Below are 71,566 nucleotides of genomic sequence, written 5' to 3'. Positions count from 1 at the left end.
AAATGAAGATCAGCCCTACACCAGCGCCTTTCTTCATTAGTGATCCATCAAAATATATTGTCCAGTACTCATAGTCAACGACTGCTGGTGGCATTTGGACCTCAGTCCACTCTGTAACGAAATCAACCAGCACCTAGGACTTGATGGCCAGTATGGGAGGCATACGAAATGCCCTGCCCCATCAACTTGAGCTGCCCACTTCGTGATCCTTCCCATGGCATCCTGGTTTTGGACGACCTCGCCGAGGGGGAGAGACAGTCACGATCATCACCAGATGTGACTCAAAGTAGTGGCATAGCTTCCTCTTAGCGATGAGGACAGCATACATGAGCTTCTGGATTTGAGGGTAGCGGGTCTTGGAATCAGACAAGACCTCAGCTAATGAAGTACATAGGACACTATACTTTGAGGGCATGGCCCTCTTCCTCTCGCTCCACTACCAGGGCGGCGCTGACCACTTGTGTGGTGGCTGAAATGTAGAGCAGAAGTGGTTCTTCGTTCGATCAGAGGGACCAAGATCGGGGCCTTCATCAGGAGCTGCTTGACCAGTGTCAAGTGCCTCCTAGGCCTCGGGCGTCCATTCAAAGTGGTCAGCCTTCTTTAGAAGCCGATAAAGAGGGAGACCACTTTCACCGAGGTGCGAGATAAAGTGGCTGAGTGCGGCGAGGCACCCTGTAACTCATTGTACCCCCTTTATGTTCTAAATTAGGGCCCATCCTTATGATGGCAAAGATATTCTCTAGGTTGGGCTTGATGCCGCGCTCGGAGATGATAAAACCCTAGCAGCATACCCCTCGGGACCCCAAAAACGCACTTCTCGGGGTTGAGCTTAATGTCAGTTAGCTCAGAGTTTGGTGAAGGTTTGCTCAAGGTTGGCTACGACCTAGTCAGCCCATTTGGACTTGACCACGATGTTGTCTATGTAGGCCTCAATGGTTCGCCCGATGAGGTTACTAAAACACTTGAGCATACAATGCTAGTACGTAGCTCCATCGTTCTTCAGACCGAATGGCGTTGTGACATAGCAGAACAATCCAAATGGGGTGATGAAAGACTGTCATGAGCTGGTTGGACTCTTTCATCATGATCTGATGATACTTGAAGTACTGCATCAAGGAAGCAAAGGGTTTTGCACACTGAGGTGGAGTTGACTACTTGGTCTATGCGTGGCAAAGGGAATGGATCCTTTAGACACGCTTTGTTGAGACCCATATAGTCAACATACATCCTCCATTTCCCACTCTTTTTTGTACAAGAACAGGATTTACTAACCATTCAGGGTGGTACACTTTCTTGATGAACCCGGCTGCCCAAAGCTTTGTGATCTCCTCGCCGATGGCCCTATGCTTTCCCTCATCGAAGCAATGCAGGCGTTGTTTCACTGGCTTGGAGCCTGGCTTGATCTTTAAGTTATGCTTGGTGACTTCCCTTGAAATGTCTAGCATGTCCGAGGGCATCCATGCAAAGATGTCTTTGTTGGCGTGAAGGAAGTAGACGAGCGCGCTTTCCAATTCAGAGGAAAGCATAGTGCCAATGCACACTACCTTGCTCTTGGAGCCACTAGAGTCTATGAGGACCTCTTTAGCGCCCTCCACTGGCTCAAAAGACCCTGGTCGACCGCTTGGGGTTGGGTGCTTCTTTGGTGACCTCCTTCCTAATGACCGCAAGCTCCTTGGAGGTGACGATCGCCGCAGCGTGGTCGCAGCATTTGACCTCGCACTCATAGGCATGCTAGAAGGAGGTGCCGACAGTGATGACCCCGCTTGGGCCCGGCATCTTCAGCTTTAGGTAGGTGTAGTTGGGGATAGCCATGAACTTCACGTAGCATGGATGTCCTAGGATGGCATGGTAGGTTCCATGGAACCCCACCACCTCGAAGGTGAGGGTCTATGTCCTATAATTGGATGGATCCCTAAAGGTGATGGGCATATCAATCTACCCAAGGTGCACTGGCCTACTTTCTAGGTAGGATGTCATGGAAAGGTGCTCTGGTCAGCTAGATGTGCGATCGGTCGATGCCCATGGCATCGACCATCTCGACGTACATGATGTTGAGGCCGCTGCCTCCTTCCATCAGTACCTTAGGGAGCCGCTTCGTGCTAATGATTAGGGTCAACCACGAGCGGATATCTCCCCGGCTGTGGGACGCTCTCTGGGTGGTCAGTCAGAACAAAGGTTATGGTGGACTCCAACCACTGGAGGAAAGTAGGCGTGGCTGGCTCAGCCATATAGACCTCGTGGCATGCGAGCTTCTGATGGTGCTTGGAGTCATAGGTTGTCGACCCTCTGAAGATCATGAGGCAGCCATCCTGGAGTTGGAAAGCTACCGTCCTTCCCCTCGGCATCGTCCATGGTTGGGTCAGGATCCTTCCTATGCTCCCCCTTGTTGGAACCTCTAGACAAGAACCGCTTCATGAGACCATAGTCCTTGTATAGATGCTTGATAGGAAAGGCATGGTTTGGGCATGGCCCCTCGAGCATCTTCTCAAAGTGGTTCGGAGTACCCTCTATGGGCTTCCGACCCCTTCTATGGTTGGCGGCGGCCACGAGCGAGCCCTCATGTCGTTGCTTGTTCTTCTTTTTGATAGGACGGTTGGGCATGTCCTCTCCAACAGTGTCCTCATCCCGCTTCGCCTTGCCTTTGAGGTGGTTGAAGATTGCTCCGACCGCTTCCTCACCTGAGGCGTGGCTGGTGGCGATGTCAAAGAGTTTCTTGGTGGTTCATGGACCCTTACGTCCTAGCTTGTGAACAAGGGACTCGCAAGGTGGTCCCAAATAGGAAAGCTCCTATAACGTCAGTGTCAGGCGACGTTAGGCAGCTCATTGCACTACCGAGAGAAGTGCCGGATGTACCCATGGAGGGTCTCTTCGGCCTTCTACCGACAGTTCTTGAGATTCCATGGGTTGTCAGGATGCTTGTACGTGCCCTAGAAGTTCCCCACATTGGGCGGAAGGTGTTCCAACCATGTCCACGCTGAGTCAGCTAGGAATAATGGAAGGTTGTGGATGATGAAATCATCATTATTTGCCCCACCGGCTTGGTAGGCAAGCCAATAATCCTCGAGCCATAGTCCTGGGTTTGATTCCCTAGAGTCTTTTGGGATGTTGGTTGGTGGTTGGTACCTTGGCGGGAAGGCTAGCATTGATGATGTGTCGCCCAAAGGCCTGAGGTCCGGTAAGCCAGGGCTTGAGCTTTGGTCCTTGCCGCTATCAGTAGCGTCCGCCACGTCGTGGGTGGTAGCCATGGCTAGCCCCCTCCCCCAGCATCACCATGGGTACACCTATAGGCGTCGAGGGTGTCGCTCGCATCACTGGTTGTGGCTGAGGTGCTCATGCACCAGAACCATGATGTGTGGCTTGCCGCTTTGCGGCACCTGGTGAACCTGATGCATCCTTGTCAGGTTGCTTTGAGGGAGTGCGCTGGCTGGCATCGAGCTCGCATCACCAAGATAGTGAGCTCTTGGCTTGCTGTGCCACCGCGCGCTCAAGCAGCAGTGTGAATCTCATGATGGGTCCGACGCTCATTGGGTGTCGCGGCCCTCGGAAGCCCATAGAGCAAGGCCGCCGCAACAATGATGTTCTAGCTCACCCAGGCGAAGTGTGGGAGGGCTTCATCATCCTCGATGATCCTCCAGTTCACATCACGTCATAGGCCATGGCGCATGCGCGCCCACCGTCCTTGTGGCACTTGATCTTGCCATCAAGCTCCGCGCATTCTTGCTCGAGCTCCAGTCACACCTACTCGAGCTCTTAGTGTCGGGCCTTCAACTGCTCCACCCATCATCAAGGTCATTCAGTCGAGGTAGCCTCCTCCTCGCAGATGCTTTCGATGTGTCCTTTAGAGGTACCTGCCATGAAGCATTCACGAGAGGGGTGATGGCTTCCCCAATTAGAGTTCAGAGCCAGAGGGTGACTCTGACTCCTCTGCGAGGAGGTCATGAAAAGACTCTATGACGTACTTGGTCACCCCCGAAAGCATCTAGGCCCCTAGATGGGTTTCGGTGATTAATGACAACATGAGATTATTGTGACTAACGTGTGTTTTGTAGAGGCAATTAAGTTAGGTCATGGTAATGGCAATTGATTGGGCAATCATGGTGGTCATGCCCTTGATGATGGAAATCATTTTGGTTTTCAAAGAATGGACAACAAGGTTAAGGACAGGACTAGTTCTAAGTGTTGTTTGGTGTTGGAGAGACACTTAGAGTAGTTTAGGACTTTGTTTTTCCTTTGGCCATACTATTAAGGGGGTATGGACTAGTAGCTTGACCTAGGTGAGTCTAGTGGGTTAGGTGTGGTGCACACTTGTCAAATCTAGCACTAGGTAGCTCAGGAGTAGCCCTAAGATCAATTGGAGCAAACTTCATTCACATATGATTTTGAGTTGGAAGTGAATGGAGGGTCAAATGACTGGCCAGACACTGGTCTGGTTGTGATCGGGCACTAAAGGGTGAGTCAGGTCAATTCATTTGAACAACTGGAGCCATTTTAGAGGTCACCGATAGCTGCCTTATGCTTACTGGATCACCTTCTTGATTCGAAAGGTAGTTACATAGAAGTCCCCAGAGACGATGGCTGAGTATACAGGTGCTACTATAGAGTTTCCTCCATATAACATGACTCAGATGCTCTGCCACAGTAGTGCGAGGACACCCCACCAGCCGAGCCATCCCCTAGAGGTCCCAAAGACAGCAACCCAGCAGGATGAGATCATCAGGAGCATTGTAGTGATAGAGGAGGAGGAGCTTGATGCTTAGCAGGAGGGTGTGGTTGAGAGTGACCCTAGTGACACCTCAGATGATGATTATCAGCCTATTCCTCAGATGCCTTCTCGACCACACGACAGAGAGGCCAGTGGCTCTAGCTCAGCTCTACCACAGCCATCATAGGCAGATCTAGCCCTCATAGCAGTACTTGAGCGGATGAGGCAGGACCAGGCACGCTAGGCAGAGGAGACCATAGCTACACTTGCATAGGTTCAGGCTCGATAGGGCAAGTTCTAGAGGCAGCAGCAGGCCATGTAGCAGTAGCTTATGATACAGCAGTAGTTACTTGGCTTCATGCAGCATGTCTTTACTGCTATCAGGGCGGCTGAAAGGTCCTAATGGCTAGAGGGGGTGAATAGCCTAATAAAAATTTCTACAACAACACTTAACAAAATGGTTAGACAATTATGAGGCGAAGCAAGTGTTGCGCTAGCCTACTCAAAATGCAAGCCACCTACCACAATTCTAGTTTAGATAGTGTCGATTCACACAAGAGCTATGACACTACCCTATGTTAGTGTGCTCTCAAAGGCTAACTAAAGAGCCACACCAACCAAGCAAGCAAGCTCTCACAACTAGCTACACTAAAGAGCTTGTCAACTAGTCTGTGGTAAAGTAAAGAGAGTGATCAAGAAGATTATACCACCGCATAGATGAATGAACCAATCAATCACAAGGATGAATAACAATGAAGACCAATCACCTTGGAATCAAAGATGAACACAATGATTTTTACCGAGGTTCACTTGCTTGCCGGCAAGCTAGTCCTCATTGTGGCAATTCACTCACTTGGAGGTTCACGCACTAATTGGCTTCACACAGCCAAACCCTCAATAGGGTGCCACACAACCAACACAAGATGAGGATCACACAAGCCACTGAGCAATCCACTAGAGTACCTTTTGGCGCTCCTGCTGGGGAAAGGTCAAGAACCCCTCACAATCACCACGATCGGAGCTAGAGACAATCACCACCCTCCGCTCGATGATCCTCGCTGCTCTAAGCCGTCTAGGTGGTGGCAACCACCAAGAGTAACAAGCAAAACCCACAGCGAAACATGAACACCAAGTGCCTCTAGATGCAAACACTCAAGCAATGCACTTGGATTCACTCCCTAATCTCACTATGATGATGAATCAATGATGGAGATGAGTGGGAGGGCTTTGGCTAAGCTCACAAGGTTGCTATGTCAAGGAAAATGGCCAAAGATTATGAGCTACAGCCGGCCATGGGCCTTAAATAGAAGCCCCCATGAAATAGAGCCGTTATATCCCTTCACTGGGCATAACACGGGCTGACCGGATGCTCCGGTCCAACTGACTGGACGCTGCTCCTCAGCGTCTGATCGCCCGATGGACACCACACGTCACCAGCTTCAAATGATGTTTGTCAGATTTTAATGGCTACGAAGCTGACCGGACAATCCGGCAAAACTGACTGGACGCTGGAGCCACAGCGTCCGATCGAGTATAGTAAGCTCCCTAAGGCATATTTCTTCGACCAGACGCGTCCGGTCCACCTTGACCAGGACACAAACCAGTGTCTGGTGCAATACCCTAGGTACTATGCCTGACTTACCAGTTCGATCCGGACGCAAGCAGCCAGCGTCCGATGCTTTTAGACCCTAGCGTCCGGTCAGTTGACCGACGCTAGCGTCTTCGTGACCAACTCCTTTTCACTTCTAACTTCTCCACCCTTGCTCAAATGTGCCAACCACCAAGTGTATCACCTTGTGCACATGTGTTAGCATATTTTCACAAACATTATCAAGGGTGTTAGCACTCCACTAGATCCTAAATGCATATGCAATGAGTTAGAGCATCTAGTGGCACTTTGATAACCATATTCCGATATGAGTTTCAATCATCTTAATAGTATGGCTATCGAACCTAAATATGATCACACTCTCTAAGTGTCTTGATCACCAAAACAAAATAGCTCCTACAAGTTATACCTTTGCCTTGAGCTTTTTGTTTTTCTCTTTCTTCTTTTCAAGTTTAAGCCCTTGATCATCGCCATGCCATTACCATTGTCATGCTATGATCTTCATTAGCTTCTCCACTTGAAGTGTGCTACCTATCTCATGATCACTTGATAAACTAGGTTAGCACTTAGGGTTTCATCAATTCACCAAAACCAAACTAGAGCTTTCAATCTCCCCCTTTTTGGTAATTGATGACAACCCTTATACAAAGATATGAATTGAAATTCAATTGAATCCATGTTGCTTGCCCAAGCATATTTACCATGTGTAAAAGAATATGGACTAAGTTTCATGAACCCTAAATGGTAGCAATTGCTCCCCCTACATTTGTGCTAAGAGTTTGGATTGAAGCTTGCACATATGCTTAGATAGGAAATATAGGAGTCAATGTCTACCAAATGATGCTAAGGTATAAAAGATGGACCTTTGAAGCGTGATACCAATCGGAGTGCACCAATATACCATCCTTAGCACCATGGTTAGTTCTATATTACTTGGAAACATATTTTTGAAACATACCACTTGTAAAGACTTATTTGGAAATGAAAGTTATCTAGTGATTTCATTTCATCATTCAATCTTACAACTAACATTCATCACACAAGCATGGATGTTTAACTTTAATACTTATGCCATGCAAGCAAACATATGAAATGCACATTCAAATGCACCATACAAGTTTATGAGCTTGCTCCCCCTACTTGTGTGCTCAAAATTTAGTTGATCCCTTTCCTTTTTCATAGTTGATCCCTTTCCTTTTTCATATCTCTCCTTTTATGATGTTTCTTCCCCCTTTTCACTATTTTTATTACTATCTTTGTTTCTCTCCCCCTTTGTCATCAATGACCACAAAGGTTCTAAATATAGATAGAATTACTTGTAGGGTCGAGATTATCAATGTCAATCAATGAGGTGAGGATCATTTTCCAAATTTGGTCCAATCTAGATTATTTGCCACAGATATTTAACACGGTTTGATCCAAGGACAAGCTTCTTCACACCTCCAAATAAGGGTTATCTTGTACCATGTTGAGTTAAACACTTATAGTTCATTTTCTAGATTAAACATTAGGTTTACAAGCTCACAAACATGTCATATGCCATCACTAGATCAAGTCAAGCATAGAAGCAATAGTGATACCATATAGACATCAAAATCATTTGATTTTCATGAATGAGTCTAATAAAATAGAACCTCTTGAAAGGTCCTAAAAACTTGAAAATATGACTAGATGCACTAAACATGTCCTTAGCAAGGATGTATGCCATGCCAATCAACTTTTACCTTGGATTGCTCGAAGGAGAGGCATGTCATATGAGTGGGGGATGCATCAACACATATTTGAGAAATCCAATATGTTCAACTCATTCCTTAGCTTGCAAAACCTGTTCTCATCCAATGGCTTGGTGAATATATCGGCAAGTTGATCTTCGGTGCCTACACTCTTAATGCAAATGTCCCCTTTTTGTTAGTGATCTCTTATGAAATGGTGGCGGACATCAATGTGCTTTGTTCTTGCATGTTGAACCAGATTGTTTATCAACTTGATTGCACTCTCATTGTCACATAGCAATGGTACTTTCTTGAACTTGATTCCAAAGTCACTCAAAGTGGCCTTCATCCAAAATACTTGTGCACAACAACTACTGGTGGATATGTATTCGGCTTCGGCGGTTGATAATGCAACACTATTTTGCTTCTTTGATGACCATGAAACAAGTGATCTTCCCAACAATTGACAAGTGCTCGAGGTGCTTTTCCTTTCAACCTTGCATCCCACATAATCCGAGTCGGAGTAACCAACTAGCTCAAACTTTGCTCCTTTGGGATACCACAAACCAACATTTGGTGTATGCTTCAAGTACCTCAATATTCTCTTTGTAGCCTTCAAATGACTTTCTCTTGGTGAGGCTTGAAATCTTGCACACATGCATACACTAAACATGACATCTGGCCTTGATGCGGTCACATAGAGTAGGCTTCCAATCATAGACCGATACAACTTTTGATCTACCATATTTCCACTTGCATCACTATCCAAGTTGCCATTGGTTCCCATTGGTGTGCTAATGACTTTGCTATCAATCATGCCAAACTTCTAGATCATGTCCGTGATGTACTTGCCTTGACTCACAAATATACCATTCTATAATTGCTTGATTTGAAGACCAAGGAAGTAACTTAATTCTCCAATCATGGTCATTTCAAACTCATTAGCCATCATCTTACCAAACTCATCACAAAATTCTTAATTGGTTGATCCAAATATGATGTCATCAACATATATTTGCAATACAAATAGATCTTTTCCAATCTTCTTGATGAAAAGAGTGGTGTCAACCTTGCCCATGGTGAACCCTCTAGAGAGTAGGAAATCCCTCAATCTCTCATACCATGCTCTAGGTGCTTGCTTCAAGCCATACAATGCCTTCTTCAACTTGTACACATGGTTGGGCTTCTTATCATCTTTAAAACTGGGAGGTTGCTCAACATATACTTCTTCATTGATGTAGCCATTGAGAAATGCACTCTTGACATCCATTTGATAGAGCTTGATGTTGTGAGCACAAGCATAGGCTAGCAAGATTCTTATTGCTTCCAATCTAGCAACCGGGGCATATGTTTCTCCAAAGTCAAGACCTTTAACTTGTGTATATCCTTGTGCTACCAATCTTGCTTTGTTCCTTACTACTATCCCATCTTGATCTTGCTTGTTTCTAAAGACCCATTTGGTTCCAATCACATTGTGTCCCTTTGGTCTTTCTACCAACTCCCATACTTGATTTCTTGTGAAGTTATTCAATTCTTCATGCATAGCATTCACCCAATCAACATCCTTTAATGCTTCATCTATCTTCTTTGGTTCAATGGATGACACAAATGAGAAGTGTTCACAAAATGATGCCAATCTTGATCTTGTTTGTACACCTCTTGAAATATCTCCAATTATAGTGTCCAAAGGATGATCTCTTGCAACATTGGTTGGTTGGAGGATTGGAACTTGATTGCTTACACTTGCTTGATCATTGGGTTGAGATGATGTACTAGCCGTTTGATCTTATTCATTGTCATGAGAGTCACTTGCACTAACTTGATTTGTATCATCTTGCACATTTGAGTTAGAGAGCACTTGCACTTGATCATCTTCATCATCATTCACTTGCCTAGGCCTCAATTCACCAACATCCATGTTCTTCATGGCATTTGAAAGTTGAATGTCCTCTAACATCTTCTAAGTTCTCATCTTCTACTTGTGAACCCTTGGTTTCATCAAATTCAACATCATGAACTTCCTCAAGAGTACCACTATCCAAATTCCAAACTCTATATGCTTTGCTTGTAGTTGAATAACCAAGTAGGAATCCTTCATCACATTTCTTATCAAACTTGCCCAATTTTCTGCCTTTCTTCAAGATATAGCATTTGCAACCAAAGACCCAAAAATATGCAATGTTGGGCTTTCTACCATTCAAGAGCTCATATGGTGTCTTTTCTTTCAATCGGTGACAATAGAGGCGGTTGCTACAATAGCAAGCCGTGTTGATAGCTTTGGCCCAAAAGGATTGACTCACATTGTACTCACTAAACATAGACCTTGCCATATCAATGAGTGTTCTATTCTTCCTCTTAACAAGGCCATTTGATTGAGGAGTGTACTTGGCCAAGAATTGATGTCTAATTCCAAATTCATCACATAACTCATCAATTCTAGTGTTCTTGAACTCACTACCATTGTCACTTCTAACTCTCTTGATGGTTGTTTCAAATTCATTGTGAATGCCTTTGACAAATGATTTGAATGTTGCAAATACATCACTTTTGTCCACTAGAAAGAATACCCATGTGTATCTAGTGTAGTCATCCACTATCACAAAGCCATATTTATTTCCACCGATACTAGTGTATTGTGTTGGCCCAAACAAATCCATATGCAATAACTCAAATGCTTTACTAGTGCTCATCATGATTTTCTTAGGATGGGTGTTTCCAACTTGTTTGCCAGCTTGACAAGAGCTACAAAGCTTATCCTTTTCAAACACAACATCTTTCAAGCCTTTAACTAAGTCATGCTTAATCAATCTATTCAATTGTTTCATTCCAACATGACCAAGTCTTCTATGCCATAACCAACCCATGCTAGACTTAGTGAACAAGCATGTAGATAATCTAGCTTCACTAGCATTGAAATCAACCAAGTATAGATTCTCATATCTAAAGCCTTTGAAGATCAAGTTAGAGACATCTACACTTATGATCTCTACATCATCTACCCCAAATATGCATTTGAATCTAAGATCACACAATTGTGCCACAAATAGCAAATTGAAGTTCAAGCTCTCTACTAGCAACACATTGGATATGCTCATGTCATTGGATATTGCAATCTTACCAGGCCCTTTGACCTTGCCTTTGCCATTGTCACCAAATGTGATACTATCATAACCATCATTGCCATTGGTGTTGATTGAGTTGAGCATTCTTGCATCACCGGTCATGTGTTGAGTGCACCCACTATCAAGAACCCAATGCCTTCCTCCGGCTTTGTAATTGACCTACAAAAGAAGATCAATTCTTTTTAGGTACCCAAACTTGCTTGGGTCCTTGAAGGTTAGTCACTAGGCTCTTTGGTACCCAAATGGCTTTCTTCTTTGAGCCCATCCATGGTTTACCAATGAACTTAGCCTTTACACCATTTGTACCCCTCGTGAGCATATAGCATGAATCAAGCTTAATGCATTAGCATTTTTGCTCTTGTTTTTGCATTCTTGCTCTTTATGACCAACTTGCTTATAACTAGTGCAAAACCGACCATTGTTCTTCACAAAACTAGTCTTGTGAGGAGCAAAGGTTGTCTTGCCTTTCTTGGGGTATAGCCCAATCTCTCTTTGTAGAGAGAAGCTCTTTTGCTACCCAAGCACATAAGCAAGCGGTCCTCACCACCATAAGCCTTAGCTAAGGTGTGAGTGAGCTTAGTGACCTCCTTCTTGAGGTTCTCATTCTCAACCACTAGTGAGGCATCACAAGTGAGACCATCACTACTAGATGAGGTAGAAGTGGAAGTGCTACAAGAAGGGTTAGTGGGAGCAACAATGATAGGCATAGATAGTGATTCATCAATTATATCACAAGTTAAACCTACATTGCAAGTTTCAACATGCTTCTTTTTATTTTGCTCTTTAAGCGAAGAAGAATGAGCTTTTTAAGCTTTTTGTGAGCTTTGCCAAGCTTCTCATGGGCTTCCTCTAGCTTCTCATGAGTTGCTTTGAGCTCATCAAGGGCTTGCTTAAGGGCTTTTACCTCCTTATTCAAGCTCTTGCATTCTCTTCTCTTAATGTCAAAGTGTTCTTTAGCATCTTCTAGCATGTCAAATAATTCATCCTTAGTAGGTTCATCATCATCACTATCACTATCATTTTCATTTTCATGTTCATTATCATCAACATGTTCTTCATCACTTTTATCATCACAAGATTGTACCTTAGTGGCCTTAGCCATGAAGCATGATGAAGATTCAAAGAGAGAAGGCTTCTCATTGATAGCAATGCTTGCAAGAACCTTCTTCTTGGTGGTCTTGTGATCATTACTTGAGGAAGCATCACTATCCCAAGTGAGAACCACCCTTCTTCTTTTTGAAGGCCATCTTGTCCTTCTTCTCTTTCTTTTCCTTCTTGTCCTTCTTCTTGTTGTTCTTGTTGTCATCATCATTGTCACTATTGTATGGGCATTGAGCAACAAGATGATCTTTGCTTCCACACTTAAAGCACCTTCTTGACTCTTCTTTGTTCTTGAATGAAGACTTCTTTCTTCTAGCATGATAGCCCTTCTTCACCATGAACTTGCCAAATCTCTTGACAAATAGAGCCATCCTTTCATCATCATCATCATCCCAAGATTCATCTTCTTCACTTGATGTTTCTTGCTTTGCTTTGCCCTTGGATGATGTGGCTTTGAATGCCATGCTCTTCTTCTTGTCATCTTTCTTGTCATCTTTCTTCTCCTTCTTTTCTTCCTTCTCATCATCATCTATATAAGCATCATCGGTCATGATATCTCCCAAGATTTGGTTTGGTGTCATTGTGTTCAAACCGCTCCTCACTAGTAAGGTGACCAACATGACAAATCTTGTGGGCAAACATCTCAAGAACTTATTGGAGAAATCCTTGTCCTCTATCTTCTCACCGAGTGACTTGAGATCATTTACAATCACTTCCATCTGATGGAACATGTCCGGCACACTCTCATCTTCTTTCATCTTGAAGCTTACAAACTTCTCTTTGAGAATATATGCCTTTGCACCCTTCACGGCTTGAGTGCCCTCAAATGATTCTTCCAATTTCTTCCAAGCTTCATGAGCCATCTCAATATTCTTGATTTGCTCAAATGTTCTTTCATCAATTGCATCATGAATAGCACTTAGAGCAATGTCATTATTTTGGAGTAGTACTTCTTCGGCCACGGTGGGATTCTCCGGATCTTCAATCTCAATTTTTGTTTCTACCACCTTCCAAACCTTCCTATTGATTGACTTGATATAAGTTGTCATCTTGGCCTTCCAATAGGGATAGTTGGAGCCATCAAATTGGGGTGGCTTCTTGGTGTTGTTGATTTGAGCCATTTTAACACCGAAGGTTGTTAAGCCTCAAATAACGGTGACCTCAGCTCCAATACCACTTGAAAGGTCCTAATGGCTAGAGGGGGGGTGAATAGCCTAATAAAAATTTCTACAACAACACTTAACAAAATAGTTAGACAATTATGAGGCGAAGCAAGTGTTGCACTAACCTACTCAAAATGCAAGCCACCTTACCACAATTCTAGTTTAGATAGTGTCGATTCATACAAGAGCTATGACACTACCCTATGTTAGGGTGCTCTCAAAGGCTAACTAAAGAGCCACATCAACCAACCAAGCAAGCTCTCACAACTAGCTACACTAAAGAGCTTGTCAACTAGTTTGCGGTAAAGTAAAGAGAGTGATTGAGAAGATTATACCGCCTGCGTAGATGAATGAACCAATCAATCACAAGGATGAATAACAATGAAGACCAATCACCTCGGAATCAAAGATGAACACAATAATTTTTACCAAGGTTCACTTGCTTGCCGGCAAGCTAGTCCTCGTTGTGGCGATTCACTCACTTGGAGATTCACGCGCTAATTGGCTTCACACGCCAAACCCTCAATAGGGTGCCGCACAACCAACACAAGATGAGGATCACACAAGCCACGAGCAATCCACTAGAGTACCTTTTGGTGCTTCACCGAGGAAAGGTCAAGAACCCCTCACAATCACCATGATTGGAGCCGAAGACAATCACCACCCTCCGCTCAATGATCCTCGCTGCTCCAAGCCGTCTAGGTGGCGGCAACCACCAAGAGTAACAAGCGAAATCCGCAGCGAAACACGAACACCAAGTGCCTCTAGATGCAAACACTCAAGCAATGCACTTGGATTCACTACCAATCTCACTATGATGATGAATCAATGATGGAGACGAGTGGGAGGGCTTTGGCTAAGCTCACAAGGTTTCTATGTCAAGGAAAATGGCCAAAGATTATGAGCTACAGCCAGCCATGGGGCTTAAATAGAAGCCCCCCACGAAATAGAGCCGTTATAACCCTTCACTAGGCATAACACGGGCTGACCGGACGCTCCGGTCCAACTAACCAGACGCTGCTCCTCAGTGTCCGGTTGCCCGATGGATGCCACGCGTCACCAGCTTCAAATGTTGTTCGTCAGATTTTAACGGCTACGAAGCTAACCGAATGATCCGGCAAAACTGACCGGACGCTGGAGCCACAACGTCCGGTCGAGTACAGTAAGCTCCCCGAGGCGTATTTCTTCGACCAGACACGTCCGGTCCACCTTGACCGGACACAGACCAGTGTCCGGTGCAATACCCTAGGTACTGTGCCGACTTACCAGTTCGACCGGACGCAAGCAGCCAGTGTCCGATGCTTTCAGACCCAGCGTCCGATCAGTTGATCGACGCTAGTGTCTTCGCGACCAACTCCTTTTCACTTCTAACTTCTCCACCCTTGCTCAAATGTGCCAACCACCAAGTGTATCACCTTGTGCACATGTGTTAGCATATTTTCACAAACATTATCAAGGGTGTTAGCACTCCACTAGATCCTAAATGCATATGCAATGAGTTAGAGCATCTCGTGGCACTTTGATAACCGTATTCCGATATGAGTTTCACCCCTCTTAATAGTATGGCTATCAAACCTAAATGTGATCACACTCTCTAAGTGTCTTGGTCACCAAAACAAAATAGCTCCTACAAGTTATACCTTTGCCTTGAGCTTTTTGTTTTTCTCTTTCTTCTTTTCAAGTTTAAGCCCTTGATCATCGCCATGCCATTACCATTGTCATGCTATGATCTTCATTAGCTTCTCCACTTGAAGTGTGCTACCTATCTCATGATCACTTGATAAACTAGGTTAGCACTTAGGGTTTCATCAATTCGCCAAAACCAAACTAGAGCTTTCAGTGGCTCCTCCACAGACTACACCTCAGATAGGCCAGCCTGCTACCACTTTAGTGACTCCAGCTATATAGCCCAGTGGGCTTTAGAGTCAAGGATAGCTAGCAACTCAGTTTGCTTCACCTATAGAGTAGGTGTCCTAGTGGTTTGCTTTGCTAGTGATAGCCCAGGGTCCTCACTTCAGTCCTATTGTTACGGGCTTCACTCCGCCTCAGAGTTCCTTAGTGCTAGTGTCTGACACCCTAGTTTCCAGGAGCCTCGGTGCTACTTTTAGTGAGCTTACAAGGCAGCCTACACCGCCAGAGTTGCGAGTCCCTGTCCCTACCATAGTTGCTCCAGCTACTAGGACTACTGAGATGCTCCTGTCATCCATTGCATCATTAAAGCCACCGCCTACAGTGATACTTCCACAGTAATAGGCCGCGCCAGTTCCTGAGCAGACCCGGACCGCTTCACCTCCACTTCCAATGACAGAGGGTCAGACCGCTCAGAGTTTAGGGTCCGAGGATGATGCTGCTAAGTTCCAGATGTCTCACCGCACCTCAACGCCCAACTCGTCTGCTCCTATCCCGTTGTCCGACCCTTAGGTTTTGGTGCTTGACGCCAAAGGGGGGGAGGGATCGAGTATGTTAGATCTCTAGGGGGAGCATTACATCTAGGGGGAGCATATGATTTATTTCTTTTGGCTCTTTATGAGTGATATATTATGCATCCACATTTACCTTCATGCACTGCATTACATACTTATGATGGTGATACTTATGTGACATGTGTGCTCTCTACTTTAATTTATATATATGTCATGTCACTTGGTTATGCTCATTTGCTTTGCTTCCGCGTTTTTACTGTGATTCAAATGAGCTTTACTTTATGTACTCATGCTTAATTCATATCTAGTGAGTACACCATGTTGGCTTGGGTCATATAAGCATGCCTAACTCCTTTGCTCTTATTGTCAAAAGCTTATATGAATCAAGCATGTTGAAAACCTCATCTCTTTTACATACTCGAGGTTGTGTTGTCATCAATCACCAAAAAGGAGGAGATTGAAAGCATCTAGGCCCCTAGTTGGGTTTCGGTGATTAATGACAACACGAGATTACTGTGACTAACGTGTGTTTTGCAGAGGCAATTAAGTTAGGTCATGGTAATGGCAATTGATTGGGCAATCATGGTGGTCATGCCCCTGATAATGGAAATCATTTCAGTTTTCAAAGAATGGACGACAAGGTTAAGGACAGGCTAGTTCTAAGTGTTGTTTGGTGTTGGAGAGACACTTAGAGTAGTTTAGGACTTTGTTTTTCCTTTAGACGTACTATTAAGGGGGGTATGAACTAGTAGCTTGACCTAGGTGAGTCTAGTGGGTTAGGTGTGATGCACACTTGGCAAATCTAGCACTAGGTAGCTCAGGAGTAGCCCTAAGATCAATTGGAGCAAACTTCATTCACATATGATTTCGAGTTGGAAGTGAATGGAGGGTCAAATGACTGACCGAACGCTAGTCTGGTTGCGACTGAACGCTGAAGGGTGAGTCCGGTCAGTTCATTTGATCAACTGGAGCCGTCTGGTTGCGACCGGACGCTGAGTGAAAAGTGACCGGACGCTGGGTGCCTATGTCCGGTCAACTCTAGAAAGGTTCTAGAGAGGGAGTTTTCTGATCGGACGTGTCCGGTCAATACTGACCCGACGCTGGTCAAGATCTAGTAACTGACCGGACGCTGAACTGCGAAGTGACCAAACTCTGTGTGCCAGCGTCCGGTCAACTTCAGTAAGGTTCTAGAGAGCATTTTTTGTGACCAGACCGGTCAGTGCTGACCGGACGCAGGTCAGAGTCTGGTCAGAACCTAACGGCTCTTTCTGACACAGTGGCGGGGATAACTGACCGGAGCATCCGGTCACCCTGATCGGAGCAGTCCGATCACCCCGCAGAGTGATGACTCAGCCTCCAAATATTATGTTTTGAGCGTGGGGGTATAAATACTTACTCCATTCGTCCAAGGGAGGCCTCTTGCCCATTTGTTCAGCTGAGAAACACCCTTGAGTGCAAAGGAGAGCAAGAGCCTAGTGAGGTGATTGAGATTTGAGAATCCAAGATTAAGGCCTCATTAGTGCAAGGAGAGTAGCAAGTGTGCATCCACCCTTCTCATTAGGCTTGTTGTGGTCAAGTGAGAGTTTGTGCTTGTTACTCTTGGTGATCGTCATCACCTAGATGGCTTGGTGGTGATTTGGAGTTTGGTGATCATCCGGTGGAGCTTGTGGATGACCCAACTCAAGTTGTGAGCGGTTGTGGATGATTCACTATGGCAGGGTTTGAAGAATCAGCCTATAGAGAGCACTTGATCCTTGCGCGGATCAAGGGGGAGCTACATCCTTGCGCGGGTGCTCCAACGAGGACTAGTGGGGAGTGGTGACTCTCCGATACCTTGGCAAAACATCGTCGTGTTCCTTTCCCTCTCTTTACTTTAAGCATTTACATTTGAGCAATTCATTTCTTGTCTTTACATTCTTAGAATTGTCATGCTAGAGTAGGATTGGAACTTAGGGTGCAAAACTTTTGTGCGGTAGAACAATAGAAACATATTCTAGGCACAAGGGGTGAAGTGGGCTAAGTGTAGGATTTAATTATTGCAAAGAATTTTAGAAGTAGCCCAATTCACCCCCTCCCCCTCTTGGGCATCTTGATCCTTTCAACCCCCACAAACTCGTCGTTCACGATGGATAGAGGCTTGCATGACACCACAAGGTGGCCAACGGATCTCTACGGCAGTTGCGGAGACCTGAACGGAAGCACTATCGGAGCACTCTGGATGAGGTATTCCGAGGGAGGAGCTCTCCTCCGGCGAGCCATGCTATGACATTGGCGAACAAGAAGGTGAGGTGGCACAGGTCCTCCTAGGACTGTCGGGGTCCCAAGAAGGCACCGAGCTGGTGCTCTAGCCTTCTATAGTTCGAAGCTGAGGAGCTGGCTGCTCCTGAGGGCATGGGCCTCCGGTGCGTGCAGCCGTAGCTCCTCAAGTGCCTCGGTGATTGTGTCGAGGTCGGCATGGAGTGGAGAGGTTGAATGACTGACGGGTGCCCGCACCAGCTCTCCCTCCATTGTGATGTTGAAGTCTAGGTCCTCGAAACGCACGTGCGTGCTTAGGACCCAGGTGATGTTGTGACTAGCCATCCGAGGCCTGGTGTTCATGTCGAGACGTGCAAAAGCCCCTACCTGGCCGCCAACTATCGGTGTTTCGAGTAAACACCAACGAGTAAATTTGTATTATTACGCGTCTGGCTCGGATGGTGTGCTAAGAGGACACGAGGTTTATACTGGTTCAGGCAGAATATCCCTATGTCCAGTTCATTGCTGCTGCTCGTGTTACTAGCACTGAAAAGTTCGTAGTAGGGGTTACAAATGGATGAGAGAGGGACAGGTCTCAAGTCTCTGGTGGAAAGAACAAATGGGTGGCGAGAGTGCGGTCGCTGCTCGGCTATGTGTTCGAGGCTCGATGCTTGTGGTTCTGATCTGGTGTGGTGTGTTACTATCTCGTGCGATGCGATGCGAGTTCGGCCCCTCTAAGGGACGCCCTGCTTTCCCTTTTATAGGCCAAGGGAAAGCAGGGGTTACAACAGGAGAAAAGAGAAGAACGAGAGGGAGAGAAAGTCCTTCAGGGTTGCTGGGCCTTTCCTTTCCTTTGTGCGGGCCCCGCTAACATGGCCGGTGGTGACATGGACAGCCCCACGCCGGACGCATGTCTGCCTGATGATGCCATGCCCTATCGTTGTCAGCGGGATTGTGACGTCCCATCCTGCCCTGTTGGGCGGCACGACGACCCCGCATGCTGATTAGCAGCCGTACATGGAGTAGGCAGCATAGTGACCAGGCGTCCAGTCACTGTGGGCGATATGAGTCCCCTGGAATGACATGTCGCGGGGATGGGTCGTGTTGAGATGTGACCGCTCCCTGCACTGATGCCAGAAGTTTGACCTTGGGTTGTACTTTCTGGCCCGTAGTGGTTGGCGGCGATGTGAGCTTCCTGTTAGGAGCCGTGCCCGAGGGATCACGGCGAGGCGGAGCCAGCCCTCAGACGTCGAGTGAGGCAGAGCCAGCCTGCAGACGTCGGGGCGAGGTAGAACCAGCCCTCAGACGTCGAGCGAGGCGGATCCCGCCCTCAGGGGTCGGGCGAGGCAGAGCCAAGCCTGCAGACGTCGGGTGATGCGGAGCCAGGCCCTTAGACGTCGGGCTGAGGCGGAGCCAGCCTACAGACGTCGGGCGAGGCGGAGCTCGCCTGCAGACGTCGGGCGAGGCGGAACCCGCCCTCGGGGGTCGGTTGGAGTTGTAGTCGCACCTTTGACTGCCTAGATGGATTAACGTATAACGACTCGTATCCCATCTTCTTCGGTATCCTAGTATTGGTCCCCGACACCTAGTTAATATATGATTAGCACATGTTTACTGTAACACCACATTGTCGAATCATAGACTAGTTAGGCTTAATAGACTCGTCTCGTAAATCAGTCTCAATCTGTGTAATTAGCTTTATAATTAATCTATATTTAATACTCCAAATTAGTGTCAAACATTCGATGTGACAGGGACTAAAGTATAGTCTGTTAAACCAAACTTCTTTGCATAGACGTAGCTTATAGCTAGGCTTCTAGTGCTAATACTAGCTTGATTAATTGTTGTCACGACTGCCTGATGATTTACCTTAATAATCAATTGAACGTACCGTACCTTTTTTTTTTTGAGAGGAAGGTAGAGTCTTATTTATTCATACAACATAATGTTTTGAGGTAGGTAGTAGCTTCTGCTGGTCATTAGTCAATACTCAATACCTGCAGTTTGTCATATGCAATGCATCTACCAAGCATGTCACTTGATGTCCTATCATTATACTTCCTCCGTCCTAATTAAAACAAATGCACTTCTAGCATTTGGAACTTGTCTCAAAATAATTGTATTTATAGGTGTGATCCACCTAATTATAGTAGGCTTCTTTTCCTCTCTCTAATTTTAAAATACATCCATTATATGCTGAAATAGGTTTTCATATGTGTAAATATGTAATCCCTAAGTATCATTGATCTCTTCTAATCTAAGAATCCTAAAAACACATTTATTTTGGGACAGGAGAAATTACTATGTTTCTTTTCCTTCACTTGTGCGGGCGTGCCTCTACTTGACGAATGCACGTGGAGCTGGCAATGGGATCAGACCGGGAGCAAGATGGCCAACGTCTCTCGTCGGAACACAAATAAATGTGATTACTTGGCCTTCAAAAGTCAAGCTAGCAGGATAGATCTACCTAGTACGTAGGACAGGACTACAGGAGCAGGACCGACTGGACAATATGAATCAACAAGTAAATTAACCCGCTTGATCGCTAGCTGATCGTGGTGCCTCGTCCAGCAGCTCTCTCTGACTTAAACTCATCCACCGGGTCGTCCCATGTGTATATACTCCCAGAGCCTAGGAATAAATCGATTTCTGAAGCTATCTTAAATCAAACATTTTTAAGTTTGATCGTATTTATAGAAACGAACGGATTTGGCCACCGCGGAGGACATAGCAGAGGAGGCAGGACAGATCCGGCAATGCACAACCCCTTACTCACCGTCCATGCTCAAGTTTGGTTGAAGATCTTTCTTCTGGCAGGTTCAGCGGTGATGGCACCAAGGTTGGAGGTGTGGTGTAGGCATCAAGATGAGGACCGACCGCAGGAGGGTCAGGTTCAGACCAGGCAGAAGCCGCAGGAGGGTCAGGTTCAGACCAGGCAGAAGCTACTTAAATGGAAAAGTCACTGACCAGGCAGAAGCTACATATACTTTAGGGCGTGTTTAGTTTGCGAATTTTGGGAATTTGGCTACTGTAGTACTTTCGTTTTTTAGTGATTAGTGTTTAATCATGGACTAATTAGGCTCAAAACGTTCGTCTCGCAATTTTCAACCAAATTGTGCAATTAGTTTTTGTTTCGTCTATATTTAATGCTCCATGCACGTATCGCAAGATTCGATGTGATGGCTACTGTAGCACTTTTTGGGAAACTTTTTAGGAACTAAACAAGCACTTACATAGAAAAGTTACTGAAACAAATTTGATATTGTAAATTTGGTGCATTTTGTCATAAGATTGATCAAAACTAAAGAAGCATGCCTTAAAAAACTTAAAGTGATTCATAATTTTAAATGGAAGGAGGGACAACCAACAACATTCGAATTCAACATCCCCTTGGTCACATACACAAACACTAGAAAAAAATTCAAAAATGAGATATTGGCTCAGAGGTTTTGCCTCCGTTTTATAGGGCCATACTTAGAAGAGCCCTTGCTACACCAGAGGAAGGAGTCGGAAATAGTTTATGCTATACACCATGTTCGCTTGATCGTTTATGTGGCTTATAAGCTGACTGATGCTGTTTTGTTGTGAGAGAAAAATATTATATCATGGCTGATAAGCATAACTGATACGATCAAGTGAACAGGGTGATAGTTTGCACAACATTGTTTGCATTAAGAGTAACCAAAACCACGAGGAATTATGCCAAACTAGCCTTGAATCTAACGGGGGCACTAGCGTCCGGACGTCCGGCGCACGCAGCACATCCGGACACATCTCCCAGTCCCCAGCCAATGGAAGGGGACAACGTGCGCTCACGTTCACGCTGCAATCCCCCGGTGCGTCCTGTCCACCAGCCCCCGGCGCACGCCCTTCGCCGGCCCTCGCTACGCCCCTTCGTAGTCTGAGAAGGATGCAAGGCTGCAGAAGGCGAGGCAGCAGAAAGCGAGGAGGGAGATGCAACACTCGATCTACTTGAAAAACATCCAGATACAATACTTGCAACATACGTATGAAGATAGATGAAATATTTAAAACATGCAGTCTAAAACACTTGCAAAAACACCTGAAAAAAACACTTGAAAACAAAATTGCAACACATACATAGCATCCAAATATACCGCTTGCAACATATGTATGAAACATATGCAACATTCAGATAAACACGCTTGCAATATACGTCTGAGAAAAACAAGTGAAACATTGGGAACAGACGTTTGCAACATACGTCTACAACCATTGCAACATATGCAACATCCCGATTTACTTTTACAACATCCATACTTAGAAACATCACTTGCAACATACCTCTAAGACATATGAAACATACGCTTGCAACATGCGCTTTTAGCGCAAGCGCAATATCACCTTGCTGCTTGGACGAATGGAGCTCGTCGTTGTGGAGCTCGACACTAGCACGGTGCTCGATGCCACAGAGTACGTGGAGGTCACCGGTGCGGAGCTCGGCGGTAGCACAGACCTCGGTAGGTGGATGGAGCACAGCCGCAACGGGAGGCGCGAGTACGTGCGGGGGGCGTGGCTTGGGCTAGGGCGACGCCTAATAGCGGCTCAGGAGGGGGGCGGCGCCGGTGAACGACTCGGGCAGGAGGGCGGCATCAGTGAATGGCTCGGGAGGGGGTGGTGCCGGTGAGTAGCACGGGCAAAATCCATCCTAGGACCGCGAGCGGGGGCACACATTGTCGGTGTTTTGAATTGCCACCGGCTAGTAAATTTGTATATTTCGCGTCTGGCTCGGATGGTGTGTTAAGAGGACACAAGGATTATACTGGTTTGGGCCGAATGTCCCTACGTCTAGTTTTGAGCTGCTCATGTCACTAGCACTGAGTTTGTAGTAGGGGGTTACAAATTGGCGAGAGAGGGAAGGAGCTCCCAAGTCTCTATGGTTCAATTGCTCGATGTTTCTACTGCTCGATCTATCGGTCGATCGATCTCTTGCGGTGCGATGTGCGATGTCCCTTAGTGGGACGATCTGTTTTCCCTTTTATAGGTCAAAGGAAAGCAGGGTTTACAGCGGAAGGGGAAGAGGGAAAAAAGAGAAATAAGGCTCCTAGGGGTGCGTCGTCCTCCTCTTCGCATGGGTCCTGCTGACCCTATAGATCATGGTGGTAGCGGCATTGCACCAGGGTCCTGTTGGTGTCTGCAGCATACGTGCGGGCATCATGTGCCATTCTTGTCTTCCAACCCATCTGAGCAGACGGAATGGTCAAAGGGTCCCCTGACAGAGGTCATATGGGGGGCTGGTGGTACAGTGCCAGTCAACTAACGCCGGTTGACTGACATTGGATGGTGGTCAGGCAGGGGGTTGGTAGCACAGTGCTAGCCTGTTGACATGATGGGTGATGTGAGTCTCCTAGCATGGCCCTATATGTGCTCTCGGGCGTGCGCCTCCATGCCGTAGTTGTTGAAACGGTTTGGGTCCCACCCTAGTGCCACTGCTTTTGGCAAATTCGACCCCCAGGAAACGGGCGAGGTGGAAATCTTGCCCTGGGGGCCGGGCGAGACGAAATCCTACCCTCGGGGGTCGGGCAAGGCAGAGCCCTCCCCGTGGGGCCGGACGAGTCAGAGCCCATGCCCTAGGGTCGGAGGAGCCAGAACCCACGTCTTAGGGTCGGACGAGGCGGAAACCTCGTTCCTCAGAGTCGGAGCCCATGCCTTGGGGTCAAACGAGGTGGAAACCTCGTCCTCGGAGCCAGAGCCCATGCCTTGGGGTCGGACTAGGCGGAAACCTCATCCTCAGAGTCGGACAAGGTGTGGCCTAGGCCCTAGGGTCGGACGAGGCGGAAACCTTGTCCTAAGAGTCGGACGAGGCGTGGCCTAGCCCCTAGGGGTCAGATGAGGCCGCAATTGCGTCTTTAATCATCGAATGAGGCAACATGACGCTCATTAATCCTTTCGCTCGGATACCCAGGTATAGATATTTGATAGTAGCCCCTGAGCCTTTAGAGGAGTGAGACACTTCTGCAAAGGCTTTTTGCGATCCATCGCTTGAGGGCGCACGGGAGTACTGTTCATTATTGTTGCTTGAGGGTTTCCACAACCGGAGGTGACTCGTTGTTTATCTGTGACCACGTGTCTGGTCTCTTTGCGATGCCAAACCCCCTAGATCCTGTGCATAGCAGGTGTCTAGTCGAAGGGGTTGGTTCATCTTGTGATCGTCGTCCCTCATCCGTCCATTCGCTAGAACGAAGGGGCTGAGCCATGCCATGCTTTCCTCGCTAGACAAAGCACGGTGCTTGGTGAGTTGTTAACGGGCTTGTCCGAGTGGAGCCCTAGCATTCCCTTCATGGGGGGCTGGTTCGAGATCAGCTGGTGACTGACTCTAGATTCTTGGTGGCTGGTACATATAGTTCTTAGATCTGTTCGATCGGTCTGAGGGCTCGATGCCTTTCTTCATAGAAAACCATGGACCTTGCATCATCTAAGACTCAAAACGAGGGTCAAGATGCCTGTGACGCTTTGCGCACCTCAGGTATTGGCCGCTAGCGGGCCCATCCTTAACCTCCCCTCACTCTAGGGTGCCCTAGAGCGGCCGTGAACCCACTGGTGGGCCGGCCTTCGAACTCCTGGGCATTAAATGGGCCGTGGGAGCGTTTTTAGCTCCGTATCCCACATACCTACAGCGGCCCATAGCCTTTGAAGTCGAACCATCGCCCAGTGGATCCTTCACGGGGAAGATTTGGGTAGGCATGCGCTCATCTCTTGAGGCAGTGCTGCAACAGATGCAACATGGAACAATGAGGGCACAACCCTCGAAGGAAATAGATCTGGCAAGGCATGGGGCACGTTAATTTAGGCGGATGGTTCACCCCTCTCCCTTTCTCCCCTTACCTTATAAAAGGAGTCGTTTCTCCTTAGCCTCCGTACACATAGCCGCATCCTTGCCCTCTAGTCTTTCTGCCTTTCGCTCTCGAGTTCTAGCCTTTGTTCCCTTGTTTCCTGCTCCACCACCGACGAAGCCCTCGCTCTCCAGCCCTACGCCACCGCCAGGATGGAGCTGTGGCCTTGTTCTGATGTTCTCCACACACACATGGAGGGTCTAGTTAAGAAAGGCCTTCTTCGTGCAAGGACCACGGTGATGGAGTGGATTGTACCTGGTGGTGAGGATGAGCCATTGCCACCTGACGGCTATGTTGTCTCTTTTGTCCCCTTCCACGAGCGTGGGCTCATGACTCCTCTCCACCGATTCCTTCGAGGGCTGCTACACTACTACTGGGCTTGAGCTGCAGCATCTGAATCCCAATAGGATTCAGCACATCTTGGCCTTCGTCGTGTTGTGCGAGGGGTATCTAGGGATTGAGCCCCACTTTGAGCTGTGGAAGTATTTCTTCGCCATCGAGCTACTAGAAGAAGAAGGAGAAGAAGAAGTCGGACCTGGCGGTGTCGATGGGATGTGCGAGCATCTGTCTTCGAGGCAGCCGGTCGTTAGAGTACATGTCCATCCCGTTGTTGAAGTCCAATAAGGGGTGGAATAAGCTCTGGTTCTACCTGAGGAACGACGACGCCGCCCCGCTGTCGATCTTCACCGGCCACCTGATCAAGGAGGCGCCGGATGCGTTGAGGTACGGGCCCATCAAGAAGGAGTAGAAGGGGCTCTGTGACCTTCTCAAAGCCATCACAAATCTGAAGGGCCACGGTCTTCGTGGGTCTGGCGTCGTCGGAGAGTACCACGTTAGGAGGTCGGCGCCGCTCATGGCGCGCGCTCTTCTGATGTACAAGACGACACCGGATTCCATGCCCGAAGGGATGGTGATGGTCACTGGTGAGGCCCTCAGCATCGACAAAATGGCACAACACATTAAGGAGGCGATGGAGTGCCCGGTGGATCCATCGGTGGATCTCGCCCTGGTGTACCCAGTCTCGGGATATCCCGCGATGTGGCCAGAGGCGGGTTTCGTTGAACTGGTAAGCCTTCTTCTAGTTTCTTTCCTTGGCCAACCCCCCTCTGTTCTTAGATTCTAAGCACCGGGATTTGCAGCCCAGCCTCTTCAGCCATGAGTCTGACCTGCCACTACCAAAGGACATGGCCAGGAGGGTGGCGAATCTCACCACGGCTGAGGCAACAAAGGCGAAGAAGGAGCAGAGGATGGCAAAGAAGGAGCAGCCAGGCTACAGCGTGGAAAGCGTCGGCAAGGCTCATAGAAGAGCGACGACGATGAGGAGGAGGAAGAGTAGGATTCTGACCCCAACATCCCATGGGGCACGCTTGCGCGCGAGGATGAGTAGGCCGACGCGGGGTAGGCCAACCTAACCCTGATTCCGTAGCATGACCCGATGCAAACCAAAGAGGTTGCGCCTCCAAGATCGGCGGGGGAGGACGCTCCCTCGACGTCGGAGGAGCAAGTCTACCCCGCTCCAACCGACCCCACTAGGGGATCGAAGCGCCCAATTGCCGACGTGGTAGAGTTAGAGCTAAGCGACCAGCCCCCAAAGCATTCTCGAATAATGGCGTCGAGGTGAGTTAACTTCTTCGCCCTTTCATTGCGTTCTTGGACTTTGTCGTGTGACGTTGGTGCTTTCCGTAGGACCTGGCCCCAGCAACTGCCTAGAGTTGGTGCCGCAGAAGGTTATGGTGCGTCAGCACATCCCCTAGGAGCCGACTGGCAGTGGTTCTGGGGGCGCACCGTGATGGCACCGAGGCGGACACGGCGCCGCCTGAGGAAGTAGGGGAGGCGGAGGCGCCAATTGTGCTAGGAGGTAGCGCTCAGTGCAATCGGTGCCCAGTGCCTGATCGACGTGCCCAAGGTGGGGTAGACGAGAGGAGGCATGACCGAGGCATCCCCTATGGACACGGTGATGGCTCGAACTTTGAAACCCGAGCTACCAACCTCCTTTGTCATCGGAGGGCCTGCTGCCGAGGGAGCGTCGTTGATGGAGGAGGTACCATTGGTTCCCGTCGGGCCGACGCCAATGGTTGCGATGGCTAACCCCTCGGTTGGGGCTAGGCCCTCTAGGTCCCTTGTCCAGCTGGGCGATGATCCGCTCGCGTGGGGAAGAAACCGACTCCATTGGGCTAGGCGGCTAGACCCAAGCCACTTGGTGTTCACCCTCGATGACTCGGCGGAGGTGAAGGACTGGACGAGTGTGTGCTCGGGACTTGAGTCCGCAGTCTGCTCTCTGACCGACGCGTTGGGGGTGTTGAAGGATGATGTCGCCCCGGGCGGCTAGGTTTGTCGTGTCTTCATGTCTTCTACTTTCAAGCCCTGTTTATATAATTCTAACCTAATTTTCCGTAGTCCCTTGAGATGCGTAGTTGGGAGAAGTCCATATTCCTTTGTTGTGAGAGGGAAGTCTGGAGGCTTGCTGCAGAAGTGTTGTGGCTGTGAGAGGAGGGGGCGAGCCTCTAGACCAAGGAACGAGAAGCCCATCAACACACCGACGAGGCCGAGGACAAGCTCAAGGTTGTGGTCGCCAAGGCCAAGGAAGATGCCATAGAGCTTGAATGACTCCGCCCGGCCCTCGACCTTGCCCATCAAGAGGGCATCGACGCTCGGCGCGCGCTAAAAACGAGCAGAAGTTGAAGGAAGAAGCCGAGGGCCTAGCGGCCGCCTTGGCCAGGGATGTTGACGTGCTCTAGGGGGAGAAGACGGTCCTCGAGGAGCAAGTGAAAGGTGAGGCTCTGATTACCTTTATGCTTGACGTTTGTAGTCGGTTTTCTGATGCTCTTTGATGTTCAGCTTGGGCAATCCTACAGAGGCAACTCTCCGAGGTGCGGGGTCAACTCTAGTCAGGAGAGCGACGACCACGACTCCTTGCGCGCTGCCGTCGGGTTGGTCTTCGACGACCTCGGGGTTGCCCCGGCCGTGGAGACAAGCTCGCTCGTAGTCTGGGTTACCCAGATCCTAGATCAGGCATGCGCACTTGCAAGGGAGGCCCTGTACACTGGCATCCATCGCGCGCTCACCATCGCCCGCTCCCACTACATCAACATCGACCTGTCGGTGATCAGTGAGGGCTTCGTGCTAGGCTACACTGACGTCGAGCTGGATGAAATTGAGAAGGAAGCGACTCCTGCGGCGCAGGACCTGCGCGGAGAAGGTCGGTGAAGAAATCCTGCCAAGGGGTGTTTAGTTAGATAGCTGAGTCCGGCGTCGATCTATTTGTAAAGACTTTTATTACGGTCAGAAACATTGTTTGTCCTTTCTTTATATATATATATATATATATATATATATATATATATATATATATATATATATATATATATATATATATATATAAAGAAAGGACAAACAATGTTTCTGACCGTAATAAAAGTCTTTACAAAGTTCGTTGATATCCGATCCTTGTTTTATGTTAAGGCACTAGAAACTTAAGTTACGAGCGACTAAGTAATGATCACGCTGGTCAGGGCAAAAACGCCATTGCCCTGTGCGGGGCCCACGGCAACCAGGCGGAGCCATACCAAACGGCCAGAAAGCGTAAAGGCGTATTTTCTTGCTTTGCGCCATTTTCGTCCCCGCGTTCCGCTGAGCGGAAAAAAAATAAGAAAGAATCCTCCCTTTCCCATCGCGTTCGGACTTCCACTCTCGATCTACGCTACGCTACAGGCGCCGAGCAAGAGACCCACCATGGAAGCGGTGGCGGCGCCATCTGTTTCGGTTGCCGGCGGTAGAGGGAGGGACGAGAAGACGCAGCCTAGGCCGGGGGCGGCGGCGTGCGACGTGGAGGCGCTGCGGAGGTGCCTTGAGGAGAACAAGGGCGACCGCGTCAAGTGCCAGGCGCACATCGACGCCTTCCGCTCCTCCTGCTCCGCCGGCCCTAACACCAGCTCCAAGCTGCAGTCCTCCTAGAGAGGAGAGGACGGTGTCAGATCGCCGCAAGGATCGTCGGGCTTCTTCGGGATCGAAACAGATTTTCTTTTTCTCCCCATACAATGTATTCTCAGTTGTGACCTTTGGTAGATTTACTACTATACTTTCTTTAAATAAAATAGGATGTATGCTTCGGACCATCGAAGGGGAATCGGAATCCATATAGAGCAAAACATGACCTGCTTCCTCTCCTGCTTTATCTGTAATTCCAGACTGATTTGAGCCGTTCTCCGGTTGAGTTTGTCAGACAGCAAACCAAGTCTCGAGCATGCAAATTTTACTGATCAAATGGCCAATCAGCTATCAGTGGGCTATCACGGCCATTTGCATATGACCAAATGAAGTCGGCATCTGAACATAGCCCAGAGCCACATAGGAATTGTTCTTTGTGTTTTTTTCCATGGCATTTCGAACTGCTAGAACTGTGCACCATGTTGGACAACCTTTCTGAAGCCAAGCGTGCAGAACTCCTGAAACAATGGTTTAAGATCCACGAAATTAGGCAAAGGGGGTTCAGGCGGATGCGAGCTGGCACCGTGCTTGTGCTTGGACGATAGTGCATACCCGCAGCAATCAGCAGCTCGCGCCTCCTCCTCCTCCGGCGCACCGCCCACGTAGACGCACTGCCGCAAACGATGGCCAACGCGGGGCTGCGCGCCTACCGTGAGGTGCTGCGCCTGGTGCGGCGGCTGCCGGCGGAGACACGGCCCTACTACGCCAAGTACGCCCGCGAGAACTTCGTCAACTACCGCGACCCCTCCGCCGACGACGACCTCGCCGCCCTCCTCCGCCGCGCATACACCCACTCCACATGGGTCCTCTCCAAGGTACGTAGTACTATCTACTAGCATGGGCATGGCTGCTCCCTTCTCAAATCTCAACCTTCCCGCATCAAGCCCACCTCCACCGATTTAGTTGTCTAAGCAAGCAAGGCTGGCTTGCACTTGCAGTACTCGATCGACGCGGGGAAAGCGGCCGCGCGGCTCAAGGATCTTAGCGACGGCCACGCCGGGCAGTGACGCACGCAAGGTGTTCGACCATATGCCACTCTTCGCTTGAGGATTCAGTTCAGCGTCTTTGTTTTCGCACTTGCGTTACTCTGTTTAAGGTTTTGGTTTTGGTTGCTTTGATCGCTCCTTTGACGTTTTATTGTATGGATGCTCCCTACTTTGTGGAGCGATGAAGTTAACTACTCATGCACAACAAGGCATTCATGACATGAGAAAGGGCCATCATAGCACCAAAGCGACGATCAAGTAATAACCAGATCGCTAGCAGCGAGAGAACAGCCACATTAACTCCATAAGCAATGACCAAGCACATCCACCACAACTCTATAAGCAATGACCCAACAAGGAAGGCCTAGGCCTTGGTTCAAAAAAAAAAACGACCAAACATCAAATAACCTATGATGATAGAGTAATCGCCTCAGCAGCACCAACAAAGGCCAGGCAACACAGAGAGCCCCGAGAGTAGAAACCTTAGTTCCACCAGCGATGACTAAGCCACCAACAAGAGCTCGCAAATGAGAGCAGCAGCAAGGTTCCACAAACGATGACTGATGAACAAGCAGAGGAAGTCGACAACCAGTGCCAAACCCACCAGCAAAGGTGGCGTGGAGAAAACCAAGACAATGCCTCCAAGAGGAAACAACACACAAGATCATTATTGTCCATTCAACCAATACAGACTACATGAGGGACAAACAAGGCACAGGTTCAAAACTCAAAAGACAATGCCTCCAACAAGGTTAACGACACCTGCCATTGTAGAAAATTTCTCATCCTCTACTCTAACCACTGCTAACTCCAGGGCATGAAAAAACAGAGGCCATCGAAACAAATATATCATAGGCTTAAACCAAAATAAAAAATAAAAAAAAAAGAGGAGATTTCTACCCATTGATTGATAGGTGGGTCCCACTTCAATAAAGAGGATGAGTTTTCTCAATCTGCTACAACAAAACTCTCCTAAAACCAGAAATCATATTTTCTCAATCCCCTATAGCAAATCTTAAGGGAAAGGGAAAAGAGGATCTGGTGGAAATGCAAGGTTGCAAAGAAGATAACATCTGGAGTTCAATAAGGTATGGAACTTGGTAATATAGTTCAACACGGTTTGTGCTAATTGCAACTACACTGCAAACTTCTTCAGTGAGAAATTGTCACCAAATAACAAGCCCAGATGCCCATCATGCCTTCTGTTACAATTTCCTTCAACAGTCTCAACATACCTCCGGTAAGAAACAAATCATAATTCATACAAATAGGGCTATGACATGACTATTCTAATGTTTCAGGCTAGCGATATCTGTGATATAGCATCCGCAGATCTCTACAGTGCATGCATGTCCACGGGGTCAGTGGAGGATCAAGGCAGTACGAGTGTACCCACTGTGATCTGCAGACGTGGCAGCTTAGAAGAAGCTCCTCAGGCTCACGGAAGTGGCATCGGTAGCATGCTCCTTGCCCAGAATAGACGACAGATTCAGTTACAGGAGGGATAAGCATTGCAGATCCAAATAGATTTAAGCAGCATGGAGACATGAAATAATAAGATCATACCGTTGATCGCGATAAATTGTAGCCTTCATTGCCAAACAGGAAAACATCAGTAGAAGATTCACAAGGAATGGTCTGCGAGTATATCTTCTGATCTGAAGTGCCTGCCTCTTCCACCTTACTGATCCTTGTGACATTGGCTTTGCAAAGGGGACATGTTGAGACTTTACCACTAGAAGCCTGAAACGCAGGATGCAGCTCTAAGAATAATTGAATAAGCATTTCTTGTTGAACACTAATGGTGGTGGAAAAAAAACTAGATAATAAATAAACTATAGCAAAGTGAGATTATTGCTAATCCCTTGGCCCAAGACTTGCCATTGATTGGATGGAACGTATTAGTTGTGTTGCTTTTTTTTTTACTTCTTAGTCGTGTTCCCTACATGTTATAAGTTGGTTTCGTTTCTTTCAGTTATGCCATAAAGCTATCTTGAATCTGCATTACTACATTCTCAACTGTCTTAGTCTGAACCAAACCAGGTTCAAGAACACAAATCAGTTCTAGTAGGGCAACAGACATGTCTCTAAAACATTTAGTACGTACATGGAGAACATAAAATATAAGCAAAAGGTTTTCTTCTTAATATAATGATACGCAGCTCTCCTGCATGTTTGGAAAACAAATAATATAAGCAAAGTTTTTCTAGGCGCTAGGCGAAATCTAGGCGATGACCCCTAGCCTAGCGACTAGTCCAGCCTAGGCTAGCCTAGGCGATGCTAGGCGTTTTGCCAATTTAGTATAATATATAATATATATAGCATAATATATATATTTATATAGCAGAAATCATGAATAATTTAGATAGACATACCTTAGGTCCTTAGTCCTTACTTGTAGTTGATACAGAATAACAGAAATGATGTTCCTTACTTGTAGTTGATGCAGCAATGCTCCAAGTCTCCAACAGTCCAACTGCAATGGAGAAGAGTAGAAGACAACAACAGGCAGCAACAGAGAACATAAAATGGATAGAAGACACACATTACAACACATGATTCTCAGTTCTTAGTTCTCACATAGGGATGAAAACGGATCGGATACGGACGGATATCACCGATATTACATTTGGTTTTTATATTTCTGTCCGGATTCGGATTCGAATACGGATAGTGTCAACTATGTCGGATATGATACGATTGGATATCGACATCATAAATATGCGATTTGAATATTCGGATACGGATACGGTATCGGATGTTGGATATCCAGACTCGGATACGGACAGATCTCAACCCCTCTAAACGGATTCGGTTTCGAATACGGTCGAAAAATATCCGTACCGTTTTCATCCTTATTCTCACAACACAAAACACAAGCACACATGACAAAAGCAAAGAGTTCTAAGATCACAAAAGCAAACATGACATGAGGCTGTCTCACACTTCTTCAGTAGGGTTCATCTAATCATCCATCACATAGTCATCCTCATCTTCATCAAACTCTTCTTCTTCGGACTGGAACTCTTCTCCTTCATAGAGCTCTCTCACCCTTGCACTTCTACGCAGCTCTAGTTGTTCTTCTGCTCCCACTGCATCTCCAAGCACAGACCAAGGTATCCCTGTACCTTCCATGAGTTCCTCATCTTCATCATCTCTAAACAATTAGAGCCAAATCATCTCCATTCTCTTGGAGGAAACCTTGAGCTTCAGTTGTATCACTAGACAAGAGAACATCAGTAATTTTCTTTGACTTGATCTTTGCTCTCTTATTAAGCAGCCTGTTGTTGAATAGAATGTAGACCAACTTATTGAGGCGGTCTACAGTAAGCCTGTTTCTCTTCTTAGTGTGCACCCCATCAAACCCATTCTAATTTCTTTCACAGTTATAAGAGCTTGCTGTCAAAGATAGGATTCTTATAGCCATCTTCTGTAGAGCTGGTGTTTCAGTTCCATACAGTCGCCACCATGATGCTGAAATAAAAAAACACACTATTAGTTAGTAGTTATAGCAGATTTCTTGTTAGATGAACACAACAAACAGCCATGTATAATCAGGAAATAACTTTTACCTGGATTATAATCAAAGTTTTCAAAAGTCCTTGCAAGCTTCTTACTAAATGGTCCTTCTCTACTCTGAAACTTCTGGAGTTCAACATTGGCAGCTTGTTCTTGCATTTCCTCATCATGATAATAAAAAGTCTCCACACAACTGATAAAACCTTCTGTTATTTTGGGGACATCAAAGATTGATGGATCAGCATAACTGTAGTGTGGATTCAGCAAATAAGCTATCAAATGCAATGGAGAATCAAGTCTTCCAACCATCTTCTTCTCAACAATGTCAATAACATCCTTGAAACATGACTCAACATTGCCAAGGGCCTCTTTGATCTGTCTCTTTGCCTTCAATAGTTCTCCATATACAAAACTCATGGATGGCTTCACATCTTCATCAACCAAACGAAGAACTTTGAACAATGGCTCAAAAACAGCCAATGTCAACTTCACATCCTTCCAAAAATTTGGATTCAATATAGTTGCTGTAGCATTTTTTCCCTTCTGTGATTTCACATCCTTCAGTGAGTCCCACCTACTATGAACCACCATCTTTCTTAGCTGGTCCTTCTTCTCTTGTATGCTTTTCAAAGTCAGAAAGTTTAAAGCAAACCTAGTCACTCCTGACCTTACTATCTCTCTCCCCTCAGTGAAGTATCTCATGCACTCTAGTGTTCTTGTGTGCCCATAGACAAATATGGTGAATGCCTTTGCTTGGTCAACCACCTTCTTGAACCGAGGAATGTTGCCAATTCCTTGGAGCATCAAGTTGATTGTGTGAGCTGCACAAGAGGTCTAAAAGATCTGTGGTCTCTTCTCATACAGAAGCTTCTTTGCTCCCATGTTGTTAGAAGCATTGTCAGACACAACTTGCACCACATCATCCTCACCAATGTCCTCAATTGCTTTGTCTACTAGTTCAAAGATGACTTCACTTGTATGTGACACATCTGACATCTCTTTTGAGGAAATAAAACTGGTTCCATCAGCATAATTAGTGCACAAATTCATTATGCTTCTCCTCTTCTTATCTGACCAAGCATCGGTCATAATAGAGCACCCATTCTTCATCTTCTCGGCTTCACGTTCTTGCAGCAAACTATTGGTTCTTGAATATTCTTCTTCTAGCAATCTCCCTCTCAGGTCAAACATAGTTGGCGGTTCAATTTCAGGCCTAAATTGTCCAGTTGCTTCACACATTTGCTTGAACTCATCGTTGTCACAAGCATTGAATGGTATTGCTGCCAATGTTACAAAGAAAGGAAATTAGTGCATTACTACAGCAATAGGTAGTAGCATAGCATCCAATGAAATCTGAAATAAAAAAAACAGCAAGGAAATTACCATGGTTATAGGCCCATCTTGCAATATATTTATGCACCTCATGTAATCTTTCTTTCCAAAGTTCCTTGTTCAGCTTTTGTTGAGTCAAAGATTCATATTTGGTTGCTGTAGGATCAATAGCTTTTGTCCATTTGTCCATGGGGCCTAATTTGTGAGGCTCTGAACTTCCAACACAAGTGACTTCCTCTGAGGTTCCAACCCTAGATACATGAACTTCCTCTCTAAGTTCTATCTCACGAACAGTCTTCTCCTCCCTCTTCCTTTTTGCTTCATCTAGTGCTTTCTTGCACTTTTCTTGAGCCTCCTTTAACTTCTCTTTGGAGGTCTTCGTGCCCTGGCATTTCTTTGCATTCTTTCCTTCCTGGGCGATATGCTGCTTCAACCGATAAACCCCTCCAAACATGACCTTGTCACAGAGTATGCACTTCACCTAGTCCTTGTTGTTCGGATTAACAAGAACCCCAAACTCCCATCCCACATCATCTGAGTTCCTTCTCAAGACATTTCCTCCTGCTGTTGCACTTCCAGAGTCAGGTTGACCCTCTATTTCCGTCATCTGAACAATCAACAAATTACAAACATACACATGCAATCAAAGCAATCAGCCAATCAGTATATGCAATCAGATTTCAGATTTCAGAAATCAAAGCAATCAGTATGCCTGTAGGCTGTAGCAATCAACCAATCTGAGTTTCAGAACATGCAATCAGATTTCAGAACAAGCAATCAGATATAATGATATATACATGCAGTACTACAGCAATTCACAGATTCATACTTCAGATTTCAGAAACAGAGGAGAGGAGAGCAGCAGGGAAACAGAGCAAAGCAGTTCAAGGGAGCAGAGCAGAGCAGGGGAGGACATACCTTCGGCTTCGGGCGTCGGCCTTGGGGCTGGGGCTCCGCCTGAGGGAGATGACCGCCGGGGAGGGTACTGGGCGGCGGGGAGTTGGCCGGCGGGGAGGCCCTTCGAGGCTTCGATGCGGGGAGGAGGACGAGCTGGGCGGAGACCGGGGAGGAGTGGAGGAGGACGAGGTCGGAACAGACTGGCGGGCGGGGAATAGCGTCGCGCGCGGCTTCGGTACCCATACGTGGCTTTATCCGTCGCGCGCGCGCGCGGCAATTTCGCCCTGGCGCCAACCTTTCCCGCGCGCGCGCGCTCGCCGGCCGCCGCGTAATATTTTGCGCGCGCTGGGAAACCCGGGCCGACTCGAATCGATTCCGCGCCGCCTAGGGCTTCTGGGCGCCGCTGAGTCGCGCGGAGGCGCCGCCTAGGCGCTCCCGTCGACTTGAGGGGCGACTACCCCCCTAGTCCAGGCGCCGGGCCGTAGCCTAGCGACTAGGTGCGACTAGGCGCGTCGTAGTCGTCGACTTTCAAAACTTGGAATATAAGCAAAGGTCAAGAAACAAGAATCAAACTAATACATACCAGACGATCTGTCCATCCTTGAATGCATGAATAACAGAATCAGTGTCCACATGGTAAGATGCCCCTTGTAGAAGAAAAATCCATCCAGCATATGACACATGATAATTCTGCTCGCCTTTCTAAATTAGATGATTTTTCCACGGGGTTGTTATGAACTTCCATTTCATCATCAGCTAGAGTGCCAAGGCTACATTTATCAACTTTCTCCTGAGTACAGAAAGCTAGTTCCTGTCCAGACAAATCACACGAAAGCAAGCTTCTTGAAGTCTCCCTTAATTCAACGTTGTCTAGCTCTTTTCTTCCCTCTGGTTCATGCCTACTGCTACTAGTTTCACCATATTCATATAGAGAATCCAGGGTACTTTGTCGAATTGATGATGATGGTGCACTTGTCTTATTAAATTTTCTTCGAGCTCCTATAGACAGAGTATCTGAAGTTTGAGGTTCACTGAAGCTGTCAGACAAATTATCATTGTCAAAGTTTCCAGTAAAATCGTCCCTTTCTTCCATCCTGATAGGAACTTCGTTCTGAAGAAAGCATGAGAAGTTTCCCTTCTGCTTTGATGTGCTATTGGACGTTGTGTGACTTGACACATGAAGGTGCTGTCTTGCCTGTATTGTCATTTGATACATGCATAAGATTGCAAATAAAAATGTGATGACAAGCAAAAGTGCACTCTATTCATCAAAACATATATACCCAAACAGGTGCAAGCTACATGAGATGCAGCAGTAACAACATTGGTTTTGTAATCTTGAACATGGACCACACGCCAAAATAATTACACCTGCATAAATCTAAAACAATATCACCATAAAGTTGTGGTGCCTCGAGTTTAATCATTAGCATATTTTTAAGCAGCTGTACAGAAGGTACTGAACTCTCTTCTTCATGCGATTAAGCTACCAGGTCCTTTGTTTATTCGATATAATTGCTAAACAAAATAGAACACCAAAATATGAACTTTTTTAAGGGTACTTGATCAGGATTCAGGAGATTAAGCAGAGGACCCGTAAAAGCAAAAGAAGGGGTTGATAAATAATTAAATATGAACTTGCATATATATTACCATGACACTTGACACATTGTCCTGCAGGTTTAGGACATCTTTGTCTGTTAATGTGTTGACATGCTTCAAACGCTTTCTTCTTCTTTCCTTAAAGTCTGATGAATGATTTTTCTTAGAACCCCCATCACCAACGAAATTCTGAAGCTAACTGGTCAAGGAAGGTCCATCAGAAAATAGATAGTACAAGACACATCGGTACTTTTGGAAAAGTAGGTTCACACTGAAACACATTTGATTATCAACTGGTACATGACACTATGAAAGGGCTAAAAGGTATTAAAAATGCTAGAATTTTAAAATGGATAAAAAGAAGGGCGGGCCTGGTGCAAACAGTAGAGTCTTACCGCCTGTGACCGGAAGGTCCCGGGTTCGAGTCGCGGTCTGCTCGCACTGCACAGGCGAGGGTAAAGCTTGCCACTAACACCCTTCCCCAGACCCCGCACAGAGCGGGAGCTCTCTGCACTAGGTACGCCCTTCAAAATGGATAAAAAAAAACAGGTCCAGTGCACTTCTGAAAATTTTAGGGAAACTAATTTTACACTTAGGTATGTAGGAGGGGTACATATAACGTAAAGGTTTGACGATTCAAATTGAAAGCTTACAATATGATCGGCATTAATTCTACTAGGGTCTCAGCGATGTGTCGATGAATGTTGGTGTTCTCAGTGTGGTCCTATAAACTATACATACCAATACATCAGACATAAATTGAAAAAAAATATTGTCAACTCCATATTTTCCCCCATTTTCAGTCAAATTCCATCCAAAATTTTGAATTTATCAACTGATAAATTACCATTTATCAAGATATAATCAGACTCATCGGCTCTACCAGCCAGCAGCCATGTTTTATGCATAGATGGCAGGTCATATTATGATACACAATAACTGCCCACTGCCGCCCTGATATACCTGCAAAATCATTTGTACCGCAAAAGAGTCTAGCTGAACCATGATTGGGCAATATTATGAATATGCTAGACATAGCATTAAAACAGTAGACTGGAGACCTACAGAACCTGATGAATGCACATTGGATTAGACAATACAACATGAAGAATCTGCAAGCAAGAACAAAATGAAGTGAAGGTTATGATACTTACTTCTTTTAATAAGACTGACTCAAAATCAGAATCATCAAGCCTAACTGTATAGCTGGCTCTGGCTGGAGGAGTATAGCAGAAATCATCAGGTAATTCTTGGAAAACTCTGTCCTCCATAACGGCATTTTCCTTGCCTCGTGTACAGGGATGAGCAGACAGCTTTGGGACTGGCCCTGCTTCTTCACCACTGTGTACCACGCAGAAATGAAGGTTTTCTGAGAAATAAGTAGCCAACAATTTTACAGAATAAGAGAATAAAATAGTATCTGTAACTTCTAGTTTACAGGGACTGCCCCTGCTTTTTGACCACTGTTAATCCAAAGGAAAGATAGGTTTTATCTGCGAAATACTGTCAACATACTGACACAAATCAAAGAACAAAAAGTGATAGATGGATTAGAATTGTCCACAACAATTTCATTCTAGCAACGCAGCACATATATGGAAACATAATTACAGTTTCCAGTTTCACATTTTGTCCCCAAAACTCCTTCCATAGTCTTAGAGGTTCATGCACATGCACTCGCCCAAGTGAAACAGCTACTAGGTACTTGTCCAACCAAATCACAATTTCAGAACAGTTGAACAAAACCCACCCCCTACCTTTCCATCAAGTAGGGGTCATCCGGGAGGCGCCTTCCCTCCCTGAGACACACCGCGAACCACCGGTGGCTCACGACGCGCGTGTCCAGCCTCCTCGCGATGTCGTACTTCTTCCTCTCGAGCCTCCAGCACACCTGCCCGCCAGAAAGCGCGCACCAGATCCAATTTCACACCGCGTGGAATCAAATCAACCAACTAGAAAATCGATGCCCAGGCAGACGGGGATTCGTAGTGGCATACCAGGTGGGTGATGGACCTGCTCATGGATCCGACGTAGCTGGCGCCTGTCTCCGCGATGAGGTTGATGAGCCTGTGCCGCTCGTCGCCGTGGTAGCCGCTCACCGTCGCGACTACGGACCCCATCCCGTCGATCGGCATGGGATCCGCCGCGGGGTGTGTCAGCGGCACGAAAACCACTACCGGGCAAGTCGGGTGCCGATGTGTGGAGGCGGACAGTGGATTGCCGGCACACGGCGGCAGCGCTCCTCAGGGACGGGGAAGCAAGAAGTTTCCGGAGGCGTTCAAAACCCCTTTTGGCCTTTTCGTGTTTCCCTCCGTTTTTGCGTTTGAAATTTTCATTAGCCTCGCCTAAGTGCCAATCTCACGCTTCCCTGAGTCAAATATTCTCAAATTTAACTAGATTTTTAAATAATAATATTAACACTTGTATTTTATATATTTTAATGATATCTATTTAATATCATAAATATTAATATATTTTATATATTTTTAATTAAATTTAGAATTTATTATAACTTCTCTACGTACGATATGTATACTTATTTTAGAACCGAGAAAGTATGCTTTCTATCCTGTTTGAAAAAGAGAGAGCTAAAAAAAAAACTCTTCGCCAAGGACGTTCATAACAAATTGACAGCTGATATGGCACATATTGGAAATAAAGAAAGAAAAAAATCGCTAGCCCCACACATGATACATGCCTACATGGACGTGGGCCAAGCATGCAGGGCAGAGCCTTTTATTAAAATCTGCGAGACTAGCAACAAACTTCTCACTTGTAATGAGTCTCTGGTGCTAAAATTCCTGTCACATCAAATGTTTGGACACATACATGGAGTATTAGATATAGATTAATTACAAAACTAATTACACAACTTGTGACTAATTTGCGAGACGAATCTTTTAAGCCTAATTAGTCCATGATTTGACAACGTGTTGCTACAGTAAACATATGCTAATGATAGATTAATTAGGCTTAAAAATCATCTCGCAAATTGGCCTCCATCTATGTAATTGGTTTTATAATTAATCTATATTTAATGCTCTTTATTAATATCTAAATATTTGATGTGACATGAATTTTAGAAGCGACTAAAGAACCAAACGCCCCTGAGTTTTCAAGTTGTTCTCTCTCGGGCACGTTGAAAAATATGGCATGTCATGTCATGTCAGTTAGCTCGAAGGCTATTTGGGTACATCCTAACCGGTTGTGCCGCCCGAGATCGCCGATGGGACCTGCACAAGCCACCCCCTTCTCCCTCACTTTGTCTTCTCCTTGGCACCCTTGGGGTGTTATCGGTTTCACTTTCCTAAAAATAGGAATAGCAGTGGGTACCCATGACCCAAAATCCGACGAGTTAGACTATCTCCAACAACAACACTCAAAATACAAGACCCATTCAACGTTTGGGTAGCGCTATAGTCAAAGGGTTCAATACTCATTCGACATCCTCTCCAACAACAGGACCTAAAAAAGAATCGTTTCTGTAAATGGGTTTCCAGGAGAGAGGATACTCATATTTGGGTTGCGCCTCTCGGACAATCCAAAATGGGTCTCCTATATAGGTACTCTGTTGGAGACTGATTTTGGGTCTCCTGCTACCTATTTGAAGTTTGGGTGTCCAAATGGGTCATCTATTGGAGACAGACTATCGACGAAATATGGTCGGCAGTCTACCTAAGGGTATGCCCAAGGTAGTAGATTATCGGCAGACAGATGCGCAAGCCACAAACAAGACGGTGACGCAAGACAGACACGAGGTTTTATCTAGGTTCGCCCGCCAAGAAGGCATAATACCTACGTCCTGCGTCTGATTTGTATTACTGTATGTCAATGAGAGATGTTTTTTAGAGGGATCCCCTACCCGCCTTATATAGTCCGGGGGATAGGGTTACAGATCTAGAAACTAATCCTAGTCAGTTACAATTACCATATGTGGCCGGATAAGGATTCCTATTCTAACCGACCAGGATCCTGCTTGATCGCCAAATCCGCCTTGACTCCTTGTGCGGGACTCCGATCAGGTTGGCTGGGCCACACGTCGTCTTTCGGGTGGACCGGACCCATCGATCCGGGCCGGCCTAAGCTTAGCCATAAGGGTATAGGGGTTAATACCCCCACAGCTAGTCCCCGAGCACCATGTATTATGCTGCGACACGCTATTTTAACCTTCTTCGATAAGTAAGGCTTGAGTTCTTGACATTTCTGACCACTGTCATCGCTGGAGAAGTAAGTTGTCTGAAGAATGTATGATGCTCTTAAGAAAAAAGAAAAAGATTTCCGTCCGGAGAAGTGTGCCCACTTGTATTTCTGAAAAGAAATATAAGTGGTCTTGAAGCATAGCGTCCTTGAACGTTAGAGTTGTAGGGGTCGAAAAAACCAACACATTCACCGCAAGATGAAGTATGCTGAAAGGATCTAGGATGTCGCCTAAAGGGGGGTGAATAGGCGTTTCTGAAAAATCAACACCTTTAAAAGCGGAAACGATTAGTAATAGGAGTTTCCAAAATGGAAACTCCAAATCAAAGTAATACAACCCCTCACAAGTTAGCCACAAAGTATATAAAAGATACTAGATAAACCTAGGGAGCCAAACAGCGGCAACCAAAGAGTTGAATCAAAATGCACTAGTCAGTTAATGTCGGAAGTCCCGACAGATTGGGTCAGAACTTCCGACGTGTCAGAAGTCCCGACGTTTGGGTCAGAACTTCCGACGTGTCAGAAGTCCTGACAGTTTGGGTCAGAACTTCCAACGCAAACTGTCAGCACTTCCGACCCCTACGGGAAATGAACTACAAGTGCTAAAATGAACTTTATGATGCCGATAACTTACAAACCCACTTCCTAGTGGTAAGGTAAGGTGTTGGGTCACTCTCTTGACGTTGATAAGCCACCACTCCGTAGATCGAGGCCCAAACCCTAAGAAATAGCTAGAGAGAGGAAGATAACCAAATACATGTAAATTCGAGCAAATCACAACAACAACAAGCACGCGGGAGACAAGAATTTATCCTGAGGTTCGGCAGCCCCACAAAGGAGCTCCTACGTCCTCGTTGTTGAGGTGACCACTTTGGTCAGAGTCTCTTCCACCTCCTTGCCTCACTCAAGGATACCACAAAGGTCACTTGAGTTTCTTCACTAGAAAACAAGGGTAATACAAACTTTCCAAGGCTCTTCCACAAGATGGAAGCTCTTGGGCGACGCCTCGCCGGCTAGGCGAAAATCCCCAAGAGTAACAAATGCAAATCAAACCGGCTTGACGAAGAAATCAAGTGCTCAAGCTTGCTCAAAGTGTTTTTCTCACTCAATCCACTCTCCAATCACTCAAACCCTTTAGGAATTGAAGTTGGAGGCAAAGGAGAGAAGAGTGGCGAGCCTAGAATGCTTGGGGGCTGTTTTGGCCGAGTGTTTGTTGCAATGAAATGAGTGGGCAATGGTTAGAATGGAGAAGACGGGTATATATACTCCAAGGCAAAATCTAACCGTTCAGATCTACGTCGGGAGTTCCGACGTAGATCTCGGGACTTCCGACGTATGAAGAAAACACTGTTCATGCGAGGTCAAAGTCCACTTGAGACAGCCAACGTCGGGACTTCCGACGAACGTCGGAACTTCCGACACACGTCGGGACTTCCGACGTGCACAGTCAGCAGGTCAGTAGAACCATCGATGCCGGGACTCCCGGCTTGGGTCGGGACTTCCGACTGTCGGGAGTTCCGACTCACGTCGGGACTTCCGACGTCCACAGTCATTGCACAGGCAGTGACTGGGAGTCAGCACTTCCGGCAAGAGTCATGACTTCCGACTGTCGGGAGTTCCGGCTTACGTCGGGACTTCCGACACCAACAGTCACAGAAAATTATTCTATGTGCTCGTGAAGTGCTAGAGTGTCTCTCTTTTGATTTAATTATTATGCTTGAGCACTCTATCTTCCTCAGACCACCTAAACTTGCATCCCTCTTAATAGTACGGCATACCTATTAACTCAAGATCAAAAGAAAAACGAAATTAAACCTTTTGAGTTGATCTTCTTTAAATTGATGCCGTGTCTTTCAATCTTCATCAAGTGAGGGTGCCAACATGTCAATATTGATCTTTTCACTTGAGCATAGCCATCTTGAGCATGTGACTTGATTCCATTCATCAAATATGAATAACTCCAAATGCATCAAGTCACTTTAATCAACTTGTCCAATATAGATTTGATCCTTCACATCAATATGACCATCTTAGCTTGATTAGTACCTCAACTAAATACAAGTACTTTCTTCTTCACCCTAGCTAGGTTCTTCGGCCGCCAAGCCGTCGCTTGCCCTTCACCCTTGCTTAGTACCTCGAAGCCTTTCCTTGCTATCTTCACCATCTCAAGCCATTAAGTCACATCTTGTGTTGAATCATTCATTCATATGTATAATTATCTTTTTCATTTCAATTTAGCAAGCTTCAAATATGAGACCATTCCATATGCAATCCCTCATGTCTCATTAACTAATACTCATGAGCTTGCTTTCACATAGTATATGGAAATCCCACAATAAACAAGCATTTGCATGAATTCCATTTGCATTGTTGTCTTGTGCTTGAACTAGATTGTTTATACAACAACACATCATTTTGGCTTTCATTAAGTACCTGTGAGATAACCTATTACCTGTCCACACTTAGCAAACGGGTTAGTTCTTTAATCACGTTGTCATTCAATCATCCAAAACCCACTAAAGGGCTAGATGCACTTTCAATCTCCCCCTTTTTGGTGATTGATGACAACTTGATTAAAGCTTACAAAATGATATAAACATTTAAACTTTTGGGTTCAATGATTTATGAGAGGCTCCCCCTTAATATGTGCTTATGATTAGAATTCACAAAATGACCTCAAATGTCAAATGCACATACTAAAACATATAGGAGACTCCCCCTAAATCATTGCATCTGTGGGGTGCATGTGTGTGTGACAAAGTGAAACCATGATGCATATGACAAGATATATCACAAAAGAATAAATATAAAGGCATCACATCAAATATTTTCATTCTAGCATGCATGGTCCTTATGAAAATAAATATAACACATGTAATTCACACATAGCACTCATTACGCATTTTCTCAAGTCCACAAGCCACTAAAATATAAATAAAGATCATGTCTCAAGAGATACATAGATAAAGCATAAGTAAGTCTCATCTCTCACATGATACAATCTATCTCAAATCTAAGATACATCAATGAAGCTCAAAAACAAGAAACGACAGCCTGCAGTACATATCTTCAGGTACAAAGATAAGCAAATGAGACTATCCTAAAGCTTTAATCAGTCTCTCTCCCCCTTTGTCATCTATCACCACAAAGGTCTAACAATGACATACTAAGGACAAAGGGGCTACAAGCTGTCACACAAAGCACAAAGGGTGCTTAAAGTTCAAACTTTGTACTAATCTCTCCCTTTGTATTAAACTCTCCCCCTTTGTCATATTAAAGAGGTTGTACTTGTCACTTGTTTGCAATTCAAAACAGATCAAGTATATTGGTTTACTAGGTCATGAACAAACTCATACACTAACCACTAGATTATATAATCATTCAAGCAATAGTGGTATTCTATGAGTCTAAAAATTTTCATTTGTAATGCATGATCCTATAAGCATGTACTATATGCACTAACCGCATATTAGTAAGGGATGAAAAATGATCATGCATAATACAATGATACCTTTGCTATATTGGAGAGGAAGATAGTCATATAGATTTTAATTCATTTCTCCAATAGCACCATGAAGTCCAATTATAAGCTTGGTGAAGACCAATAGATACCAATTCTTTGAATTCCTATTCTTCACCCATATGAATTGAGAATCACTAATGATCAAGTGCACTCTTCTTGTTGTGGTTGGCTTGCTTCTTCTTTGATCATTGCTTGCTTGAGAGAACTAAAAGATGCACCACTTGAAATTTCATGACTTATTCTCTTTTGGGTGTTGCTTGCTTTCTAGACCAATCTCTTGATTTTCTTCAACCAAGTACCTCAAATGTCCCTTTAGATTACCACTTTGATTTTAGCCATCCAAGCCTAGGATAAAGTGACCTCTCTCCAAAGAACCATCATTGATACTCACTTGAAATAACTTAAAAGAAAATCACTTGATCCACTTGAAAGATTTTGTTTGATTGATCCATATTGTTGGACTTAATTTGATGAATAACTTTGAATCCTTCTTTAAGTCCTTTTCTTTATACTTGTTTAAGTCCTTTTCTTTCTATCAAAAGATCTCCAATTATCACTAGAACTTAAACTCCATCTTCATCTTCATCTTGGTCTTGATCTCTAGCTTGAGTACCAAATGTGTACCAGATACACTCTTCAAACAAATTGTCTTGTACTCATCATTTGTCATGCTTCTATCTCAAACCAAAACCAAAACATAGGTACCTCAATCACTTATAGATATGATTCTAATTTGAGGACCTTTGAATCTAAGTGACTTTTGATCAATCCAATAATTGTCACTTTCCTAGCAGATTCTGTACTCTTCAAAGAATAAATCATATCTCCCAAAGTACATATCCAAAAACCACAAAATTTGGTGAAGATGTGACACACTAAGCCTTCTAGTAGCTGTAAAAATTTTAGCTTCTTTTGACTTCTATATTGCTACCAGATTTCATATCTTTCCACACTGCTACATGCTGAAAACTGCTGCACTATAGCTGACAAGATCTACTCCAAATCCGAAGTATCACTTATCCAAATCTCATAAAATTTGCACAGCAACTAATACCATAAGTGTAGAGCATGCAGACCAAATTTCAAGCCAATACAAATAGATTTGGTTGCTCAAACATGTCAATGATCATTGCTAGCTCGGATTTTCAATATTGGACAAATTTCAATAATTGAGCTATTTTTCTCCAAATTAAACCAAACTTGAAATCAACTTGTTTGAATACTCTCACAAGACATATGTCCATTCAAACCACTTACTAGAAGAAATCTTATGAACATATCCAATCAAACCAACTTCAAACTTGATTACTTAAGCATTTAATCCATTCAAACATCTCATAGCAAGCAACATATGCATATATATCCAATTCAATTAACTCATATGCACCCAAATAAACTTTGATCAACAAGAGATATACCTTAATAGCTTATGATCATCTTTGCAAGCTTCAACTCCACTTATTTGCAGGCATTCAAATATATCAATAAATTCCCACAACTTGAATATGACACTTGTATGTTGATAGCATATGGACTTCACTCAATTTTGACTTGGCATTGGGATAGAATTGCACTAGGTTTTAATACTTGACTCAACATAAGATGAACAATAATAATTTCATTGAATCAAATCTCCAATGCCATGGTACCTACAAACGATCATCCACTTTTCGATGGTACCCAAACTAGTTTGGGTCCTCTCATGTTAGACGCAACATACTTAGGCATAGCCTTAGTATAAATAGCGGAATTTTTTGCAATACTAACCAATAAGGTACAATAACAAACCTTCCTAGGCATAATATTTGCATCAATTGAAATAGGCTTAGGATTCTCACTTAGGGGACATGAATTAGCCAAGAATTGATTTTCTCTTTTTCGAATATTTAGCAAATTTATGATTTTCAAAACTCGAGAGAGATTTTAGAGGGACATAGGGATTTTTATGGACTTGAGAGAACCATGTCACATGTGATTAGGCAAATAATCAACCAAGGGTAGCAATAATCACAATATGATATGACTAGGTCACAAAGACCCAAAAACCACATGATTTTCAAAAACCACATCACCTACACATGCTAGTTAGGGATTTTGAAAAACATCTATCCTATATCACACTAATGCACACACTAGCATATAAAGGGCCTTAGATGCACTTACAATGCATGTATGTAAATACATACCTTTGCCTTGAGCCCACAATATCACCACTGAGATAATACATGGCATGACAACATCATGTTGACCTCACTTGTCAAATAATCATACCATATATGAAATCAATTTTCATCCAAAGGACTACAAATAATACTAGATAAATTTGTTAGTCCACAGTATCACTACTGAGACAATACATGGCATTACAACATCATGTTGACCTTACTTGTCAAATAATCATACCATATATGAAATCAATTTTCATCTAAAGGACTATAAGTAATGCTAGATAAATTTGTTAGTCCACAATGGTGCAAAATAGAAACTGAGCTCCCCCTAAATAAGTACCACAAGTAATTTGAATGACTTTCAACAAGCACTTTATTCTTTTAAGAATTTAGGAGTCAATTTTCTATTTTTACCAACACAAAGTAATTTGCCATATTTAAATTTCATTGAGACATACTCACAACCCACTTAGGTTTGATAGATCACAAGCTTCTGAGCGAATTAAGGATATATGAAATCAAATGGATCAAACCTCAATTGCATCCCAATTAGTGCTCTGGTTCCTGCCATACCGGACACGTCCGGCATGTGAAGAATATAAACACTTTTCCTTTTTGCCCTGGCCATACCGGACACGTCCGGTAGATGCAGGACAGAAACAATTGAAGCGCTGCTTGTGATTCTTCGTTTTAGCTCTAGTACTTCTTGTATGCCTGCATCTGAACAAATGCATTGCTCTACTAGAGAGCCATTAAAAGCATCACATGGCAAATATGATAATGATTAAATAAAATTAATTAGTCACTTCCAATTATTTCACAAATATGCTTATTTGTGAGCCATTGAGCACTAAACACAAAGTGGCTATCCTATAAGGTCTTTAGATACTAGTTACCAATGGTAGAGATGAAGTAAACGATATGGTCATTGATTTATCTTCGGGTCAACCATATATGAGATTATGATAAGAATTGATTGATAGATTGAGTGAATATTTTCAATTTACTTGCTCAACCACCCCGAAGCTTTCATCTCACCACCAAGTACCTACATTATCAACCTAAGCACATTTTGATACCCAACTTTTGTTGGGTCCTTTTGGGTTAGTCAACAAGTGCTTAGGCACCCAAATGGCCTTAGTACTAGTTTGTGGTGAACATATCACCTTGCTAGTGCTAATTCTATTTGTGGTCTTCCTAAGCATATTATCATAAACAAATGTGTTCGGCTTAGGGATGTTACCAATTGGGCAATCATAGCTTAGATGCCCCTTTCTTCCACAAGCATAGCATATGCGACCTTTGTTTGCTCTATGCTTGTTTTGCTTGTATGGACATCCATCAACCTTGTGGCCCATCTCATTGCATCCATAGCATCTTCTTGTTGCAACTTGGGCTACCTTTCTTGACTCTTGATATATTGGGCATTTCTTAGTAGGATGCCCCAATTTCTTGCTCATGAGACAAGCGCTTTGTCCATCACTCTTCACTTGCTTGGCCTCCTTGATTGAAGCCTTTTGAGTGGCGGCTTCAACCTTGTCGGCCCAATTCTTATGTGGACACGTAGCCCACTCATGTCCATACAATCCACAACCATAGCACATACTTTTTCCATGTTTCTTGCTCTTGGTTGTGTTGGCCTTGCTTGAAATGTGATTCCTTTGTTGGGTTTTGAAGGAAGCAAGGTTTGAACCCTTCTCAAGCTTCTTCACCATGTTATCACAGTTATCTTGAGAAGGTTGTGCTTTCTCCTTACCCTTCAATCGAATCACATCTTTCTTTAATCTTTTCACCTCTTCTTTGAGCTCTATGTTTTCTATAAATTTTTGCTCAATCGAAGATTGGCTTGCTTGAGAAGCACACTCATTAGCACAAGAAATATTCAATTGAGATTGTGTACAAGTGAGTGTGTGAGTAGGAGGTTGAGATGATTTTACCGTTGTAATCACAACCTCATGAGCCACCTCAAGCATGATGCTTGATTCTACTAATTCTTCATGAGAGCACTTGAGATGAACATAGTTTGCTTGTAGCACATTATATTTGCTTGAGAGTTCATCTAATTTTGCCTTGAGCTCAAAGTTTTCCTTCTCTAGTTGTGAAACACTAGAAGAGGAGTTAGTAACTAAAGCATGCTCAATTGATAATTTTTCATACCTCTCATTTATGGCCTTTAGCTCTTGCAATTTGGAGATGAGAAACTTTTCTTGATTTTGAAGTGATTGCTCTTGTTTCTCATTTTCTTCCTCTAGCTCATCATTCTTCTCAACTAGCTTCATGAGAATGAGCTTGTCTTTGTTGCTTAGATGATCAAGAGTGTAGCTATCTTCAATTTCAATATCACTCTCTTCTTGATCATCTACTCGTGCTATCTCCTTGGCTTGATCTTTCTTGCTAGCCTTCTTCTTGCTTTTCTTGGCCATGAGACACAAGTGATGAGTATCATGAGATACTGAGGTTGACTCATCACTTGGCTGCCACCGGGCTTGAGCCTCATCATCATAGACTACCTGCTGTCCGGCTGCCTCAGCCATACCGAACGCGTCTGGTAGGGATACCGGACACGTCCGGCATGCGCTTGCAGACAGTGCAGTCACCTCGGCTTGCACCTCTTGCTCCGGCTCGGCGCTCTTGAGATCTTGTGAGGCTTCTTCGCTGCATGAAGACATAATGGACATATTTTCCATTGACTCGACCTCAAGTGCATCATCGCATTTGGATTTTCCATATAACTCAATGAGTTTGGTCCAAATGAGATGAGCACTCTCTGGAGGTGGTTGTCCATTAAATATTGCCTCATCTTGAACCTCTGCACTCAATGTACTCAAAATGATATTAATAGCTTGAGCATTTAGTTGCACGCATATCTCTTCCTCTTTTGATAAATTCTTATAGTTGCTCCAATCAACTATAGGAAGAGGTATGCTTGCAAACACAATATGCTCAACAAGAGGACTAATATCTCTAAAAGCATTGAGTACATGAATTGACCAAGATAGAAAGTTTGAACCATCATTTTGGAGAAGCATCGGCTCCAACTCGATAGGCGTCGACATCCTTTTCTCACGGCGGTGAAGCTTTAGGTGAGAACCTCGCTCTGATACCAATTGAAAGGATCTAGGATGTCGCCTAGAGGGGGGTGAATAGGCGTTTCTGAAAAATCAACACCTTTAAAAGCGGAAACGATTAGTAATAGGAGTTTCCAAAATGGAAACTCCAAATCAAAGTAATACAACCCCTCACAAGTTAGCCACAAAGTATATAAAAGATACTAGATAAACCTAGGGAGCCAAACAGCGGCAACCAAAGAGTTGAATCAAAATGCACTAGTCAGTTAATGTCGGAAGTCCCGACAGATTGGGTCAGAACTTCCGACGTGTCAGAAGTCCCGACGTTTGGGTCAGAACTTCCGACGTGTCAGAAGTCCTGACAGTTTGGGTCAGAACTTCCAACGCAAACTGTCAGCACTTCCGACCCCTACGGGAAATGAACTACAAGTGCTAAAATGAACTTTATGATGCCGATAACTTACAAACCCACTTCCTAGTGGTAAGGTAAGGTGTTGGGTCACTCTCTTGACGTTGATAAGCCACCACTCCGTAGATCGAGGCCCAAACCCTAAGAAATAGCTAGAGAGAGGAAGATAACCAAATACATGTAAATTCGAGCAAATCACAACAACAACAAGCACGCGGGAGACAAGAATTTATCCCGAGGTTCGGCAGCCCCACAACGGAGCTCCTACGTCCTCGTTGTTGAGGTGACCACTTTGGTCGGAGTCTCTTCCACCTCCTTGCCTCACTCAAGGATACCACAAAGGTCACTTGAGTTTCTTCACTAGAAAACAAGGGTAATACAAACTTCCCAAGGCTCTTCCACAAGATGGAAGCTCTTGGGCGACGCCTCGCCGGCTAGGGGAAAATCCCCAAGAGTAACAAATGCAAATCAAACCGGCTTGACGAAGAAATCAAGTGCTTAAGCTTGCTCAAAGTGTTTTTCTCACTCAATCCACTCTCCAATCACTCAAACCCTTTAGAAATTGAAGTTGGAGGCAAATGAGAGAAGAGTGGCGAGCCTAGAATGCTTGGGGGCTGTTTTGGCCGAGTGTTTGTTGCAATGAAATGAGTGGGCAACGGTTAGAATGGAGAAGACGGGTATATATACTCCAAGGCAAAATCTAACCGTTCAGATCTACGTCGGGAGTTCCGACGCAGATCTCGGGACTTCCGACGTATGAAGAAAACACTGTTCATGCGAGGTCAAAGTCCACTTGAGACGGCCAACGTCGGGACTTCCGACAAACGTTGGGACTTCCGACGGTCGGAACTTCCGACACACGTCGGGACTTCCGACGTGCACAGTCAGCAGGTCAGTAGAACCATCGATGCCGGGACTCCCGGCTTGGGTCGGGACTTCCGACTGTCGGGAGTTCCGACTCACGTCGGGACTTCCGACGTCCACAGTCATCGCACAGGCAGTGACTGGGAGTCAGCACTTCCGGCAAGAGTCATGACTTCCGACTGTCGGGAGTTCCGGCTTACGTCGGGACTTCCGACACCAACAGTCATAGAAAATTATTCTATGTGCTCGTGAAGTGCTAGAGTGTCTCTCTTTTGATTTAATTATTATGCTTGAGCACTCTATCTTCCTCAGACCACCTAAACTTGCATCCCTCTTAATAGTACGGCATACCTATTAACTCAAGATCAAAAGAAAAACGAAATTAAACCTTTTGAGTTGATCTTCTTTAAATTGATGCCGTGTCTTTCAATCTTCATCAAGTGAGGGTGCCAACATGTCAATATTGATCTTTTCACTTGAGCATAGCCATCTTGAGCATGTGACTTGATTCCATTCATCAAATATGAATAACTCCAAATGCATCAAGTCACTTTAATCAACTTGTCCAATATAGATTTGATCCTTCACATCAATATGACCATCTTAGCTTGATTAGTACCTCAACTAAATGCAAGTACTTTCTTCTTCACCCTAGCTAGGTTCTTCGGCCGCCAAGCCGTCGCTTGCCCTTCACCCTTGCTTAGTACCTCGAAGCATTTCCTTGCTATCTTCACCATCTCAAGCCATTAAGTCACATCTTGTGTTGAATCATTCATTCATATGTATAATTATCTTTTTCATTTCAATTTAGCAAGCTTCAAATATGAGACCATTCCATATGCAATCCCTCATGTCTCATTAACTAATACTCACGAGCTTGCTTTCACATAGTATATGGAAATCCCACAATAAACAAGCATTTGCATGAATTCCATTTGCATTGTTGTCTTGTGCTTGAACTAGATTGTTTATACAACAACACATCATTTTGGCTTTCATTAAGTACCTGTGAGATAACCTATTACCTGTCCACACTTAGCAAACGGGTTAGTTCTTTAATCACGTTGTCATTCAATCATCCAAAACCCACTAAAGGGCTAGATGCACTTTCATATGCCCACTTAGTCCCCGAGCCTGGTAGTAGGTGACGTAGGCACGTGGTGCCAGGGTCTAAAAAGAATTCCCAGTTAAGTTGAGAACCCAATTGTGGTACAAACAAAAACGAGATGCACCGGCAGGTGCATCGTACCAACGTAGTCTTCGAGCTTGCTGGAAGGCGAGGTATGAACATTGTAGCAAGGTCTAAATAAATGTCTCTCAACTGTATGTGAGTACAACTCACATGTAGTCGAGGAGAACTATTCTCCGAGTAGTGATCGGGACAGTCCCCAAGCACATTGATAATCCTTACAATCATTCAAAGCACAGGGGTCGATTAAAACACATTCACCGCAAGGTGAAGTGTGCCCACTTAGTCCCCGAGCCTGGTAGTAGGTGACGCAGGCACGTGGTGCTAGGGTCTAAAAAAGAATTTCCACCGAAGTTAAGAATCCAATCATTGTACAGGCGATATGAGATGCACCGGCAGGTGCATCGTACCGACGTAGTCCCCGAGCTTGCTGGAAGGCGAGGTATGAGCCTTGTAGCAAGGTCTAAATAAATGTCTCTCAACTGTATGTGAGTACAAATCACATGTAGCCGAGGAGAACCATTCCCCTACCTGGCGTGCCACTGTCGACGAAATATGGTCGGCAGTCTACCTAGGGGTATGCCCAAGGTAGTAGATTGTCGGCAGATAGATGCGCAAGCCACAAACAAGACGGTGACGCAAGACAGACACGAGGTTTTATTCAGGTTCGGCCGCCAAGAAGGCGTAATACCTACGTCCTGCATCTGATTTGTATTGTTGTATGTCAATTAGAGATGTTTTTGAGAGGGATCCCCTGCCCGCCTTATATAGTCCGGGGGCAGGGTTACAGATCTGAAAACTAATCTTAGTCAGTTACAATTGCCATATGTGGCCGGATAAGGATTCCTATTCTAACCGACCAGGATCCCGCTTGATCGTCAAATCCGCCTTGACTCCTTGTGCGGGACTCCGATCAGGTTGGCTGGGCCGCACGTCGTCTTTCGGGTGGACCGGACCCATCGATCCGGGTCGGCCCAAGCTTAGCCATAAGGGTATAGGGGTTAATACCCCCACACAGACAGACTTTTATTACGGCATGGGTGTAGGGTAATTTATGTACCCATGGGTATTTTAATGGACAAAAGTCCATATCTATTGGGTTTATGGATACGGGTACAATTACGCTTTACGCGAACCCATAAAGCCATGGATATGTATATACCCAATATGCAAGAAAAACTATAATTAAAAACAATGGGTCACAGCATGTTGTGACCTAGGCTCTAAATGGAAAACAACTTTAGTTAGCCCCTATTTAGTAAAAAATAAACTTAACACCAGTTTAGCTTACTTTTATGGTCTGATGAACTAACACTATTTTTGTGAGGTTGATTAAACTTTAGACCACCTGTCTCAAGAGCTAAAAGAGATCTAGAGTTTAGTGACTAAACTTTAGATCATAAAATCTAAACAGCACCTTAAACACTATGACCTTTTTAGTTAGTGCTTTGGATCATAAAATCTAAACAGCACCTTAAACACTATGACCTTTTTAGTTAGTGTTGGGACAGTTGCCTAAGGGCACTCGCATTTGTGTGTGTGTGTGGTGGTGGTGGTGGGGGAAGAAACCTTCCTATCAGGATACATTGTGGAGAACGGTAAGAAAGGAGGTAGTAACAAACAAGTAGCACTACTATTGGGAAAGAAGGAATAGAAAATATTGTTCTGTCTCTCCACCTTGTTGTCTGTCCTTCTCAAGGGAGCTCACGAGAAGCAGACGACATGATTTGGAATTTATTGTTTTGTTTAGTAGAGATAGGCCCCATCTTTCTTACTTGTACATTGTAGAGATAAAATTTGTGCTACTATCTACTGACAGCATGCCCACCCTTACTATTTGACTAGGTAAGATACATTGATGGTGCTCTAATCCACACATCTTCATCCAACCACAATAGTAATAAACAATTAAATTTATCAGACGCCTTAGATTGTTGCCTGAGATAGAAATATTGGAAATAATTCTCATAATTTGAACCAAACAGGTCATATCTTAAAAAAAAAACACCAAACACAAACCATGTATTTGGTTACCCCTATTTTTAGAATGGAATCGTCTTAGTTATATGTTTGATTTGGTGAGGATATAGGTCCATTCCAAACTTTTTGTTTGCTTGGAGGGACTGGGATAGCGTAATTTTTTTTTATACTATTAGCAGTAGTAGTTATCAACAAGTCCCAGTTGTCATTCTCTCTAACTATTTCTCTTTTTATTTTTTTATTATCTCATCTTCTTGCAACTCACCCCTGTGTGTCAACCCTAGTGTGGGCTCGGCTGAAGAGAAAGACCACTGAGAAGGGAAGGAGCCATGGCGTCGCGAGCTCGGTCGAGAAAAGGAGGAGCTGTGCCACCACAACTCACGAGCTCAACCGAGGTGGTGATGGAGAAGAGCCCACCCGTGCAAGATAAACGAGACACCATAGATATAGGATGAGGCCATCCCCTTGATCTCTAGGGACAAGGACAACCCGAATCAGGGAGCCTGTGGAGACGACCCATCCCCTTTGGCCCCAATTATCCCTAGAACCAAACACATTTCTAAAATAGCCACATATTCTGGTGCATGGTCCATCCAAATCAAATACCAATATTAAAATTCAGACCCAAAGCTGCTAGAGTGAGCTACTAATTTACAGGCCCTTGAGCACCGAGCCACCGAGAGAGAACATTTAACAAAATCAAATAACAGTTCTCTCTCTCTAATCTCTCTAAATAAAGTGCTCAGAACTGATCTGTCTACGAAGTTCAAAAACCGAGATGCATTACTCTTAATAACACAAATACAATGGCAACCACGGTTCGCACAGACAAACGCATTCAGTTCAAGGTGAAAACAAGTGGGAGAACACAGATTGATCACAAACTGACTAGAGCTAAAGCCATTGTAAATTGTAATACAAGTAAATGCCTTCGTTCAATGAAACTACTTTACAGGTTAATTATTTGAGAGTCATCTTTGAAGAAAACAAACAGTTGTGATGATTAGAGTGAAAATCAGTGAGATATATGTAATTGTTTTCATTATTGGATGCAACTGTAAAAGGATCCAGCATGTTAGTATTTCTTTTAAGTCTTTAAAGATGAAAAAATGCTAATTCAGGAGCAAAAGGTAAAAGGAAAATGAAGCTTTACAGCATAAACCCACCTTACGGCAGCGTTTCCTTGCGTCTTGTTTACTGTCAAGCTAACAATCATACATCACAGCATTGACAAAGCCAAAAAGTGTTCTTTCGGAAGAAAGTAAGAAACTAGTCTCCTAAATCTACTTCTTCCTATGCTTCGAGGTCTTGATCATCAACGATCTTGGTTCTGCAGGCATTTTGGCTTCGACTTGCTGTTCCAGCAATCAATATTAACATTTTGAGATATCTCATTAGGAAAAATGCTGTCAGGATTAACAAGCAAAAGCAAACTTCGCCTGAGGAATTTTACTACTGTAAAACAACACACAATTCTGGGATGCTAGTTAAAATTAATATCTTTCTCAATAACTGGTACAGGTCAACTCATGACCCTGAAGCTCAAACAAAAGTAGCTAAATAGCTAAAGGGATGCTGAAGAAACTGAAAAACTAGAAAGTATGTGTAGATGAATGAATTCTGCTTAAGGAAAGAGTCTGGGACAATTAATTTTCGTTTTGTCACAGATTGCAAAAGGACATTCCAGTAGATCTAGCACCACCGTAATTCAAACACATTACGACATTAGACAGCTCTTCTTGTCACTTAAAAGCCCATGACAATATGCTACTGTCTGTGAAAACAATATGAATGTTTTACAGCTCAATTGACTTATTGACTTCGTATATCAAAATTTAAATGAGCTGCGGCCACACTGACTGATGCAAAATGGGTAGCAATTAGCAACTGATATTTGTCTTGCAAATACACAAGAAACAAAGCTTGAATTATAGTGCTATAAGCAATACAGAGGAAAATACTTCTCTACAGGTTAGATTTTGGAAGATGAAGGCTACGGACCTCCTCCCACTTTCTCTGAAGCTGCAGGAGTTCTTTACAGGATGTTATACATTCAGCATGGTACGCCGTGGCCAAATCTTTAATCAAGGCCTTCCTTTTAACTATCCCTATCACTTCAAAACATCAATTAGGTGTCAGACTACTGCAAGTTTAATAAACTATGCCAAAAGTATATCTTTGCGAAACGAGCAGCTGGTGGATGCACTTTTCAAGATAATGCCAAATGATACATCTAAGCATTGAGTTTAACAACATTGTAAAGATACCGTCCTCACAGTATAGTACCATAAAGTAATCTAGCAAAACCATTTAAAAAAAGTCTGAACTTGAAGCCGTTAACAAAAACAATACTCCAGGGAATGAGATGCAATGTTCATAATTTGCTATGCAAATAACCAACATAAAGCTAATAGTAATTCAATCTTCCATCAGAATTCCCCAGGAACGAGAGCAAGATATCATGATTTCCTATTTCCTACAGAAAAAAGCGGGAACCAAACTACAGTTCGAACTAGAAATACAGAATAATCTACTGAAATGAAATGAAGCTGCCAGTTGAGACGGGAGCTCCTCACTTCGGCTGGGATCGAACTGCTGTTCCTCGGGTTTGGACCCATTGGCTGCCGGTTCCCTACTTCCTCCTGCAGCTGTAGCACCGTCCATCGGAAGCAACTGCGTAGAGAGTAGACACACTGCACGAGTTAGGGTTTTGCCTAAATCCATTCAACCAGACACCACCCGATAAATTAAACCCAGCATAAAACGGAGTTGATTCGGACGGAGTAGAAGAGCTTCGCTTCCTTGCGGATTGGGTGGTCGTCCTCTCACTCCGCGTTTGTTGTTTAGGGGTTGCCAGCAGCGAGGGAAAGGCTCATCGCCCACCACACTGGAGTCAGGGAAACACGTGGACACCAAAGGATTCAAGAGCCTAAGTTCATTGGCCCAAGACAGGTTACCCTCAAGGCCTGAACAAGTGAACACACTGACTCGCAGGTTTAGGAAAGGTTTGGGTGTGCTCGGTACAGGCTTGCTGAGCCTGCTACGGCAGCAGCCAACCCACAGCAGCTAGGCAGCCATGCATATTTCATCGGAATAAAAGGCACACAAATGAGGCCACTGCTGTCCTAACTTAAGACATCTACACCACATATAGTAGACATATGTTTTTCCCCCTTTCTCCAGTTCTTTACTCACTCCGTCCCTATATATATGTTATTTTCGCTTCTAAAGAAACAACTTCGACTATATATATATATAAATTATTAATATTAATGATACATAATTAATATTAGCAGATAGATATTTGAATCTAGTTTTTTAATAAATTTATTTGGAGATATAAACGTTAAACGTATTTTCTATAAATCGAGTTAAATTTTTAGCACGAAAACCAACAGTGAAAGGAGTATCAATTTGACTTATCAGCTACGGTATAGGCCCTGTTCACTTGTCTTATAATCCGTACTTTTCAGTTTATTTTTTCAGCCGGAACAGTGTTTTTCACTCACAACAAATCAGTCGGAACACTGTTTCGACTTGTTTTTTTAGCAAAACGAACGTAACTTATAGTGTATTTATCGCACAACAAATCCACGTCAGCCGTACCGGCATACGCTACCTGCGGCAGTGCCGAACTGGGAAGATGCGCTACGGATGTTCCTTGCTGGCCTGGTTGATTTGACGGTGTCCAGCCAAGAAAATGAGCAATGTTGTCTGGAAGATGAAAGTGACGCTTGGTGGAAGTGGAACCAGAGTTTGCAAAATGTGGGAGTATCCATGATGATGATGATGAAGTGAAGAAGGCACCTGGTCCTGTCCCCCGCCCCGAATGATCGATTGTCAACGCACCCGGTCATCACTCCTCCACACCATAGACCACCATCACCTCACCAGTGAATTCGCCACCGGCGCGGCGCCAGCCCTCATCACAAACCAAAACAAAAAAAAGGGAAAAAATCACGAGTGGGATCGTTTGTTGGATCTCCGTCTCCTTCCCTTTGAACATTCATCATAAACCATCCGTACCAGAATCTTTGGCTCCCGAGTCCCGGCTTGATCCGCGCCGCGCGCCGCGCGCCGCTTGTTCGACACAATTCCCTCCCAACTACAACCTGCCGCCACCGCCGCTGTGGCCGAATGGATGACTGATTGCCGCCGCCTCCGCCGCCGCCTAGTGCCTCAGGCCATGTCGCTAGCCTGCGGCCTGCCGCTGCTCGAGTGCGTCTACTGCCTCGCGTGCGCGCGCTGGGCATGGAAGCAGCTGCCTCCACAGCGGCGAGGTCGATAGCGCCACCTGGGGCCTCGCCTCCGCCGCAGACTTCGAGCCCGTGCCGCGCATGTGCCGCCTCGTCATGGCCAACTACGAGCCCGACCTCTCCCCCTCCGCGCCACTCCTCTTCGCGCCGCCCGGGCCCGGCGGATACGGCATCGACCCCGCCTGCGTCCTCCGCCGCTGGACCTACGCCGACATCCCGCGGCCGCGTCACGCCCTACCTCCTCTACCTCGACCACGCGCACGCCGACATCGTCCTCGCACTCCGCGGGCTCAACCTCGCCAAGGAAGTCCGACTACGCGCTCCTCCTCGACAACCGCCTCGGCAAGCGCCGCTTCGACGGCAGGCTACGTCCACAACGGCCTCCTCAGGGCCGCCGCCTGGGTGCTCGACGCCGAGTGCGACATCCTGAAGGAACTCCTCGAGAGGTACCCCGACTACACTGCTCACCTTCACGGGTCATTCGCTGGGCGCCGGCATCGCAGCCATGCTCACCATGGTCGTCGTGCTCAACCTCGACAAGCTTGGCAACGTCCACAGGACCCGCACGCGCTGCTACGCCATGGCGCCGGCCTAGGTGCATGTCACTCAATCTCGCCGTCAGATACGCCGACGTTATCAACTCGGTTGTCCTTCAGGTCACCGTCACTCACTCAGGTTTCTTAATTATCAACACTAATAACTACTCCCTACTGGTTTCAACCATTCTCCATCTTTCTTTCCCTCCCAATGGCAGGACGACTTCTTGCCCCGGACGGCTACTCCTCCTGAAGACATTTTCAAGTCAATCCTCTGGTAACAAATAATTTACTCCATGTTTTTGTTCATCTAGTGCTGAAAAGGTTTTGTTTCGCAAATTGTTATGTGCTTCATTACTGGCTCGAACTTTCCTCTTGCATAATCCCAGTTGCTCTATTTGTTTATGAACAAATTACTCCACTTGTCAAAATCAGAAACTGTATATCTGTTTCAGGATATATGATATCATCACTTAGTGAACATCACACCTGTATTTAGTGCTCTGCAAGTCAATCCTGTGAGCTGTGTACACCTATTAATATTATAGCCGAGGGTGGTTTATCTTATTTGCTGATTTTTCAGTTTATGTTTCTGCTAGCTCTGTTGCAGCTGTGATGCGTTTGCTGCTTACTGGGCTCAAGCAAGTTTGACATTAAGCTATCTTCTTTTCTTGGACAGCTTGCCATGCCTCCTAGGCTTGAGATGTTTGAGAGATACATGTATACCCGAAGACGCTATGCTAAAGGATCCAAGGAGGCTTTATGCACCAGGCCGGATTTATCACATAGTGGAAAGAAGAAAGTGCAGGTACCCTTTCCTCATTTGGTATTCTAGAATGCAAGAAACATCATGTGGCCCCTGATGCATAGTATCCGTTAGTTGCGTATTGATGGAGGTGTTCTCACAATTGTCAGAAATAGAGAACAGGGTATGCTAGTAGTTTAAAATATCTGATAGTATCGTTTTAAGAGAACCATCACCTCTTTATTTTGCAAATATGTAGTTCAACTATCACCATTGACTGTAAACCCATACTGATACTGCTAGGTACACCATTGATATTAAACTTTCCCAACTGTTTTACATTTCTTGGTCAGGGTACTGGGTGTTGCTAATGAAGGTGTCCAATATTTCCCGAAAACAAACTGAATTCCTTGAAACACACAGGTGCGGAAGATATCCACCTGTAGTCAAAACAGCTGTGCCGGTGGATGGTAGATTTGAGCACATAGTTCTTTCCTGCAACGCCACAGCGGACCATGGCATTATTTGGATTGAGAGGGAGGCCCAGAAGGCTTTGGATGTGAGTTGCTTATAGCCTTATATGCTTCTACTCATGCTTACTCTCTATTCTCTGTCTGTAGCCTTTATCTTTGGTACTGATAAAGTGAACCTCCTTGCATATTCGTCCCAGCAGTGGGGGTCAGTGCACTGGAGGCCACCAAACTGATGTGCTGGGAACCCATGCCAGGCTGAATCTAACACACACCAATCTGCCATGGACATAGAAACCCTAGAGTAGAAATCGAAACTAAAATTGGAGAAGGTCGCTAGGGTTTCACGGATCACAGAAGCAGAAAAGGACCAGCGGAAGGAGACAGCGCCGGGGGTGCATGCCGTCTGCGGCCACCGATGGGGGTCGCGGCCGGCCCGCCCGTGCGGCGCGAGGGGGCGTGGAGGAGGAGAAGGACAGCCGCCGCCGTGCCGAGGGCGCACGCGTCAGGAGAGATGGGGAGAGAGAGGGAGGGGAAGAGTAGAGGATGTGGGGACTCACCAGCGCGGGGAACGGAGGAGGAGGGGGCCGCCGGCGCGCCGTCGCCGTCGCCTCAGGAGAGATCGAGAGCGAGAGATGACGGGGAGAGAAGCGGGCTTTTTTTTTTTCCTGGAGGAGAAGCGGAAGTTGAGCAATATATTTGCTTGGCTGGATTCCAACGAGAAGTCGGAAAAGCAGAGTAAGCCCGAGAAGCAGGAGAAGCCGCCGGCAGGAATCTGCTTCAAGAGATCTAGGCCAGTCGAATGACAAGATCGGACAGGCTGCAGGAATTTCAGGGTGACGTGGACACGTCTTCCTGGTTAGAACCCCCCGAGGTCTATAGAGTTAGGCCCCAGTTCGCCTTACCCTATATTCGGCTTGTTTTTTCAGTCGGAACCGTAGTTTTTCTCTCACAAGCAATTCAAGCCAGAACAGTATTTTTCAGCCAGTTTCAACCAAATTAGACCAGCGAACGATGCTTAAATGAGCTGACACCTTGTACCTTGTTGAGCTCTATGTATCAAAGCAAAAATAAACTATCAGGCAATAACTTCTAAAAAATGAGTCCTCAGATCACATACATCTTCAGCTGTGGGATCGTTGTATGCAGAACTATCAATATGAATTTAGAAGAGGGGAACCAAGATGCTTTAGTAAGGAGAACTCCTAAAGAAAGCCATCATTCCAATCAAAAACATCCACAAAGGTGACCAACTGTAATTCTTTCCTTCAAGTGCACTTTCAATCACAATATTTGACAAGAAGAATGCAGAGAACAATATAAACAGCATCTGGAATACTGATGCGGAGACAGAAACCTTGTGGTATTATACATTGTTTCAGGAACTGCAGTTTCAAGTGTCCTGATTCATATATTCAGTTCCCTGGTTTCTTTCTGAGTATATATACAGTGTGTGAGCTCTAAACAACATTTTTACATATCACATTCTACTGATTACAGAAGGATGATAAGCCCTTCTTTCTGATCGCTGCGACAGTTGACAATAATACATCTGTGCAGGAGAGGAATCAATCAAATGTACAATCTGGCCTCTTACCAGAACAAATCATCTACACCCACAGACGTTGATGGTGGGGGCACTTCCTCCTCCTCCTCCATCTCTGGTTCAGGTTCCATGCCAAACTCCGGGGATTCAATATCAGTGAGGTTCTTCAAGTCAACGACAGATAGCTCGTCCAGTTGCTTGACCACAAGGTCTGCAGCACTCAGCTCGTAGATTTTGTGCTTGCTTGCGACCGCGACACACTTCATACGGGCATCGTGTGCTGCTTCCACCGCCGAATTGGAGTTCCCAAACACGATGCACCTCTCCGGGATGAAACTGAGGAGCTGAGCAGCGTACAGAAACATTTCTGGGTCAGGCTTGCCCCGGTACACGTCTTCTGCTGCCACAACCGCATCAAAGAAGCTGCGCACGCCAACAGCTTCAATGGCTTCCTCAATAACCTTCCGTGGGCGTGTGGTGACCACAGCGATGGGGATCTTGTAATTGGCGAGCGTGCTCATGAACTCCCTGGAACCGTTCCTCATCTGGTGGTAGGAGCCACCTCGAAGGCTGTTGTGAATCTCCTCCTTCCTCAAGGCCAATCTCCTAAGCTCCGAGGGATCACGGGACCAGCAGAGAACCTCAGATATTGCCTGCTCGTTCTTCATCCCTTCAACTCTCCGCAGCACAAAAGTGGGAGGCGGCGACTTCCCCTCCTCCTGTGCCAGGGTCAACCATGCCTGTCTTTCCAATTCGGCATCATCCTCAACAATGACCCCCTCCCACTCGAAGATGACGCCGAGCCACCCGCAGCCCATGCGCTCGAGGCGGAGCAGCGGGTTGTGCAGCTTGGGGTCATCTGCCCTGTTCTGTGGAGGCCATGACGGCGTGGGGCTGGTGACCCCAACATCCCCCATGTCGCCACCGTCCCCAGGGATCCCCCGGTACTCCCTGCGAGGGCTGGCCTCCTTTGTGACACCCATAGCCAGCGCCCTGACCGGCCAATCGGCGAGGCGCGGCGACGGCTGCCTGGTGACCCGGGCCACGAGGCGGCGGCCCGCGAAGGCGGTGGGCAGGGGTCGGCAGGCGACGACATGTAACGCCCGGCGGAGGTGGTGGTGGTGGGAGGCGCCGGCGCCCCTGGACCTGTGGTCGAACAGGTGGGGGGCAATCATGGAGGTGCTCGCGCTGACCGTGTCGACAACCATGACGGCCGCTGGATCCGGCGCCCTCCCACCTAGCTACGAAGAATTGAGATCCCGGAGCCCAAACCTGGCTGCCCCACCCAAATTATTGGGCCAATTTGCTCGAACCGTCTGCTCCCCTGCCGGAATCGGGCTGCAAGAAGAGGAAGAAACGAATAGCTAAGACTCCAATCCAACACATGAAAGGAGGGGAGGAAGGCAACCAACCAGCAAACAGAAGGGCACGGGTACCTAACTAACGCCAGGAACCAATCAATCGGCAGTTGAAGCTCAAGCCGAGCTCAATGATTGGGTGGGGACAGAGAGGAAAGGGGAAGCGGACAAGGCAAGGAGATAAGGAGGAGGCGGTACCGGCGGCGATTCGGGGATCGGACGGCGGCGCAGGCGTCGGTCGCTTGGTTGCGGAGGAACGGGAGGTTTCTTCGGGAAGCCGCCAACCTTGTTTTAGCCTCGCGTTTCCTTTCCTTTTTGTTTGGTTTTCTTGGTTGTTTTTTTTCCCCTCCTCCCTTCCTCTCCTCGTGTCGCGCGTCGTTCTGGAGATTTTATGGTGAGCAGTGCCGCTGAGCCGCCGCGGTTGTCCGTGCCTCCCTGGAGGAGGAGGAAGGGGAGACGAATCTCCGCCGGGTACGTGACGCGTGGCGCCACGAGGAGCGTCTGATTGGGGTTCGGTTGAAACGTGAGGATGAGAAGGTCAGGAGGCCCGCGGCCTAGGAATCGCGCTCTCTTCGATTCTTATCTGCTTCTCTCTAGCGCTATCAGAATTCTCTTCCCTCTTCTCTCTTCTCTCTCTCTCCTCTCTCTCTCTCTCTCTCTCTCTCTCTCTCTCTCTCCCCGCTAGTTTTGACTCGGTTTTCATTTGGGTTCTATTCTATATAATTTAATTTACTACTGTTGACATTATTACGAAAACAACGTCAAAACTACTCCGCATCTTTTTTTTATCCCCTTCTATTCTATGTAGTCCTGCATTACTACTATTTTGAAATTGAATTTTGTAAAACTCAAAACTGAATTCTCTTACAAAGTTAAAATTAGGATATCTTTGCAACAAAATAAATCGTTGAACTGAATTATGATACTTGTAAAAGTTTTTTTTTCTTAAACTTGTACAAGGTTGTAGTAGAATAAAATGGAAATGGTTGGTGCCACATGCAAGAGGAAAGAAGAATTGCGCTCCATCCATTCTAAATTATAAGACGTTTTGGCTTTTCTAGATTCATAACTTTTGCTATGCACCTAGATATATGTTATGTCTAGATACATAACAAATGTTATGAATCTAGAAATGCCAAAACGTCTTATAATTTAGGACAAAGGAAGTAGCATCCATTGGGGGGCTTTATTCTTGTTTCTAAAAAATTGCCTCCAAATGAGGTCTCTAACATCTGATTTTGATGTAGAACTCAGAAGAAAATAGAGTGCAAAACACTTTTTGACCCTATTTGAAGTTCTTTAAGATGGTCTAAAAAAAACTCGATCCGTGGTGGCTAGACAGCCCTCGTGTATTTTGGCTTAAGAAAAAGATTTTCTCACGTAGATCGAGAAAACCACCGAATCCGCTGCCCCGTCCTTACACAGCGGCACTGCAGCTCCAGAGATGAACTGGGCACAGACCTGTGCTTTAGATGTGGGATAGACGAGGGAGTCTTTCCCCCTCCTGGTCACTGTGGTCGAAGCCACGAAAGTGAGTCCCCCAGGACTCGAACTTTGACCAACATGAGGGAGGTACTAAGCCAAGACGGTCTCTGATCAAATTTACTCTAATTCTTTAATGATGTTCCTCTCAGTCCCTAGGGGCCTTATGTTTTCAAACTCTTCTTTCTTCAATGAATTTGGCATTTTGGCATCCTCTCATGCCGATTCATTCAGAAAAAAATTACTCTAGTCATTCAAACTCTTCTTTCTTCTCGGCCTGTTCGCTGGTTGGTTTCTGGGCTGGTTTGGGCTGACTGGTGCTGATTTATTGTGAGAGAAAAACACTGTTGGCTGGCTGGTTTGGGCTGGCTGAAACCAATAAGTGAACAGGGCAAACTGGAGTTCTTGAGGCCAACCACCACAAGAAATCAGTAAAACTACGTACTACTGCAAAATTGTGCTTCGTTACTGGATAGACCAAAGGAAACCCAATATTTAGATAGAAAAAGGACAAAAAAAATTGGCTCACAAGTACGTAATGGATATACATAGCAAAAAAAATGAAGGAGACCGGAAGCAGCAATCATGGTTACATACTTACATTGGTAGTATTCAGACTTTCTGTTCAGAGAAACTGGCAAACTGCACGTGCATAGAGCCTGAGAACGGGCCGAGAAGGTTGGTGGTCAGAGATGGAGAACTCGAGGGAAGCTGCCGTGTGCAGTTGATGATAAGCAGCAGCAGGAGGAACCAAATTAGGCGTCAATCAAACACGATGAACTGGTCAATTCCGACCGGACTTCCTGCGTATGTAGTACTCTCAAATTGAAAGGCAGCGTTTGAGAATTGTGGACTGGCCCAGCCCATGGGATGGCGACGTGTTTAACTGAAGGCCCAGCCCACCGTGTTCGATCAACGAAGCCCTTCTTTCCTCCGCGGACTAGTCGGCCGCTGCTGACCTTGACGGTCAATGGCGGCGGACAGGGCGATGACCGTAACCCATGCCGACGCCGTCGCGGTTTTGTACATTTGTTCTCGCCGCCGGTCACTACCAACGACAACGGGAGAAGTGATGAACTGCCTTGATACCCCTCTTCATTTATGTATGTGAAATTCTAAGTAGTAATCCAGTTTATCTGTGCACTTGAATTCAGAAGTAGTGAAAATCACGTGTCCTCTTACTGCACATCCAGTACAGGAACGGTGCATTTCCGGAGCCCACTACCATGTAAGTATTGCTTGGATTCCATTTGGAGATTGTAGTGAAAGCAATGTGATTTATTAGAATAATGCTCTCACACGGGCGTCCTTCGTTCTGTTCGGCTGCTGATGCTGATATTGATTTGTTGAGAGAGAAAAATATTATTTTATGGTTGAAAATTAGTATTGATTCTGGCTAATAAACTTAAGCGAACAGGGCCCTTATTCAGACGCCGCGCGCCCACACACCCGCCTCACGCTATTGCCTTTCCCCGCGGCATGCTCCTGCCCACGATGTGCGCGCCTATTGGCGACACGCGGCTCCCCATTCCCACGCTGTGCTCCATCCTCCGCTGTCGGCTCAGCTCGGCTCGGTCCAGCTCGAGCTGGCTCGTTAGGCTAACGAGGCGGCTCATTAATATTACGAGCTAGAGGGGTAGCTCGGTTCGGCTCGTTACCGAGCTCGAGCTGGCTCGTTTAGCTCACGAGTTACTACAGAAAAATAAGACACACATGTTTACAATGTTTATGCTACATTAATTTCAGAAGGTGACGTCTACCATTATACAACCATACATGATTAATACATATCAGGTTCATTAAAAGTATCAACCATATGCAACATAGCTGGCCCATCTATGATCATGTAGTTTCAGCATACTAACTAGTTGCTTGCCACCATAAACTTAGGAAAAGTCCACAGATTCAATATCAACATCATCATCTTCTCCTTGAAAAATAATCCATAAAATCAATATTTAAGTACCACAACAATTATAAAATTAAAATTCATATGAAACAACTGAAAATAAGAATTACATACCAATAAAATAGGTATACACTTCTAGGTCAACATCATCATCTTCTGGATTCATGGTCGTGGGCTGATAGGCCTCAGCTCGTGAGTAGCTCGCGAGCTGGCTCGTTAAAATAGCGAGCTAGACTTCCAGCTCAACTTGTGAAAAAGTTAAAACGAGCCGAGTCGAGCTGAGCGGAGCCGGCCACAAGTCGAGCGAGTTGGCGAGCCACGGGTATTTTGTCCAGCTCTACCCACATACGCACCGCCGCATTTGTCTCCCCATGCCGTCGCTGTTCGGTCAACTGGCTCCGATGGGGTACGTGCTGTCGGTGGTGGTGAGGGTGCTGGAGCAGCCCACAATGTCGGGGGCGACCTACGAGATGGCTCTCCTTGTGGGGCTCCTCTGGGCGGCAGCCCACCTTGGCCTCCATGCTCGGCTGATGCTCGCTGTCGCACTCCAGCGCCACAGGGCGGCCTCCATCTGCTCTGTGTACTCCTCGCTGATCTACCAAAGTTCCCCACCAGGTAGCCCGTGACCTCGCAGGCGAACGCGATGTTTTAATGTTTCAGGCGTTTCAGACTTTTGTTTCAAGTGTTTTATCTAGATGTTGCAACAATATATCTGGGATGTTGCATATGTTGCAATGACAAAATATCATGTTGTAAGCCTATGTTTTAAGTGTTTCAGGTGTTTCTGTTGCAAATGTTTCATCTAGATATTTCAAAAATAGATCTTGGTGTTGCACGCATTGTGATGGCTACACCCACATGTTTCGAACGCATATTTCAAGTGTTTCATCTGTTTCATACTTATGTTTGTAAATGTTTCATATAGATGTTTCAAAAGTAGATCTGTGTTGCACATATTGCAATAGCGCCGGTGGTTGGCGGACAGCAGGCCTGCCATAAGGCTTCAGTTCCTACCTCGCGCGACACGCCTTGGCCTTTCCTTTCCTCTAACCCCCCCCCCCCCCCCCTTCCCCTCCCTTCCCTCCATCTCGCCGTGACAGTTTGAGCTCGGCGGGAAAACCCTACGCGACGAGCGCACGAACGTCAGGGTAGGCATGACAGCAGGCGCGTGGCGGGCGGGAAGCGCAGCTGGTGTGGACAGGCGCACCAGGCGTAGGCGTCCGAACGGGGGCTAGCGTCCAGACGTTCGGGGGATAGCCACACTCAATTTGTTAATATCCTAGCAGATTAAAAAAACGATCAAATTTTATTACTGCAAGTGTTCAGACATTACAGAGATGAATGAATAAAGTAAAGACTTACATGGAGAAGAACAACCGAATTGAAAAACAACAAATTGAATAACTTATTATGAAGTTATTATGACTGGTCAACAGTGCTAATAATAGATATCTCTTCAGCTCATGCCAACCGATACTCGACAGGGTCCAGTGTCGTTGGTGCGAGCCCAGGGTGTTCGAGTATGGCCTTGAGATCACCATCTTCCTCGCCCATGACGGCCTTGAAGAAGGCGACCATGATCCCGGCGACGGTCCTCCTCATCACGTCCTTGCAGCTGTTCCCTTCCTTGCAGAGGCAGGTCACAAGCTTGGGAGCGTCGTCGTCCAGCATGTCGAGGTGGCCGTAGTCCTTGGTCACGAGGTGGTAGCACGGAGCCCTGCACTCGCGGTAGAACTCGGTGTGGTTGACGTCCTCGGGGGCGCAGGGAGGGAACAGCGCGTTCTCCCTCTCGTCGCCCAGCCCGGTGCCGATGACCAGCACAGGCACGGCGATGTCGAACGACGAGGGCTCGTAGGTGAGGATCGCCGGCGGGAGCTGCGAGTTCCTGCCGGTGCCGGCGACGGGGTCGAGCCCGATGAGCGCGGAGAACTTGAGGCTGGTGTTGGCGTACCCCAGGGCCAAGGAGAAGGCCGTGTGGCCACCTCGGCTGTGGCCGGCCAAGGCGAGCTTGGAAAGGTCGGCCTCCACGCCGGTCGGGAGCACGGACGGCAGGCCCTCGGGGAGCCAGTCCGTCACCTTGGCTGCCGCCGCAATGTCATCGGCGTCGCTGTTGGATATGAGGCTGGTATGGAACTGCATATATATAGGAGTATAAAGTTGCATATGCATGTGTCGTCAGATCATACATACGGTCAACAAAAGTACAGAGACATGCAGCCACACTAGCCATAGCCAACAACCTGTGGTGCGACCATGATGAAGCCAAACGAGGCGACGTGCTTGAGGAGCTGCTCGTAGTAGCGGTTCTGCAGGAAGAAGCCGTGCAGGAGGATGGCGACGGGGTAGGTGCCGGCATCCTTGGGAGCAGTGATCAGGATGGGGATCGGCGGCGTTGGCCGGGCGTCGTGATCCACTGAGATCACCTCGACGGCAAGCTTCCCTGGCTGGAACACCGACGTGACCACCACAGCAGCAGGCTCAAGGGCCTGGGGCGTAGTGGCCATGGTCTGCACCGGTGCTGCCATCTTGTAGCTAGTATCTCTCGCTCTCGCTCTCGCTCAGTTGCTGGTAAGGCCGGGCTTTGTGTTGGTTGCTGATGAGAAAAGTGAAGAGAGGATGAAGCTAGGTGGCAGATTTATAGAGCCGGCCGGCCAGGCCGGCGCGGCGTGCGTGCGAGCCTACGAGGAGGGTGGGCAAAGTGGCTTTGAGTAGCTCTGCTGCTCTACGAATGGTTGGCGCTAGCAGCTCTTGCTTGGTCCGCCTTGCCTTGGAATTCCTGAATGACAAGTGTCAAGAACACGTTGGGGCAACAAAGTAGGGCACGTTTTCGTCACGCGTCCAGGTACCATGCAACGATCCTACAGTACGACGGTCGCAATATTCGTCGGGGTTTTGTCTCACGTCATTTTTTTCTTCAAAACTACTGTATAATATTAACTCGTCATTCAAAACTAGAGCATCTCCATGCTCTCCCTCTCTCTGGTGCATTCTAATCTAGTGTGGCAAGCATAACTGTTGTTAACTTATCATCCTCACCTTATCCCTTCATCATCCTCCACAACTAGGGTCACGATATCCACTACTACAGAAAAGATTTGTAGTAACACGATAATTTTTTTTGTAAGGGCGGCTGGTGATGTAACCGCTCCTATAGTGGGCGTGCTTGGGACCCACGAGACCAACCGTCCCTACAAATGGCACAGGTAGGGGCGGCTGGTGATACGAGCCGCTCCTACAATTCGTAGGGGCGGCTCAGTCACCAGCCGCCCCTATAAATTCGATTTGTAGAGGCGGCTCACTCACCAGCCGTCCCTACAAATATTTTCACATTTTTTAAATAGTAGTTCTGCATATTTTTTTTATAAATGTATAAATGTATTAAAAATAATTTGCTATATTTGCCCGTACACATAAGAAACAACTTGCTGATATATATATAATGAGACATTTTCTTTTTTTAAAAAAGAAGAAAATTATATTTAAAAATTAAAAATTTAAATTTGTGAACTTCGAATTGAATTTTAAGACATAAAATGACATAAAATGAAAATGTTGTAAACATCAAAGTTGTAAAACTCATCAAGATTTATAACTTTCATTTTGGTCATCTTTTCATGTGACTTAGTTCAAAAAGTTTAAATTTTGAATTTCACAAAAAAGAGTAAATGATTTCAGCTGGAAAAGTCATGAATATAAAAGTTGTATAACTCATCAAGATCTACAACTTTTATTTTGGTGAAATTCTTCATTTGACAAAGTGATAGTAAACATTGATAAAAAATTCATGAATCTCACACAAAGTTTATGAAACTAGATGAGAGATATGTCAATTTGTGAACAATAGTTTGCTAACACTTTGATAAATGAAGAAATGACCAAAATAAAAGTTGTAGATCTTGATGAGTTCAAAAACTTTTATATTCATGACTTTTACATTTGAAATCATATACTATTCCAAAATATTGTTTCAAGTTGTCATTTTTAAAAATTCAAAATTTTAATTATTCAAACAAAGTCACATGATAAGATGATCAAAATAAAAGTTGTACATCTTGATGAGTTCTATAACTTATAACCTCCGTGCCACTCCACCGCCGCCCCATCTCAGACCTCGACCTCCTCTCAGGCCCTCATATACTCTTCGAAAATGTTGTTTCAAATTGTCATTTTTGAAATTTAAATTTTGAATTATTCAAACAAAGTCACATTGAAAAGATGACCAAAATAAAAGTTGTACATCTTGATGAGTTATACAACTTTGATGTTTACAACATTTTTATTTGAGGTCATTTATTGTCCTAAAATTCTATTCGAAGTTTCGAATTTTAAATTTTAAATTTTTAAAATATGTTATTAATTTTTTGTAAAGAAGAAAATATGAAATTATATATATATTCAGCATGTTGTTAATATGTATATATTTATACATATATAGAATAGTTATAAAATTATTATATATATATAGAATATAGAATTATTAATTAAACAAGTATGAAAAATATTTGTTGAGGCGGCTAATGTTTTATGCCGCACCTACAAATGCTCTTCGGTATATAAGTAGGAGGGCGCGGGGGGCTTCGATTTGGCTAAGTCTTGGGCACTCACTCTGTCTTTGCCGTCGG

General features: G+C 45.5%; 4 protein-coding genes and 2 pseudogenes across 5 annotated transcripts; 2 read left to right on the top strand and 4 right to left on the bottom strand.

Annotated features, from left to right (window-relative positions):
- Positions 1-29,368: 29,368 nt before the first annotated feature.
- Positions 29,369-30,115, top strand: LOC136551478 (LYR motif-containing protein At3g19508-like). The gene is made up of 2 exons (XM_066543027.1): positions 29,369-29,723; positions 29,847-30,115. The coding sequence occupies exons 1-2, from the start codon at positions 29,532-29,534 to the stop codon at positions 29,913-29,915; spliced, it is 261 nt and encodes an 86-aa protein (XP_066399124.1). The 5' UTR covers positions 29,369-29,531; the 3' UTR covers positions 29,916-30,115.
- A 1,106-nt stretch (positions 30,116-31,221) lies between these two features.
- Positions 31,222-35,907, bottom strand: LOC136549669 (uncharacterized; annotated as a pseudogene).
- Positions 35,908-36,843: 936 nt separating this feature from the next.
- Positions 36,844-61,223, bottom strand: LOC136549672 (uncharacterized). The gene is made up of 8 exons (XM_066541051.1): positions 61,210-61,223; positions 57,219-57,315; positions 54,908-55,997; positions 39,242-39,612; positions 39,002-39,135; positions 38,399-38,585; positions 37,296-37,439; positions 36,844-37,013 (listed from the first exon to the last, which is right to left on the bottom strand). The coding sequence occupies exons 4-8, from the start codon at positions 39,377-39,379 to the stop codon at positions 37,008-37,010; spliced, it is 609 nt and encodes a 202-aa protein (XP_066397148.1). The 5' UTR covers positions 39,380-39,612; positions 54,908-55,997; positions 57,219-57,315; positions 61,210-61,223; the 3' UTR covers positions 36,844-37,007.
- On the top strand, positions 57,322-61,202 carry LOC136549673 (uncharacterized; annotated as a pseudogene).
- A 772-nt stretch (positions 61,224-61,995) lies between the features above and the next one.
- On the bottom strand, positions 61,996-63,942 carry LOC136549670 (5-amino-6-(5-phospho-D-ribitylamino)uracil phosphatase, chloroplastic-like). 2 transcript variants are annotated; one of them, XM_066541050.1, is made up of 2 exons: positions 63,632-63,942; positions 61,996-63,533 (listed from the first exon to the last, which is right to left on the bottom strand). In XM_066541050.1, exon 2 carries the CDS (start codon positions 63,401-63,403, stop codon positions 62,243-62,245), a length of 1,161 nt encoding a protein of 386 aa, XP_066397147.1. In that variant the 5' UTR covers positions 63,404-63,533; positions 63,632-63,942; the 3' UTR covers positions 61,996-62,242. The 2 variants fall into 2 exon arrangements, with proteins under 2 accessions (XP_066397147.1, XP_066397146.1); XM_066541049.1 differs by having other exon boundaries at positions 63,752-63,941.
- A 4,294-nt stretch (positions 63,943-68,236) lies between these two features.
- LOC136551477 (chlorophyllase-1-like) lies at positions 68,237-69,597 on the bottom strand. The gene is made up of 2 exons (XM_066543024.1): positions 69,185-69,597; positions 68,237-69,077 (listed from the first exon to the last, which is right to left on the bottom strand). The coding sequence occupies exons 1-2, from the start codon at positions 69,467-69,469 to the stop codon at positions 68,406-68,408; spliced, it is 957 nt and encodes a 318-aa protein (XP_066399121.1). The 5' UTR covers positions 69,470-69,597; the 3' UTR covers positions 68,237-68,405.
- Positions 69,598-71,566: the final 1,969 nt, after the last annotated feature.

This window comes from Miscanthus floridulus, chromosome 4 (assembly GCF_019320115.1).
Source record: "Miscanthus floridulus cultivar M001 chromosome 4, ASM1932011v1, whole genome shotgun sequence".
Classification (NCBI taxonomy): Eukaryota; Viridiplantae; Streptophyta; class Magnoliopsida; order Poales; family Poaceae; genus Miscanthus; species Miscanthus floridulus.
The sequence above is the reverse complement of the archived record's forward strand: the minus strand, read 5'-3'. Positions and strand labels throughout refer to the sequence as shown.

Excerpts from the sequence above, each read along its gene's own strand:
- LOC136549670 (XM_066541050.1), bottom strand. The coding sequence starts at position 63,403 with ATGGTTGTCGACACGGTCAGCGCGAGCACCTCCATGATTGCCCCCCAC.
- LOC136551477 (XM_066543024.1), bottom strand. The coding sequence starts at position 69,469 with ATGGCAGCACCGGTGCAGACCATGGCCACTACGCCCCAGGCCCTTGAG. Across the intron at positions 69,078-69,184 it reads TCATCATGGTCGCACCACAG|TTCCATACCAGCCTCATATC; the intron begins GTTGTTGGCTAT and ends ATATATATGCAG.
- LOC136551478 (XM_066543027.1), top strand. The coding sequence starts at position 29,532 with ATGGCCAACGCGGGGCTGCGCGCCTACCGTGAGGTGCTGCGCCTGGTG. Across the intron at positions 29,724-29,846 it reads CCACATGGGTCCTCTCCAAG|TACTCGATCGACGCGGGGAA; the intron begins GTACGTAGTACT and ends TTGCACTTGCAG.
- LOC136549672 (XM_066541051.1), bottom strand. The coding sequence starts at position 39,379 with ATGCCGATCGACGGGATGGGGTCCGTAGTCGCGACGGTGAGCGGCTAC. Across the intron at positions 39,136-39,241 it reads GCAGGTCCATCACCCACCTG|GTGTGCTGGAGGCTCGAGAG; the intron begins GTATGCCACTAC and ends TCTGGCGGGCAG. Across the intron at positions 38,586-39,001 it reads GACCCCTACTTGATGGAAAG|TGGTGAAGAAGCAGGGCCAG; the intron begins GTAGGGGGTGGG and ends CGTGGTACACAG.